Source organism: Pinus tabuliformis, chromosome J (assembly GCF_031772625.1).
Source record: "Pinus tabuliformis cultivar Carrire ecotype Pingquan chromosome J, CPIR1, whole genome shotgun sequence".
In the NCBI taxonomy this organism is placed as follows: Eukaryota; Viridiplantae; Streptophyta; class Pinopsida; order Pinales; family Pinaceae; genus Pinus; species Pinus tabuliformis.
This window is the reverse complement of record NC_142295.1, coordinates 1,505,254,234-1,505,326,322: the sequence shown is the minus strand read 5'-3', so window position 1 is coordinate 1,505,326,322 and position 72,089 is coordinate 1,505,254,234. Positions and strand designations below refer to the sequence as shown.

General features: G+C 37.8%; 2 pseudogenes; both read right to left on the bottom strand.

Annotated features, from left to right (window-relative positions):
- Positions 1–35,922: 35,922 nt before the first annotated feature.
- Positions 35,923–42,332, bottom strand: LOC149233151 (uncharacterized; annotated as a pseudogene).
- A 4,475-nt stretch (positions 42,333–46,807) lies between these two features.
- LOC149233150 (uncharacterized protein At5g01610 pseudogene) lies at positions 46,808–47,435 on the bottom strand (annotated as a pseudogene).
- Between the last annotated feature and the right edge of the window lie 24,654 nt (positions 47,436–72,089).

Here is a 72,089-nt window from a genome sequence, read left to right as displayed (position 1 = left end):
ATTCACTTGTATATATTGCATTTTTTATGGTATTAACGTGTTACTTCTGTCCATAATTTTACATGCCTTTATAATGTTGTTAATTGATCAGTGTCTTTGTTCCAGATTACAGTAGGCAGCCCGGGCATTTGCACATAGTTTTACAATGACTAATGACATGGAATCAATCTTGTCTTTCTACTGATTTATTTTTCTTAGTTTTTAATTCCAGCACTGTTTTATTTATTTTAGTTTTGTTCATTTGCTTTATTAGTTAGATTAGATATTAAATTGCTCATGTCATTCTCAGTTACCTCCGAAAGCCATAGCAAGACTAATGGTGAGGGATTGAAGTATGAGTGTGTAGTTTGATATTAGTTTATTTTTCTGCAAATTAGATATTGAATTGCTCATGTCATTCTCAGTTACTTCCGAAAGCCATAGCGAGACTAATGGTGAGGGATTGAAGTATGAGTGTGTAGTTTGATATTAGTTTATTTTTCTGCAAGTTAGATATTAAATTTCTCATATCATTATCAGTTACCTCTGAAAGCCATAGTTAGACTAATGGTGAGGGATTGAAGTATGAGTGTGTAATTTGATATTAGTTTTATTTTCTGCAAATTAGATATCAGATTGCTCAAGTTGTTTATGATTACCTCCGAAAGCCATAGCGAGACTAATGGTGAGGGGTCAGAATATGAGTTGATGTAACTTGATTTTAGCTTGACTTTGCTTGCAATTTTTGGATTTCTTTGTGTTCAGTTTCTTTTGTATTTAGACAGCAGCAAGGATAATGGTTTCATGATCAACAGTTCACTGTTTGTTTAATTAGAATAGTGGCACATTTTCATTCTCTTTTAGGAATTAATTTCATCATTGCATGTTTTAAAACCTTTTTGAAAAGTTTGAAGTTTTGGAAATCATTTTAAAGGACATCATTGCCTTGAAAATTTATATCCATACTTGTCTTTTAGAATTTCCATCTCACATTAGGAAATCAACAAAGATAAACCCAAAAACGACATAAAAATCAAAAACGAAAAAAAGTAAGAAATAGGTTATCTTGCACATATAATGCGCAGCACTTCAACAATTTACGACTCCCGGATTGACAATTAATATAGAAATTTAGGACACTCTAAATTGACCAAATATTTTGGCGTCGTTGCCGGGGAAGTGTAAATAGGTAGCCAATTTAAAAAAAAAAAAAGAGAAAAAATTTAAAGAAGGGAAAATTGATAACTTCTCAAAGTATGCTCTCCTCTTGCACCTAGTGTGATCTGGAGGATCAGAAAAGAGAGTTATTGGTTCAATAATTTCTTGAGTATGCTCTCTTCTTGCACCTAGAGTGATCTGGAAGATCAGAAAGAGAATTATTAGCCTGACTTGAAGATAAAAAATAAAAATGACATGCATAGAGCAAGAGATTCTAAGGGAAGGTTTATAGCTAGGGCCAAGAGTTCGATTTTTACAACTCCATCTACTTCAAGGCATAGACAAGATACACCTCCATCATCTCCAACTCACACTCCTAGCCTTAGGATTCCTGGAATTCAAGGGGCAGCAGCTGAATTAGGAGACTCTCCCACACTATCCACCAAATCTGACTTAGGAAAAGAACCTTTCTTCACTTCTACAGGGGAACATATTGTAATCAAAGAAGTAGAATCACCTGAAGAAGAAAAGGGAGAAATTCCTCCTCGTTCACCATTAGTAGAAGAACCAAAGGACTCTGAAATCTCTGATGAAACTATCATGACAGAGGAAGCAGTAAACGGATTTGGAGGTGGAGGTAGAGGTATAGGTAGAGGAGGAGGAAACAATGGAGGAGGTAGAGGTAACAATGGGGGAAATAGGGATGGAGATAACTCATTTGGATTTCCCATAGTTGATGAGGAATCTCATACAACAATGAAAAACATCTCACCATTTGTCCTCCCAAACTTTTATGGGTTGCGAAGTGAGGATCCTGAAACATTTCTATTTGAGTTTGAAGTCGTGTGCCGAACTTATGACTATATGGAAGACTCTCAAAAACTCAAATTGTTTCCTTCAACATTGAAGGGAGCTGCTTTGAAATGGTTCATGGGATTAGTCACTCAATCTATTAGGACTTGGAATGATATGAAACAAACATTTTTGGATAGATACCTGGACTATTGCATGCCCACCAATCATAAGGATGAGGTATTCAAAATGGTGCAAAAAGAAGATGAAAACTTGGAGGATTTACTTGAAAGATTTCAATACAACCTGAAAAGAGCAAAAATGAGTAACCTAGATGAGGAGACCTTGAAATCCCTTCTATTAAAATCCATTAGAGATGAATGGATAGATATTTTAAACATGATGGGAAAGGGAGATATTTCTCAACTTCCACTTCATGACATAGCAGAACTATGTGTCCATCTCTCAAGGGGAAAATCTAAAACTGGAAAAGGGCCTAGAGATCCTTCTCTTATTAGAGAAAACAAATCTGCAAATGGATCAGTAAGTAGGGCAGAGATTGGCAATATGCTTGATGATTTTAAAACTAATATCCTAGGGAGCCTTAGTGAACAACTAGACACCCTTAAAATACAAAGCAAGCAGAAAGCAGAAGTTGAAGCTTTGGCCATCTTTTGTCCAAAATGTAGGAAGAAACATGCTCTAAGAGAATGCCCCTTGGATGCAAAAGTTGTAGAAACATGTATGATTTGCTCAGAAAGCCATGAGACCAAGGATTGGCCTTCAATTCCTGGGCTCAAAGTTGTCTTTCAAGAAGATCCAAATTCAATAGAGTCTCTCTATTTTGTTTCAAGGAGACCTTGGCAGGGGCAACAAAATCACGGGTTTAACAACCCCATGAACTTTCAACCCCCACCAAATTGGAATCCTTGACAATAACCTTGGTCCCAACCACAAAATCCATATCAATCATGGGTACAAGGTATGCAAAATCCTTATGGGAGATTTGCTCAATTTTATCAATATCCTCCATCTTTTCAAAATCAACAAGCTCCACAACTTCCAAATCAATACCCACAACTTTCATTTCCATTTCCACAACCACAACAACCTTCTCAACAAAATCCAAATTCTCAACTCTAGCTTCCATTCTAACAAAAGACAAATCAACTACCATCCCAGCCATTGCCAAATCCCAATAATAAAAATCCTCAGAATGCTTACATGGTAGAAGGACAACAATTTCCTACCTATATGATTGTTCCTCTTAATGATGTACAACTCAGATCTGGTAGAGTTTTAGAAAAGCCTTATGAGGAAGATTCTCTTGAAGCCAATAAAGGTTCTGAAGCATCTCTTCAAAACCCAAACACTCAAAAAGAAAAAGGAAAAGAGTCAACCCCCACAACTCCTATAGTTGAGCAACTTGCATCTTCATCCACACCTCCTTTCCCTGAAAGATTACAAATTGACAAAGGAGTGGAAAAACAAATCTTGTTGCCTGACTATGATTTCCTAGATGAATTAAAGAATGTTTGTATCAAGATTCCCTTTCTACAAGCCATTAGAGAGATTCCTATTCTAGCAAAAACAATAAAGGAGTTGAGTCTCAAAAGACCAAGAAGGAAACCAAGAGATACAAGAAGAATCCACCTGGTAGGAAAAATTGCAGATATCATGATGGGAAAAATTACCATGCAGAAGTATGTAGATCCCGATAGTCCAATTGTCAAGACACATATAAATGGGGTAGAAATTCCAAATACTTTTATTGACTTAGGGGCTGCTATCAACATTATGAGCAGAGAGACTATGGAACAACTAAAACTTCCTAATCTTCTTTTTACACCTACTTTACTGCAACTTGCAGATCGATCAATTATCAAACCAGATGGTGTATTAGAATATATTTCAGTCTCCTTAGATTCTTGGGAATATCTAGTAGGTTTTATGATTTTGACTCCCAAGAGTAATTTAGGAGGACACCCACTCATCTTAGGAAGACCTTGGCTAGCCATAGTTGATGCTTTCATTAGTTGTAGATCTGGAGATATGTACATTTCTGATGGTAGTTTGACAAAGAAATTCAATTTGTATCCTCCAGCAAAAGCAATTACAAAAGTAGGAGATAATGAATGGGTCGATGATGAGGACACTATACAACTTGTCTTTACCATTTCCGAAATCAGTGAAGATAGTCAAATTCTGAACACATTAGAAAAATTTGAAACATCTTCATAATATGACCACACACAATTTCAGTTAGATTCTGACATTGAGTATCTATCATCTAGACAAATGTCTCTTTACTCTATGGAAGAGTTCAGTAGTTCCGCCATTGAGATTTTTCCAGGTAAAACATTGAATATCAATAAAAATTTGGAAAAGTCACAACAGGAAGAGCTAACCAAAATCTTGCAAAAACATTCTACTGCATTTGCATGGGAGTATACTGATATGAAAGGTATTTACCCTAAGACTTGCATTCATCACATCTACATCGAGGAAAACAGTAGACCAATCAGACAACCTCAGAGAAGGATGAATCCAAACCTTAGGGAGATAGTGAAAGAAGAGCTCCAAAAGCTACTCAATGTAAACTTCATTTATCCAATTTCAGATAGCCGAAGGGTTTCTCCTTTGGTTATAGTACCTAAAAATAATGGTAAATGGAGAGTATGCATTGATTACAGGGAATTGAATAAAGAAACTTTGAAGGATCACTTTCCTTTGCCCTTTATCAATCAGGTATTAGATACTCTAGCAAGCAAAAAGTACTTTTCATTCTTCGATGGTTTTAGTGGCTATAATCAAATTCAGGTAGCACCTAAAGATCAAGATAACACCACATTTACATGTCCATGGGGAACTTTTTCTTACCGAGTGCTTCCTTTTGGATTATGTAATGCACCTGCAGCATTCCAAAGAGCAGTACTAGGAATCTTTTATGATCTAATCCATGATTGTGTAGAGGTTTATATGGATGATTTTACAGTTTATGGTAATTCATTTGAAGAGGCATTAGAGAATTTGGAAAAAGTCCTTATAAGATGTAAAGAAACAAACCTTTCATTAAGTCATGAAAAATGCTTTATGATGTTTACTGAAGGTATTGTTTTAGGAAATCACATTTCAGAGGATGGGATTAAAGTTGATAGATCAAAAGTTGAAGTCATCTCCAAGTTGCCTATTCCAAATTGTCAACAAGATGTTAGAAGTTTTCTGGGATTTATTGGGTACTATAGAAGATTTATAGAGAACTTCACTAAAATAGCATCTCCACTCTTCAAGTTACTTACAAAAGACTGTGAATTCAAATGGGATCCTGGTTGTCAATCAACATTTGAAACTTTGAAAACAAGAATATCTGAAGCATCTATCTTGAGAGGACCAAATTGGAAACTTCCTTTCCATATTTCTATATATGTTTCAGATACAGCTCTAGGGGCTGTGTTGAGTCAAAAGGATTTAGTTCCTTATGCCATTTACTATACCAGTAAAAACTTAACTCCCACTGAGTTGAACTATACTGTGACTGAAAAAGAGTTCTTAGCTATTGTTGATGCAATCAATAAGTTTAGACATTATATAACAGGCTATGAAACTTTTGTCCATACTGATCATTCTGCGATTAGATATCTAATGAAAAAACCTGTTACTAATGGTAGAGTTACAAGATAGCTCTTACTTTTACAGGAATTCAATATTATTGTGTTGGATAGACCAGGGAAACAAAATATAGTAGCTGATTTCTTGTCTAGGATCCAAAATACTAAAGAAGATTTTCCTGTAGAGGATAAGTTTCTGGATGAATATTTATTTGCAGTAACTACTAAGACTCCTTGGTATGTAGATATTGCTAACTATTTGGTTACAGGGAAACTACCTCCACATCTATTTCCTAGTGAAAGAAGAAAGATTATTCAAGAGAGTTCAAAATATTCATGGATTTCTAACAAATTGTTTAAAACAGGGCCAGATCTTGTGATCAGAAGATGTGTTAGGGAAGATGAAATTCCTGACATCCTCAAGGCATGTCATGATGAACCATGTGGCAGACACTTTGCTGACAAAAGGACAGCCTATAAAATCCTCTCTTTAGGATATCATTGGCCTTCCCTCTTCAAAGATACAAAAGAATATGTCAAAAGGTGTGACAGCTGCCAAAGAGTAGGGAAACCGACTCTTTCAAATGAAATGCCATTGCAACCATAGGTACTCATTGAACCCTTTGAAAAATGGGCTTTAGATTTCATTGGACCTATTAATCCACCATCTAAACAAAAGAAGTATATATTGGTATGTACTGATTATGTCACTAAATGGGTAGAAGCCAAAGCATTACTTTCTGCTACTAAAAATTTAGTTGTTAGTTTTCTTTATGAGGATATTTTTACTTGCTTTGGTGTCCCAAGAGAAATTGTGACAGATCAGGGAAGTCAATTCACATCCAACATGGTGGAGAAGCTGATGGAAGAATACAAAATCAAGCACAGAAAATCTACTCCTTACCATCCGCAAGCAAATGGCCAAGTGGAGTCTACAAACAAAGTTATTGAAGGAATCATCACCAAAGTTGTTCATCTACATAGAAGCGATTGGGCAGAAAGGCTTCCTAAAGCCTTATGGGCCTACAAAACTACATGGAGGAATACAACAGGACATTCTCCCTATGAACTTGTTTATGGGAAAGAAGTCCTGCTCCCCATTGAGTTCCAAGTCAAAACTTTCAAGATGGCAGTTCAATTGGGGATGGATCTATCAGAAGCCCAAAAGCACAGAATGGAGCAATTGAATGAGCTAGATGAGATTAGAAAAGAAGCAATCCTAAGAACTGATCTAGTTCAATATCAAAGAGCTAAGTGGCATGACAAATACATCAAAGAGAAAAAGTTTCAAGAGGGAGATTGGGCATTACTATTTGATTCCAAGTTTAAAGATTTTAAAGGAAAATATCAGACTCATTGGCTTGGGCCATATGAGATTGACAAAATCTTTAGCAATGGAGCGGTAAGAATCAAAACCATTGATGAATTTCAAACTCCTCTTATTGTGAATGGCCACAGATTAAAGATCTATCATAAGCCACTCTCAAAAGAGGAATTTGTCAAAATGTTTCAAGATAGTTTTGTAATAAGGCTGGTGAAGAAGAATCCTTCTTCTCCACCAGCCTATCCTTTGTTCCTTTCTGTTAAAAAAAAAAAAACAAAACAAAAAAAAATTGTATAAGCCTAAAAACCAATCACTGATTGGCAGTCTTATACAGAAAATATAGAGTGAAAATCAGGAACACCTGACACCCTATATTTTCCAAAAAAAAAAAAATTCTTTCTTTCCCATTTTCATTTCACTTCACCTCATCTTCGTTCCACTCTGTTTCATTTTCATTTCGCTCCACTCCATTTCATCCATTTCATTTCATTTCACCAATAAAAATTTCTTTCATGACCATTTTCATTCATTCAGTTATCATCTATCCATCTTCATTCAGTCAAGTGGTTGATGTGTCAGTTTCCGCAGTTGGAATCGGTTTCCGCAGTCAGAAGTAGTTTTCGTAGCCACCACTCTGTTTTTCAAATTGACAGTCAAGATGTCAGTTCAATAATCATGAAGGCAAATGCAGGTATGACCGAGGACATATTATGAAGACATGGAGCACCTAAAGGAATCAATAAGGAATAGTTGATCATGGACAAACAAATGGAAAAAATTCCAAGGTATGAGTAAAAATTTATTTCAAATAGCAATCAAAACACATTTTTGCATAGTTATTAAACCATGAGCTCCATTATATGCAATGATTGCCGTGATAGCTCCATAACCATTCCACAACATTCCTCCACAAACTATGCATTTATTTTCCAAATGGTCTTATGATTAGCCTTCGGATTTAATTTGTGTTGGCTGCATTTTAATACTCCACCTGTAATCATAAGGACATAGACGATTTGACTACGGCTCTTCTCAGCCGCACAAAATCCACAGCCGTTTCATGAACGTGTTTGCGTCTACTCTGCAGCCAACCAATTTAAAATTCCACCGGATGCACTGTACTCTCCCTACTATTCTATTAACATCACGACTGCATTTCCACCTTGCTCACATAAGCCTTCACCCCTTCACAAATTCACTTCCACTGTCTGTCCTCTGTTTTTCCGCTCATAGTCACTGGTTTTCTCCATCAACTCGATTCACTCCCATAACCTAGCCATCTCACTTCCGCTAAACCCTCCTCACGCAAACAAATTTTAAGAACAAAAGGAAGGATGGGTCTGTTGTTGAGGGCAGAACCGAAAGGGCCCAAGTTTTTAGAAGGATACCCTCAAGTGAAAGACTTACTGAAGAAGGCAAGATGGCTACATTTCATTCAAAAATTTAAGGGCCATAATAAGGAGATTACAAAGTCTTTTGCGAGATTTTTTAACGGCCAGGAGGTGCAGATTGGGGACCTCAAGTTTACAGTCACCGAGGCATCCATAGCAGCTGCTACAGAACTTCCCCAGGAAGGTGAACGCTAGTTCAAGAACAAGAGTTTTGACGAGCAGGCTTGGAGAGTCATACTACGCAACCCAGGTATGGACGTAACTATATTCAAAAGAGGAATTCCTGTCCATGCTTTAAAAGAGGAGTGGGCCAACTTACTGTTAATCATTCAAAAGTTCATTACTTGTGAAGGTCGTTTTGGGGCAATGTATATGTATCATACTCGGTTGTTGATGAACTTTTTAGAAAACCAAACCCTCAATCTGCCCTACTTTTTATTGCTGAGCTTGAAAAAGATGTGCACAACAGTCCAAAAGAATATAGAAGACATAGAGCCCCATTTGTATCATCATGGGCTTGTGAGAATTCTAATTGAGGACCAATTAAAGAAAAATAGGGACACCTGGGAACGTTTTTTGGTGAGGAACTATTTTCAAGAGCCACCAGAGGTACCTGAAAGCAGTATAGCAAGAAGGAGTAGGAAAAAGGAGAAAAGTGTAATAATTCAAGACCCTCCTATTAGCAAAACCAAAGAAGTTGATCAAGAAGAGAGGTTGAAAAGAACAAAGGATAAAAACCAAAGAAAATCAAAAGGGAAACGAGACATAGAAGCTGTATATCAAACTGCAGAGACTTCTCAAAAAGAAGATAACCAAACACTATCCGAAAGGTTAGCCTATCTTAGAGAACAAGCAGCTGCAGCCAAGAAGAAACGAAAGGAAAAACAAAGTAAGGAGGAAGATACTAGTCCACAGCATGTGAGAAGAAGCTCTAGGATTAAGGGGAAATTAAAGACAGTAAAAACCAAAGGGCCCCACTTTATTGATTTGGGGGAGGAAACCCTAGAAAAGCCTCCAGTAACCTCTCCTGATCGTAGCCCACACCATACTTCCATTTCACAGCCAGATGTTGACATGAGTCCTTCTCTGCCATAGTTTGAAATTAGTCCCTCTCAACAAGATTTTGGGGTCAGCCCAAGGAAGGCTACACCCGAGGTATACCCAAATCAGCAGGAGATGTACAATTATATAGAATCCTTAGAGAAGACAGCTGTAGGTCCAAGCACGTCATCCACTCAGCCTCACACAGCACAAGAAGCTCTAGTCCAATCATTGAAACAAGAAGTCTTTGAATTGGAGGTTTTAAATAGACATATTAAAAATGAAAATGAAGCATTAAAGGAGCAAAGCAGATTGGACAAGATCATTCATGACAACACTATGTTACATCTGGGACTGTGGCAAAAAAAGAACAGGAAATTAAAGAAAAAGTGCAGAAAGTTGAATAGGGAATTGATCAGTCTCAAATTCAGATGCTTGATGAGGAAGCCCAGGATGGTAGTAGTACCAAGGAAGAGGAGAAGAGGACTGGATGTACTGGTAGAAGCTTCAGAGCACATGGACTAAAGGGAGGATGATCAAAATTTTGGTTGCATGGGGACATGCAACACCTTCACAGTGGGGGTATGTTGAGTCCAAAACTTGCATCTTTCCTATACACCTTTCTAGACTTTTTACATTTACCTAAACCTCCTAAGTTGTCAGCATCATTGCATATTAGTTTAAAAGAGCATATAAAGTGGTTTCCTAACTATGTTTTGTGTCTATTGTTTGAATTAGATTTTTGCTCATTGAGCTACGGAATCTTGTCACTTTCTGCAGCCAGTTCAACTTTCCGCAGCCTTTTTGTTAAAGTCTATATTGCAGGTGTCTTCAGGCAAATCGAGCCACATGGGCAAGTTGGAAACGACGTGGACATGGACCGAGTCCTATTGGCTCAGTCGAATTCACCAAAGAAGGCCCTGGTCAAAGGTAGTCAAGCGGTGGTCAACATAAGAGTCCTACAGCAGCAGGACTCCATTTTTCAACACGTGAGGACTTGCGTGGCCGTTCCTAGATCTCAGGGGACATATCAACACCTGTGGACTGCTCCATAAGGCGAATCCAACAGCCACCCTCAATAGATTTAATCACCATGGCAGCCATGATGCTAGATCCCTAGACGTCATTGTTCACGTGTCCTCTGTCAGCGCAGTTTTTAGGAAATTAGTTACGTCGTCTTCTGTTATAAATAATGCGTTCCCATACGCATAATAGTTAGCCTTTGTAATGTAATTTTGACTGTTAACGATCCCACTGTGTCGTGACATTATTTCTTTGTTATGACTACGTTTTGAATACATGAGAAGACTCTGTTCATAAGCATAATTCGTGGTTGATAGTTGTTGCCCGAGGTTGTGCAGAGGGCCCCTGTACACACTGAGGTTTTGTTTATTGCTGTATAGTTTCATGCTTTATTTCCTTACGTTCATGATGCCATAATTATTCACTTGTATATATTGCATTTCTTATGGTATTAATGTGTTATTTCTGTCCATAATTTTACATGCTTTTATACTGCTGTTAACTGATCAGTGTCTTTGTTCCAGATTATAGTAGGCAGCCCAGGCATTTGCACATAGTTTTACAATGACTAATGACATGGAATCAATCTTGTCTTTCTGCTGATTTATTTTTCTTAGTTTTTAATTCCAGCACTGTTTTATTTATTTCAGTTTTGTTCATTTTCTTTATTAGTTAGATTAGATATTAAATTGCTCATGTCATTCTCAGTTACCTCCGAAATCCATAGCGAGACTAATGGTGAGGGATTGAAGTATGAGTGTGTAGTTTGATATTAGTTTATTTTTCTGCAAATTAGATATTGAATTGCTCATGTCATTCTCAGTTACCTCCGAAAGCCATAGCGAGACTAATGGTGAGGGATTGAAGTATGAGTGTGTAGTTTGATATTAGTTTATTTTTCTGCAAGTTAGATATTAAATTGCTCATGTCATTATCAGTTACCTCCGAAAGCCATAGCGAGACTAATGGTGAGGGGTTGAAGTATGAGTGTGGAATTTGATATTAGTTTTATTTTCTTCAAATTAGATATCAGATTGCTCAAGTTGTTTATGATTACCTCCGAAAGCCATAGTGAGACTAATGGTGAGGGGTCAGAATATGAGTTGATGTAATTTGATTTTAGCTTTACTTTGCTTGCAATTTTTGGATTTCTTTGAGTTCGGTTTCTTTTGTATTTAGATAGCAGCAAGGATAATGGTTTCATAATCAACAGTTCACTATTTGTTTAATTAGAATACTGGCACATTTTCATTCTCTTTTAGAAATTAATTTCATCATTGCATGTTTTAAAACCTTTTTGAAAAGTTTGAAGTTTTGGAAATCATTTTAAAGGACATCATTGCCTTGAACATTTATATCCATACTTTTCTTTTAGAATTTCCATCTCACATTAGGAAATCAACAAAGATAAACCCAAAAATGACATAAAAATAAAAAACGACAAAAAGTAAGAAATAGGTTATCTTGCACATATAGTGCGTCGCACTTCAACAGTTTACGACTCCCGGATTGACAATTAATATAGCGATTTAGGACACTCTAAATTGACCAAACAATAGTCTACAACAACAATTAAAAAGTATCTTGTAATATGAGTAAATCATAACAGTTTGCAGCAACGATAAACAAAAACAATAACACACATTTGATATAAATCTATTATAAAAGGCTATGGATGAATATTAATATCCCGTATTCAAAACCTTTTGCAATCTAACATAACCAATTAGCAACAACAATGCATCAATCTAGCAAAGGAATCTATAAAAATAATAAAATAAACGCATAGGAATTGAAATAAAAACCTACAAGAAAATTAGTTAAAATAACTACACTACCTCTATAGACATAGTGATCCCTACTAAAGAGGAGAACCTTTCCTCCTTCACAGGGAGATGGAGAAGCTTACAAACCACAATCTAACACAACAAATCATAATATAAACCACGAACTTATTACGGATTGCATTAGCTCTGAAAAATAAAATATATAGATGAACATTTTGAAATAGTAATTCCATCCCCCTTCTTAGTGCAGAGAGGCCCCTTCTCATAGATCTGTATCTTCTGTCTATTCTCAATATCAAATCATTATTAATAACCATGAGAATCTTTCAATTCTCAGGATGTTTGAATAAAAGTAACTCAAGTTTATTTTTTAAACAAACTACAATAGTTTGAGTACAAATAAAATCATTGCCACAACAAGCTACTTCATTTAGTGAATAGCTAAATGTTGAGAATCCTAATTGTTTTAGCCAAATTGGCCATGTTAACAAGAGAATTTTATTCCTCACTAGAACAACAATATTTTTTGACTCCATTGAGTAATAGAATACATGTTAGCAACCTAAAAATGTCACTAAGATTAGATAATAGAGGGAAAACAAAATAACAACATCAATGTATTAGTAGAGAAGAGTGTTAGCATCATAGAGGCCCGATGTAATAACATCATGAAAACCTGGAAGAAAAAAATCACATCATCTAAAATAGGGAAGTAACGATGTCTCGAGCTAGCTAGGTCATCCTGTAATCAATCCCTTTAGTGTTTTATCAATAAAAATGCCCAAAATAGCTACTCTCTCATCAAATGCACAAAAAAATGGATAAATTGGAGTGACATAAGAATATGGAATACCTTAGTCAAAATATGAAGCAATTAGGTATAAGGATGAAACTAAGGAAGGAAAAATGGTCAAAAGGTAAGGAAAAAGGTGGTGAAAAGTGTTAATTCTTAGGTCCAATACAACACTTTATTACTAGTTGTGTTTTTGAAGTGGTTGTAATAGGATTCACTTCATATTGTGTTCTCACAATTTAAATTAAAATTCTTCAGGAACTCATATATGACAAATTTAAACACACCTAATTGACCATTTTATGATTCTATAATCTTGTTACTTTTTCACACAAATTGTCTCTCAAGTTTCAATACTATTTTGTAGGACAAAGCATCTTTTCCATATTCATAGTGTAACTAAGCAAACATGTGAGGTTCTTAGTCAACTCCTGAAAGGCCACTATACTGTGCTACTAGTTCACATTTAAATGTTAACTTCACTTAGATCCTAATCTATGTAGGGAATGCGATCTTGTTAAGTTTCATGTGTGCTCGTGAAAGTAATCGTGCAATGCTTATAGTTTTCCTATCAAATTAAATGTGTTAGGTTTCCATTGTGCACCTAGATTCCAATCCCATACACTAGCATTTTAAGGTGGACCACCCTCATATTTTTCTATGTTGATGCTTCCAAAGAAGTGTGATTCACAACAACTTAGTCCCTTCAACATTTTCTCCATTACTCTAATGATTCATTCCAGGTTCCATTCACATTAGCAATCTTTTTGTGTCATGTTGAATTTCTAGCAACTAAGTTATTTGCTACCTTAGATTACTTCCTCTCTAAACTTACATTGTTATGATTTTAATGTACTTCATCCTTTCAAAATGAGCATGTTCCTCGGTTCCATCATTTATAACATTCCCTAGATATGCAGGTGATGTGTGGTTAGTTTTATTCCTTTCCTTTCTTATATCATTTCTTATCAGTCCCCATAAATTCCATCTATTATGGTAGCTCCACTTTATTTGTGATTGAACAACCTATGGTCACTATGATTCACCAATAGAGATGTTCCATTTTTTATTTTTACCAAGTAAAATATCACATAGAAACCCTTGGGCACTTCCTTGATGTTTCATGGATGGTTCCTACTATAAATCATTAGTGTTAATTATGGCCTCTAACTTAGTAGAAACATTGAGACCTTCTACATGAATTTCAAAGCACTCAACTACTTGAATATCCTCTATGTTTTTATTTAAACCAATAATGGTTATCATTGTATTAGAAAAGTCTCAATTACATGGTAATATCAATGGAATAATCGTCGCATTATTTCATTTTTAGATAGTTCCCCTCCCACTTCAAATTCTAATTATACCATTTAAGGTCCAAGGACACCTCCAACTTTTTAGCATCTCCAATGACATGCCCACACCTAACACACATGTCACCTCTATGATGAGCCAATGCAATTTAGAATGGAGAATTCCAAGCCACAAGTCCTAGACTAAGAACCATGCAATTAATTGCTTCAAAGGCCTTGTAACAAGCCCCCACTAAAATTATGAGAGTGTTTGAAAGTGATAATCCTATAAAAAACACAAAGTGAGATTCTCCATGATGATTGAGCTCAATTCCTACCAAATTCAATTAAAAATCTTAAACAACTTCCCCTAGGATATTACCTCCATAATAGAGTATGTAGGAAAGGAAGGAAGAAATAATTGTTTTGTGTATGCAAGCATCTAGAGCTATTAAAGCCACTAAAACACATGGTGAGTCTGATTAATCCATAGAACCCTTGAAAAATCTTAACACTAATTCTTGAGTATGTAGAGAGAGTATGATTCTTAAATGCCTTAAATTCATATCTTGATGATGAATGATGTGAAAACTAGGTTTAAACTTCATTATAGACTTTAATATGAGTGCATGTCAAGGAAGATGTATGATATATGGAGACCCACCTTTTATTTTTTGTTTCCTTTCAATTCATTACCCGCTTATTTTGGCTAAATGATTATAATCATGATTCTGGATCATAACATATGATACAAGAACACTGCTTCAAATTTCTTTACCGTTGTTAGGATTTTGTGAACAAGCCATGATAAACAAGGTTCTCAGGCTTTGATTGTTGAAGTAGAATATGATTATTGATGTTAAATCACAACTATTGTTGCTTTTCTTATGTATTACACCTTGAGAAATTCAATTCCTTGATAGGTTTTCATTGTCTCCATATAATTATAGTAGTTATTTCTAATCCCCAAACAAAGTTCACTTCTACTTTCCATTTGGGGTCATAAATGACCCCCTTTGCACCTATCATCATTGGATTCTTTTGAATGTTGCATAAAAAATAGGATAAATCAGTTTTTCTCCTTTCCATTACAAAAATGCATCCTCCCCCTATTTGGGATGCCATTGGATTTCTTAGCGAGGCCTTATCATTTGAGTTTTGCTTTAGTAGGGTGATATAGAACATTGGTTCATTAAACCAATCCACTCCACTACCTCAAATAGGTATATATTAATCTTCCCAACACTATTTGAATGGTGATCCATTTTCGAAGACCCCTTACTTGACTCTCAAGCTTTCTTGCGATGATGCATTCCTAACAAAAAAACAATATGGTTTCAAGATAGCCATATCTTCCCTAAAAATAATTTTGGAAGAGAAATACAAACTCATTTGGTTTTTTGTTTATTAACAATATTCATTGGGTACAAAATTGGCTAAATTCAAAACACTTTCCTCTAATCTTGACGTAAAGTAATAACACATTGTGATTCCTTTATACCTCTTTGAAAATTTCGATTGGTGAAGCCACATTCTAGAAAAATGTGAGGTGAAGTCTCCTCTAAAGCATAATAAAAGGTACATCTAGAAGGTTGGTGTATCCCTCTTTTCCTCAAATTTTCAATTTCTAAGAATTTTCTTTGGACCATAGTCCAACAAAACAACCTAACTTGGGGGGAGATAGTGGCCACCCCAAATGTGTTCGTTGATCAAGGAGGAAACTAATTTTTTAGAAACTTAGTGTTGTATCCTAATATAGTAGAATATTACCCTCTTTTGGATCCCTCTTGTAATTACGTCTTAGGCCTATGTAAATCATCATACATCTTACATTAAGAAAATGTGAGTAACACTTGGTAAATGTATAAGGTAAAGTTAAAGATTGGTTGAGAGCGACTACAAGACTCCAAGCATATCATCTATGTATAAATACACAATAAGACTAATAGAAACTTGGTTGGAAATCCTTCCCAAATTTTGTTTCTCTTTGTGTATTATTATCATCTGTGTTCTTGCTATATTTTTTTATGATGCAGCTGGTTTTACTGCATATGAAGCATAGTTACCAAGTTCGACCGTACCGTAAAAAAAATTCGGAAATTCGCTAATTCGGTTCGGTACGACGAATAATTCGTCAGTGTCCAATTCGGTACAGGTCAGCGGTGAACGATTTTGGTCAAAGCTTTCTATCAGTTTATGTGCAGTGTCTACTGTGCTGCTCCGGTTTGGTCCAACGAATAATTCATCAGTTTCCAATTCGGTACAGGTCAGCGGTGAACGATTTTGGTGAAAGCCTTCTATCAATTTATGTGCAGCGTCTATTGTGCTGCTCCTGTTGAGTTGACGGTGTGGCTGTGTAGAACAATGAAGCTCGGGCTCTGTGTAACCATGGATAGGAAGAGAAATCACCCATGAATAAAATCATAGAAGAAATAAATCGAGTTTTTCAAATACATTTTATAAAATAACGCATCCTGTTGAAATTTGAGAATTGAAATTTTATAAAATAATGAAGCGATCTTTTAGCTTTAATGCTATTTTTTTAAGTTTTAATGTGCGTAATTTTTTTTAGTTTTTATAAAAAAATTATTCGGTCTTTTAACTTTAATGCTATTTTTTTAAGTTTTAATGTGCTTAATTTTTTTTAGTTTTTATAAAAAAATTATTCGGGTATTTTTTTAGAGGATTAATCAGAAAATTGGAGAAAAATAAACAATAATTTTTATAAAAAATAAAATAAAAAATAATAATTCTTATATTATTAAAAAACCAATTTCTATCAAATTTCTCTATAAAATGTTAAATATGGTTAGAAAATTGATTATTTTAATTTTAGTTTGATTTTGGTATTTTATTATATATTATTTACAAATTGTTCTACGAGAGAATATGATATAATTTCAAATAAATTACTAATACTAAAATGTAAATTTTTTATTAAATAATTAATTTAATTAAAAATGAATCAATATTGTCATTGACATTAAATAATATAAATAGCTCCAATACATATTTAGGACACATCATGTGACTCAATTGTTTTAAATGAGAGGTGAATTAGTAATTTCTATATAATTGTAACTAAAAGAAATATAACTTCTATCTTAACAAAAATTATGAAATAATGAATTGGTTGCAAATTGAGGCCTCTTTTATAAAAAACAAAAAAACTAATTTTTATATTTGAAAAAATTATAAATGGACAAATTTAAACAGATAATTAGTTAGTGATTTCTATATAATCAAAAATTGCAAAAAAAAAAGGATAACTTCTCTCTTAAAAATAATTAAAAAATAGTAAATTCTTTGCAAATTGGTAACTCTTATAAAAAAATAAAAATCATAACTTCTATATTGGAAAAAATTATAAACTGACACATTTAAGTGTTAAATGGATAACTCCTATAAAAAAATAGAAAAAATATAAATCAATATTAGAAAAAATTATAAATCATATAAAATGGTAAACTTTCAAATCCATAACTTTTATACCAAAAAAAAAATAGAAAACAGTAACTTCTATATTACAAAAAATTATAAAATGGCAAAATTCATTATTATAAAAGATATAAAATGGTAAGCTTCCAAATCCACAACTTCTATACAAAAAATAGAAAAACAGTAACTTCTATATTACAGAAAATTATAAAATGGCAAAATTGAGTTTGCAATGAGGAAGGCTTATGAGAAAATAAAAAGAAACGATAAATCCAATATTAAAAAAAATTAAGTATTTGTAATATTTCCGCACTGAATCGAATTCAAATTTGGTAACTATTTATGAAAGATAGGCTTTCAACATCTTGGTTTCGTTTTCGTTCGTATTGAGTCTGAGATTGTAGCAATATTAAATGAAGATGATGAGAACCTACAAGAAGAAAGAAAAACGAAGAAAAATAGATTGCATATAAAGTCCTGTTCGACAAGATATTGCTGGAAAAATTGCTCGTGAATGCCAAGCCTCGTGGAAGATAGAAAAAATCTGCATTTTTTTTAAGAAGATGCTCGTGGAACGTGGCTGTGATATAGATGTTTATGCTGCGACATTGAATATTAAAAATGCATTGTAAAATCTGCAAAGAGATAGTATGGTGATTCGAAAGATGCTTCGATCGCTCAAAATTTTGTTGAGATCATGAGAATTGGTAGAAGCCCGGGTCGATAAGACACATGTTGAGCCCATCAAGGGATAGGGATGGTTTGACTACTTGTTATGATGTTATTCAACTGAAGGCAAATCTGCAAGTGAGAAGATTCGCACAGGAGCTCGACCATTCGTGGATGATGCTTTCACAGACCATAAAAGATATATGATAAATAGTCTTCCAGTGCTCCACGATGTCATTATGCACACACAAAAATCGACTCCATAGGACTTCAACTATAATTTAGAAACAAATAAGAGAATAGAGGATTCCCTTGCCACCAACTTTATGGAAAATCGACCTATTAATTGCCATGGTTGACTCAATACATATTAATTGCTATGGTTGACTCAATACATATTTTTGTACTTAGTCACATAATTTGACTAGCAAGTATGATTTAATTCATCGACAAGTCAACATTACTCTCATTCAACACCTTCTAACTCATTGTTTATTTTCATCTAATGGAACTACAAATAGAGCCTAGATTAAACTTTATCATATGGTCCAATTATTACATAGCATAGGGCATGAATATGTTGAATTGTTCCTGGAGTCAAACTTTTACTGGACTTGAGCTGATTTTGACGTAAAATCGACTATACATGAGAGCGGATTCTCCAATTTGCTTATGCATATGTGTGGGATCATTATTACATACATGAAAGAATGGTACCCTAGATCTATATGTGAGAGAATGAAGAGAAATGTTTCTTGATGAGAATTGGTCAACATCGACATCGACAAAGTTAAGTCTTGGTTGACGTTACCAAATTCCTCGAGGTTGGGTCGTAATGCCAACTTCAATAATGAATAATCTACGTACAGTCCACTCATCTTGGAACTGACTTGTTGGTCTTTTCTGACTAACTGATAGATCTGACTAATGAAAATTAAATCGACTTCCATAATTCTTAAAATCAACTTCGACTGGATACATGTGCATCGTTTTATGATTTGTACGTGTGCATGCTCATTTTGGCGAACTTGATAGTTTTGTGACTGTAACTATATATTGGAAACCCATATATAATGCAAAGAGAACGACCATTATAGATGATATGGTGAGAGCTTCTCTATTTCAAGTCAATAGCATTTATTATTTTCCCAATGCGGCTTCGGCCTCAAGGTTCTGATCCCCTACTTTCAATCTAGTGACATGGTTGATAGATATGGAGGAAACAATGTTGGTGGATTATTAATGCCATAAATAATTATTGCCACGTCAGAATGGTGATCGATCAAGAAGAAAAATATGTTTATGATTGGTCGATTGATAAAGCGCAGGACGACAGACCATTTTATTTGAGTTTAGCAAAGAGAAGGGGCATGATTGGAAGCATAATTTTGATCTTAGATATTCAAAATCAAAGAGAAAATTATTTGCAAGTGCTATATTAGCGAGATTCCAACCGTATAATTAGAGTTGAAGGTTTGAATAAGAATGATATCATGGATTTCAAGTCGAAGAAACAATTGATCACTTTCCAAACTTGTTACATAAAATATAGAGAAGGCCTGTAAAGTTCTAACGATTTAGTAGGGTCGACTCCGATTTCGACTCGACTAAATTTTGATTTGTCCAATTCACTATGCGATGAGGTTGTAAATACCAAATTGAAAATGATGCAACATGTGTGGCTGATGGATCAATTATCTTTGTTGGAAACTTATTATTTGGGGACCTCCACCAGTACTCGTAATGCATTTTGATGACCAAATGAGTAGAGCATCTTTGTTCTTTGATTTGGTATATTAATCTTCCATATTTTCATAATTGCTGCGACAGAAAATTTATGCTATTGTATTTCATGAACGAATGTTTTATGTAATATAATATTAAGTTTGTTGAGTCTGTAATTTATATTAAAATATACATGAAGGATTGTTGAGTCTATTTGTAGATTGAATATTTTAGTCATTCATCCGAGTATAGGTTAGGGGATGGTGAAACATGAACCTGTTTAAGGTAGGTGATATTCTTCGCCTTTGTAACTAAAATCAACACTAAGTTGATGAGATTAACATCTTGCTGACACCATTTGATATCAAATTGATAATTACTGTAAAAAGCCTAGCAGGCAACAAAAATAAATAAATTAATGTGACTAAATGTTAAAGTTATCCTTCATAAATGTAATTGTAGACTCAAAAGTAGGAAACGAGAAATCAAGTTCAATCATTCTTTATACAACACATTTGATAATGTAGTAGCACAACAACACTAATTAGTAGCCATAAAAAGAAATCCAACAAAAGAAAAGGATAACAAAGCATTTATAAGTAGCATACATAATTTTGCAACAAAATTGATAAAGCACCAACATAAATAACTCTTTGACAAAAATACTTGTAGCGAGTAAGGAGTGAAAGGAAGAAGTGAAAAACAAGATCAGATAAGAACAACATACACATAAAGAGATGAAGTGATAAATATGGTGACAACATCATGCTATATTGATTAATCTCCCCAATATGAAGATTGAAGAATCGTTCTTGGGTTGTGATAGAAGAAAAAGAAGGATGGTTGATATGGTATATGTTCACTTATTTTATGTTTGATTGAAATACTCCTAGGAACAACAATCATGTGCTAGAATCATTCGTAGAGAGAGAGAAAAGGACACCTTCAGATTGGAGAGGAGTGTCTTGACGATTCTTGGTTAGAGTATTAGTCCATATGGTAGAGATACTATAGATAATGTGAATAGTTGATCTATGCAATAAGTGGCCACCAAACAAGTAAAAGTCACACTAAGCCTCATACACGTGCATCTTCTTATCATGTTGGCAATTGTTGCAGCTGAGTTACTTATGCAGATCGGTATACATGGGTTATGTACAATAAGGATACTTGTATAAGAAGTAGAGATCCAAGACTTTGTTGTATTCTTGCTTGAGACGAGCAAGGCATTGATGGAGGGGTAGATGTCATAGGGGCCTCTTAGGCCTATGTAAGTCATCATACATATTATATTAGATAAATGTGAGTAACATTTGGTAAATTTAAAAGGTAAAGTGAATGGTTGGTTGAGAGAGGGTACAACCACTCCAACCATATCATCTATGCATAAATACACATTAAGACTGATAGAAACTTGGTTGGAATTCCTTCCCAAATTCTATTTCTTGTTGTGTAATCTCATGTGTGTTCCTATTGTGTTTTTCATGATGTAGCCCATTTGCCTACATACGGAGGCTAGGATTTCAATAGTTCCCATCCCTATGTGTCCTTACAATATGTTTCCAATGGATCTACCCTCGAGGATGAGAGAGAAAATATGCATAGTATATTTTCAAAGGGTCCATTATCAAATTATTTCCACCATTTTCTATCCATTTTCACCCTATCCCCAACATGAGAGATCATATAGGGATGTAATACTAAGGTGCAAGAACCATGATCTAATATCAAACAAGGAACTCTCTTGAGAAAGGTGGGGTGATCCATAATGTAATATTCCCATTATAGGGAACTACTCCATTCCCAAGTACCAAAGGTAAGTGATAAAGAATAAGGGAGATAGAAACTTTGCATAGCCACTAGATTAGATATCCCCAATATTTGGAAATATATCATCAAGGCATCTCAATCCACTACCTTAAGTATTTCTTGTGAAGAACATCTTTCCACCACTCTTTTCTCCTAGAAACTATTTTCCATAATATTTTTGCACCATGTGCTAGATTCAACAAAAGAGGATTCATTATAGCATATCGTCCTCTTTCAAATGGGAACCTCATTATTTCCCATTTCATCAATTCAACTTTTTTTACCATTTGTTTTCCCACCTTTCCATAAAATTTTCCATATATCCTTCATATCCTACTAAGAGATGCCCACTAGAGTTAATATGATGAAATTTGATACATCAAAAGAGTTAACAAATAGATTTTTTATAATTTCCCACTCAACAAGGTTCAACATTGGGATCCCCACTACGTGGTCATATCTCTCAAGTTAACATTAGTTTTATTAATCTTAAGTCAACATTGCTCCAAAAACACTTTATTAGTACCTATGGTTGTCAAAAGTGGTTGCAATATGATTCACCTCCTATTGTGTTCTCAGAGCTTAAAGAAACAATCCTTGGAAATTCTAGCAATTAATACCAACTTGTATATAGTAAAGTGAAATGCACCCATTTGATCATTCCATGCCACTAGATCCATGTCACTTTTGCACACAAATTCTCACCCAAGTTTCACTTGTCTAAAAGGATAGATCATCTTTTTCATCTTCTTGGTGCAATAAATTGTACAAGGCTCTTACTCAACTCGTGAAAGGCCACAATACTATGCTACTAATTCACATGTGAAAGGCAATTGCATAGATCCCAATCTATGCACAAAAGGTGATTTTGGTAGGTTCCCAATGTGTGTTTTAAAATAATTATGCAAAGATTCCAATTTTTCTATCAAATTAATATGTCAATCTTAAAGTCTATGAATGAAAGATAATCACTCTATTCTTCCCATTTGTGAAGAAAAGGTAACTATGCTAGGATTGAAAGCCATGCATGAAAAGTAACTAAATTAGGCTTTTAGTTCGTAAGGAAAATGTAAATGCACTAGGATTCCAACCCACATACACTAGTGTGTTATGATGGCCCATTCTCATCTTCATCATCTCTGCCTACAATCATGCCTAAACAAAGTGTGATTCACAAAAACTTGGGCCCTTTAAGCCTTTATCTATTACTTTGAAGACTCTTTCAAGTTTTCATCCATGTTATTGATGTAATTGTGTCATGTTGAACCACTTCCACCTAAGTTATTTTCTACGTTAGATTACTTCCTACCCAAGCCTACATTATTATACTTTTACTGCACCTCATCCTCGCAATCAATACAGGCATGTCCCTGTGTTCCATCAATTACAAGATTCCTTAGTTATGCAGGTGATGTTTGTTTGGCTTCACTCCTTTCCTTTCTTATCTCATTACAAGGAACTTGATTCATCCTATCAAACTAATCATTCCCCATTAATTCCACTTCTTATGATGGTGTTGTCATTGTGACAATGACACTCCAAAATTTATGCCTAATCTAATTTTAGAGCTTACATGAATTGTTGATCTGAAAAGGAGATCTTAGACTAATATTAAGGTATTATAGACTCATGTGCATGGATTTGCCTATACTACTTAATGCAACGGATCGATAAGGTTGCGAATAATATAGACAATGAAGCAGTTAAAGATACATAATAGACACACACACATAACACAGCAAGATAATCAAGGAGTTCACCCAAAACTCTTGGGCTACATCTCCTAGTCCAGCCTTCAGTGGTGACCTCCCTATTATGTCTTTAAGAGAAGACTTTTACAAAAGTGAGCTCAATTTGAGTCTCAACACAACAGATATAAAACAATAGGGGTTTACTTCAATCCCTCAAGTCTCTCTGAGTACACATACTCTCCCTCTCCTTCTCTATCTTTGTTTCTCTCTGTCTTAGCATTGCTTGCCAATGTCTCTGTCATTCTGTGGCTTTTAAGCCAATCGGCGCTATCTGTTTGTTTCCTCTTCAAGGCTCTCTGGCTTCCAGCCTCTATCCGCTCAAATCCCCTCTGAATGTTAAGTAATCATTTGTAAACGTCTTCAGGGATGGTGGCCACCTGTTTTATAATAGAAGGGACCATCGGCGCTTTAGAACTCCCCAAAACAGTCGTTCTCTGTTTACACAGAGAATACACAGAAAACCTGTAAAAATCTGCCCAAAAGCCTTTTATCGGACTTCAAATACTATTTATTCCACTCTATAATCCTTTCAAATCCATATTTGGGTTCTATCGCAAGTGATCATGATCCTACGGCTATTATTGATTTCGGGTGGCTAACGCACATGAAGATTACCCGCCTAAAAAGGGTGGTTTTCTCTCTCTAGCGCTTGGCCACGTGGTGGCCAGTGTATGGGCTCGAGCGGAGCCCAGCCAATACCACTTACCGCCTAAGGCCCGCCCAAAATCCCACTCGTTTCGGAACTCAAAACACATATCACTACATATAAAAACCCTTTTGGGTCCATTATATCACCCAATTCGCATTTCCTTTGTTTTTCATTTATTTAATGAAAACGCGAATTTACATTAAAAAAATGCCTTTTTACAGAACTCAAAAGATATATATTTCCATCCATAACCCCGTCGGGTCTAGCTATTGCAAGTCGCATTTGTATCGGCCCCGCTCTTTCGTATCGCTCTGATGCGATATTGTGATATTGCAATCGCATAGTCCCCAGGCCTTTGTATAAGTGCTCCCTTGTATTTTGTCGATGCGATATTGCAGGTTAACCTGGGCCATCAATCTGCGTGCTTGATTGACAGTCCTCGTTGACTCGCGCTGATCGTGGTTACAACTTTCATATGGTAGCCTCTGCTTGCCCTTGTCGATTGTGATATGCTAATCGGATCTAGACTGTTGATCGGCCAGATCTGACGGCTCCTGTGCATCATCATTCAAGCCTCCGATAGCTCTCTTTTTTCACTGTTTCTTCATGTTTTTTAGGCTCGATAGTGTAATCTGCCATTTGTTAAGGTTTTTCCTTATGCGATAGTTTTTTATTTTGAAGACTTAGAGGGTTTTTAGGATCCATTTTGGATCACGCCTTCCCACTGAAAAAGCTTTTGGACCACCAAAAGCTGGTTTTTAAGCATCAATCAAGTGAGGGTACAACTTCCTCACTTGTCCAATATCTATCCATCTTGCACTGCTTGGTTTTGAACCTTTGAGTCTGATTCTTAGGTACTCAAAATCCCCTTTGTGCGTAGTTCTCACCTCCCTGTCCAGAACTGTATCTTCCTGCAACTCACTGAGATATTCAGGCAACAAATCATCAATAGAAGGCAACTGACTTTGCTCTTTGGGATCTTCAATCAATGAAGGTTCATATAGTCTCAAGTTTTCTGCGTTAATGATTGAATAGATATGCATATAGGCTGGAAAATCAAGGCGAAAAGCATTTTCACCAATTTTCTCAAGTATCTTGAAAGGCCCATACCTTATTGGCTTTAGCGTCTTACCTTCACCTTGCATTCTATCTTTGCTAATGTATAGCAAGACTTGATCACCAACTTGGAAGCTATGCTCAATTTGATGCTTGTCATGCCTTGCCTTGTACTTGGCCTTCTTTCCAGTTGTTCCTGCACTACCTGGTGAATTTCTTGGATCTGTTCAATGAACTTGGTTGCTTTGTCCACATCATTGTGTCCATCAACTGCTATGTCTTTACTAAAGACAAAATCCAAGGGAGACTTTGGTGTAAAACCAAAACAAGTCTCAAAAGGAGATCTTTGTGTAGAAGAGTGCTTGGCATGGTTGTAAGCATGTTGCACATAACACAAATGCTCATCCCAAAGCTTGGGATGCTTGCTACAATAGCCCCTGAGCAACTGGATCACTGTCATGTTGACCACCTCTGTTTGGCCATCTGTTTGTGGATGAAATGTTGTGCTCTTCTTCAATCTGGTGTCCATCAACTCCCATAGATTTGACCAAAAATTCCCAACAAATCGAGAATCTCGATCAGATACAATAGAAGTGGGTAACCCAAAATGAACCCATACATGCTAAAAGAACAACTTCGTTGTTTGTTCAACTATAATCTGCTTGTTACAAGGTATTAAAATACACATTTTGCTGAATCTATCCACAATAACATATAAATAATCATGACCTTTTCTAGATTTTGGCAATCCCCCAACAAAGTCCATGGAAACACTTTCCCAAGGACGAGAAGGAACTGGAAGTGGAGTGTACAAGCCTAATTTTCTATTACTGGGCTTGCTTTTAGCACACATAGTACACCCTTTAATATATCTAGAAACAGTTTCATGCATTCTTGGATAATAACAGAACCTTTGCAGCTGTGCAACTATTTTACTTACACCAAAATGACCTGATATTAGAGAAGTATGTGCTTCTCGGATTATGTTAACTCTTTCAGTTTGAGGAATGCATAACTTTCTGAAATGATATAAGAGTTGGTCCTTAACATGATAATCCAATTCTTCTACTTGTTTTCCATGACTTAAAGTTGCATATACATCATTAAAATCTACATCTTGAGCATATTGTTCAATGTAGCTTTCATGCAATACTGAGTTATGCTTAAGTATAGTAGATGCATTTATGATGGGTCTTGATAACATATCTGCAACCTTACTGTGTATCCCCTTCTTATATCCGATGACAAGATGAACTATTGTAGAAAACCCATCCACCTATAGTGTCTTGATTGCTGCAATTTAGTTTGTGAGTATAAATATTGAAGTGGTTGATGATCTGTATGTATAATTTTTTCTTTGCCCATTAGGTAATGTTTCCACTTTTTCACACTCTATACTAATGCATACAATTCTTTATCATATGTGGGATAATTAACTACTACAGAAGTAAATGTCTCAGAATGATAGCATATGGGTTTACCGTGTTGCATCAACGCTGCTCCCATGGAATAGTCACTGGCATCTGTTTCAATCTCAAATGGTCATTGAAGATCTGGCAGTGCTAGTACTGGTGTTATACTATTTCTTTTCAAGGTGTCGAAGGCTTTATGCCATTTGCCTCCCCACTGAAACACCTTGTTCAATCATGCTAAAGCATGTAAGGGAGTTGCAATCAAGGAAAAGTTAGCAATAAACTTTCTCGAATATTGTGCTGCTCCTAGGAAACTCCTAACTTCTGTAGCAGATTTGGGTTTAGGCCAGTTCACAATAAATTCAACCTTAGAGGGATCTATCTTCAATTCACCACCCCCTACAATATGACCCAAATAATTTAAAGATGTTTTTCCAAATTCACGTTTTGATAATTTCACATAGAGATTTTCTCCTTTCAAAACATTTGAAGTCTTATTTACATGCTTCAAATGTTCTTCCCATGTTTTTCTGAAAACAAGAATGTCATCTAAATATACAATTACAAAATCATCAATAAAAGGTCGGAGTACATCATTCATAACTCTCATGAAAGTGGCAGGAGCATTAGTTAAGCCAAAAGGCATAACCAGCCATTCATACAGCCCTTGCTTTGTCTTGAAAGCAGTCTTCCATGCATCTTGTTATGCAACTCTGACCTGATGATAGCCACTACGCAAGTCCAACTTGGAAAAGTAAACTGCTTCTTTCAGTTGATCTAATAGATCATCAATGCGAGGAAGAGGATAACGATTCTTGATCGTTATTTTATTCAGTGCTCTGTAATCAATGCACATCCTCCACGAACCATCTTTCTTTCTTACCAACACAATTGGAGATCCACATGGTTATGTGCTTGGTCTTATGAACCCTTTATCGAGCAGCTCTTGTACCTACTTCTTGATCTCTGCATTCTCTAAAGTGGATAACCTGTACATTCCGATGTTAGGCAATGGAGCATCTTGCTGCAAATGAATATCATGTACTATTTCCCTTTTGGGTGGCAAACCTTTAGGTTCTTGAAATAGGATATCATATTTTGAAACAACTTTATCTAAATCAGCTTTCTATTTAGCATCACAACCTTCAAATACATTGGTTTTATCAGGGTTCTTTTCCTTTACAACCATTAGTAAAAATTGCTTGCATGAATTTACAATTCTTTTCATCTGCCCTGAGTTTATGAGAGAGTAGTTATTTTTGAGTTTATGAGCTCTTACAATGTATTATGTTCCATATTTAGTGAGTTGATACTTATTTTCAGCTCTATAGAAAATGGCTTTTCTATCATACAAGTAAGGACTTCCTAAAACAATACCACATATATCCAAGGGAACTATATCTAACTCAACCTCATCTACAAATGTTGACCCAATAGCAAACCTAAGTTTACATTGTCTAGTCACTTGTAGCTTTGCTTTATCACATACCCAACCTAATGGATATGGCTTCTTGTGAGGTGTTATTAGTAAGCCCAACTTCTTTACAATTGTTTCAGAAATCAAGTTTACTTGTGAACCACTATCAAATAAAGTATCAATATTTTGGTGCTTGGAAATAACTCTAATATGAAAAATCTCATGTCTTTTCCTCTCATTATCTTCATTATCAATAGAATGAGTAGAATTACTTGTACATCAGAATTTTTACCTTTTATACCTGTGGCTGTGATTGTTGTTTCATCACCTGAGTCTGACCCCAAGTCTTTCAGCAGTCTTCTTCTTCTGACCACCAAACTTCTTGGGTTTTAGCTCCTGATGCAAATACTAGTAGTGTTCATCATCGTGTCCATCCTTCTTGCAGTGAGTGCATGAAGTTTTGTCTTTCTATATAGTGTTTGTCTTCCTCTCCTTCCATTTCTGCTTCTTCTTTTCCTTGTTCTTGCTTGCAGAGGGTTTTTATGATCCCCTAATCTCTGGGTTCACATTCTTGCCTCTAGCCTCTAGATGTGTAGCCTGAACTGATACATCATCTAGGCTAATGGGGTTAAACATGAGAATGGTGTGCTTCAAATAGCTATGCAGACCACCTTTATACTTTAACAAAGTTTCAGGTGAGTCTAGTGAAATGCCTAGAGTTAAAGCTCTTTTTTTAAATTCCTGGGTATAACTTTGTACACATTGGCTCTTTAATTGGCTAAGATTTTGCCAACTCATCATGGCTTGCTGCATATAAGCTAGTGGATAGAATTTTTTTTTAATGGTAGAAACAAATTCATTCCAGGTAGAAAGAATTTTACCATGCTTCTTCAAATCATCTTGTGTCTTGCCTTCCCACCACACTAGTACAGTTCCTCCAAGGTGAAGGCTAGCTAGCTGAATTTTTCTCCTTTTTGAATCAATGTTCTACATCCTGCAATATACATCATTCTGTCTAATCTAGTTATCTAGCTTTTCTGCATTTAATTCTCCATCATAGATTGGCAAGTCAAAATTTACAACTAATTTACTCAAAGATGTTTTCTTATTTTTCTTTTCAGGGCTAGGAGATGAGGATGATGGAGGTGATGGTGGAGGAGATGATGGAGGAAGCTTTTCCCCTTTCCCTTTGCCCTCCAGGGAATCTATAGAAGGTTCCTCTTCTCCCTTGTCTTGTTTGGGTGTCGAAATATTTTCACCTTGACCCTTCTTGAATTCTCAATACATCTCTTCTACCATGGCTCTCATGGTCATGAAACTGTCCATGAACTGAGATTCTTATTCCAATGGGGTTTGTTCTGCCATTCTCCTCCTAGGATAGACTCTTCCAATTTCTGGATTAGCCTCAACAAGTTCTCCTTCTCCTAGTTTGAGCTTTGACCTAGTTAGCATTCAACAATCCAACATAAGCTTGTCTAACCTTAGCAAACCTAAAGCTCTAATACCACTTGATCTGAAAATGAGATCTTAGACTAATATTAAGGTATTACAGACTCATGTGCATGGATTTTCCTATATTACTTAATGCAATGGATCGATAAGATTGTGAATAATATAAACAATGAAGCGGTTAAAGATACATAACAGACACACACACACATAACACAGCAAGATAATCAATGAGTTCACCCAAAAATCCTGGGCTACGTCTCCTAGTCCAGCCTTCAGTGGTGACCTCTCTATTATGTCTTCAAGAGCAAAATTTTACAAAAGTGAGCTCAATTTGAGTCTCAACATAATAGATATAAAACAACAGGGGTTTACTTGAATCCCTCAAGTCTCTCTGAGTACACAGACTCTCCCTCTCCTTCTCTGTCTATGTTTCTCTCTGTCTCGGCACTACTTGCCTCTATCTCTTTCATTCTGTGGCTTTTAAGCAAATCGACGTTGTCTATTTGTTTCCTCTTCTGGGCTCTCTGGCTTCCAGCCTCTGTTCACTCAAATCCCCTCTAAGCGTTAAGCAATCATTGCTAAACGTCTTCAGGGATGGTGGCCACCTATTCTATAATGGAAGGGACCATCAGCGCTTTAGAACTCCCCAAAATATTCGTTCTCTGTTTACACCGAGAATACACAGAAAACCTATAAAAATCTGCCCAAACGCCTTTTATCGGACTTCAAATAATATTGATTCCACCCTATAATCCTTTCGGATCCATCTTTAGGCACTATCGCATGTGATCATGATCCTACAACTATTATTTATTTCGGGTGGCTAACACGCACGGAGATTACCTGCCTGAAAAGGGTGGTTTTCTCTCTTTGGCGCCTGGCCACGTGGCGACCAATGTATGTGCTCGGGCGGAGCCCGGCCAATACCACTTACTGCCTAAGGCCCTCCCGAAATATCGCTCGTTTCGGAACTCAAAACACATATCGCTGCATATAAAAACCCTTTCGAGTCCGTTATATCGCCCAATTTGCATTTCCTTTGTTTTTCGTTTATTTAACGAAAACACGAATTTACATTAAAAATTCCTTTTTACGGAACTCAAAAGATATATATTTCCATCCATAACCCTGTCAGGTCCAGCTATCGCAAGTCGCATTTGTATCGGCCCCACTCTTTTGTATCTCTCTGATGTGATATTGCAATATCGCAATCACATAGTCCCTGGGCCTTTGTATAGGCGCTCCCTTGTATTTTGCCGATGCGATATTGCGGGTTAACCTGGGCCATCAATCTGCACGCTTGATCGACGGTCCTTGTTGACTCGCCCTGATCGCGGTCACAACTTTCATATGGTGGCCTCCGATAGCCTTCGCTTGCCCTTGCCGATTGCAATATTCCGATCGAATCTAGACCGTTGATCGGCCAAATCTGACGGCTCCTATGCATCGTCGTTCAAGCCTTCGATAGCTCTATTTTTTTCACTATTTATTCATGTTTTTTAGGCCCGATAGTGTAATCTACCATTTGTAAATGTTTTTCCTTATGCGATAGTTTTTTATTTTGAAGACTTAGAGGGTTTTTAGGATCCATTTTGGATCAATTGTTGTTCCAAGCTCTTTAGTGTCGTCACATTGTTTTCCTGAATATCTTGATGTTTTCTCTAAGTATCATTTCCTCCTAAGTCATTGTTTTCCAAGTGTCTTCACCTTATCTCTAGGAGCACTTGTGTTATCGTACCTAGTTTATGGAAAAATTTCTTCTGTGGACATAATTGAATCCCCTAGATCTAGTGGATGACCTAGAAACAACAAAAACAAAAAGGACAATGTTTTCCCTAGAGAAATTAATAAATGGAGGAAGGGCTTACCTGGAGCCCAGCGCTAGTCTTCCTCTTCTCTTGGCTTGTAGCCTTTGATTCTAGCTCCAATTACTATAAATGGAACCTATAAGACATTCACAACAAACAAGAGAACTACAAGACATCCATAGCATGAAATAATATCTCTATTCAATGATTCAAGTGGGCATTGAAATACATATGCATCAAATACACACAAAGCATAGGAAAAAAAATCTTCTTGTATTAATGAAATGTAGGAGAAGATTACAATCATTTTGTAGTTCTTGACAATGTAGAATCTCCCACCAAACTTGTCCTTCCTTAGCCACAAGGCAAGCCTTCAATCACAATTCAAGGATGGTAATGGATCCTTAGGTAAAAGAAATAGCATTAGGGCATAGCTAAGAGTCTTCAAAAGCCAACCCAAACTCTATAGGAGAGAGTGAATTTATAGGTTAAAAGTGGTAGTTTAGGATTTTCCAATATAGGCTTGAGATCCACATATGAGGGAGGATAAGATATAGGGATAAGAGATAAGACCACTAGAGTAGGATAGGATAGGAATTTAAGATCTCTATCCATGGTAAATGGTTAAAACCACCTTAGAAGCTTCTGAAAGAAGAAGTTTCGTAAATATTTTTTATTTTTTCTGAAATTATAGAACCATCGCACTTGCAAAGTTGATAAACTTGTGTTGGTCAATGCAACTACTCAACTGCGCAAGATGCCACCATCGCAGGTGGACCAAAGGGTAGGGTGCACTAGAGCCAAGAGTGAGTTTTTTAGATGATAATCCTAGAATTCTTGGACTTTGTGGAGAGTTAGTTCTTGAGGCTTTATAAAGGGATAATGACAAGGTGTTAAGGATGTTGATTAATCCGGTTTCCAAGCCATTTGAATGAATGTGAAAATTTACCTGTAAAATATTGCCCAATAAAGTACAAAGTCAAATGCAGTGGATGAGGATTGAAGTGCTTTACCTCGTGACAAGTTTGGATCAAGCAATGGTTGGTCAAGATCATTTGTTACAGTACATAATCATCATGATATCATTTTTGAGGTAGCGTTGACAAGTTGTAATGTACCACCAACAACTAGGGGGTCTCCCCAGTGTGAAGTCCCAATTAGACCTCACACCGTTTGGGATAGGAGCACCATATGATATGTGGGCCTAACTGCTACCATGAATTTTTCTCATCTTGGCTATCAAGTGAGAAGGTGTAAGAGTGGGGGCAAGAATGAAATGCCTAGACAATGAAACAAAATCATCCCAAGGTTGACAAACTACATAAAGAGGTACAAGAAAGTCTTAGCATCAATAAGAAGGAATATGCCATGAGAGGGATGAGTGAGCTAAAACCCAATCATACATACATGAACATGAACATGCAAGTGGATAATTGAAAATTAGTTCACAATAAATCACTGACATGGAGAGAAATAAGTAAACACATATTCAACATCAAATATACATACAACAACTATGAATCAGTCCATAACATATTACATGTATGAAAGCACACATACAAATTTATTGAAAATATCAGATAGCCAATACAACCACTATGAACAAGCATGGGAATCAGTTCCAGAAAGGAAGAACATCTTATTATTGCTGATGAAAATACAAGCACATATCTTGAAATTTGTCAAAACCCAATAATGGAACATGGGATGCTCATACCATTTCCTAATACAAAACCCTAGCCTCACTGCAAATCATTCTACTAGCTTCCAAGAGCTTAGTGTCTCTAGCTCTCAAGCAGAAAGCATCTATCTAGTCCTAGCCTCGACTCAAGTACTAAAAATCCATCTACAATGAGGAAGGAGGGCACATTTATAGGGATGAGGTGATTGTTCACCTACCATGACCCTTGCCCTCCCCTCATGACACTTGAACTTTCTCATTGTTCTTTCATGCCTACGGCCTAGTACATGCTCAATTGATCATAACCACTAACACCATGATGAGAACAGTTACATACTAATAGAGGAGGAGATGTGAGGATAAAAGAGAAGTTTTGAGAAACCCTAGGGTTGATTCTTATTTCCAAAATTGTTTTGATACCATGGATATTTGCATGGATTGTTGAACTTCTTACTATTATGCCTCGCTTGCATCCAATCATATTTTGTTGTTGTGTTTCTAACGTTGTCACAATATTTTAGGAGCTTGAGTGGATCAAGTTTCAATCTCAATGAAACCCTAGTTGTGTAGCTTCTATGAAAACCTTATCTCCCTTCATCGAGGCCAATATCATTGTTTTCTCCTATTACTTGCAAGCAAAAAAATTACATTATCCACATAGATATTGGCATTCAAATAATAATAGAAAAAATATTGAAAGATTAACTAAGTGAAACACCAATTTGGACCCCTGAATAGTCTTTATTTGCACCATGACATGGTCAAGAGTATTTTTGGCTTATGCAAGGTCACTTAGAACTTTCCAACCATGTTTAAAAGAGGCTCATAGCCACTACTGGTAGTCTTCTGAGGTATTGGAGATCATGCGTCTGAATAACATTTGTATCTTCACGATAGAACTTAATGTAACTTGGAATGTCCTACAAAAGATATTCATGTTGATGATGATGATTCAACCTTCAAATGGTTGGTTTGATAAGCACCTCTTCAACACCACCTGTAAGCAGTGATTATCATCAAGGATGTAGTGTTGTAGCGAGATTTAGTGGTGGAATATGCGGCCTAAACAACCCTTCTGTTTTGATCCTGTCAATTGAAATTTTCAATGATTTTGGGAGGTTTTAGAAGGAACGCAATACTTTCTTCGTGGTATATGTTTCTCTTCCTGGATGATTGTATACATATGGAAGGTAAGAACTTGAATGTGATTGTTTTGGGATGAAAATAATCAACACTCCGGCTTTATGAACAAATGCAATTAACTTCCTTGGTCTGCAATTGAATGTGATGATAGACATGTGGGTGATAAAATCATCCAAGAGTCTAGGGCATGCCAAAATCCTACAGCAGGTCACATGCTACCAACAAATGTGAGTCTTTGGTATAATGTCCCATATGGCTTTACCTCATAGATATTTTCATAGCTTCCAACATGAATTTAACATGCATTGTGTCTCCCATGTGTCGATTGAATGGATTTCACGAGTGCACTCAACTTCTCAATGTGTTTTCCATGACAAGTCGTGTCCCACCCAAATTGATTACATGTCACCATTTTCATGGTGTGTATATACACATTTGAAATGCCCTTTTAACAACATCATTCTCCAATGGATGGTTAGAATGGTCTCCTTTGAAACACATGATTTCCCCTTTTAGTATTTTGGATCACCCATCAGTCGTATTCACATTCGGATTCACATTCTCATCATTCACATTCACACTCACCATCTCCACTGCAAGACTATGGGCATTGGAAATCCCATTTAACATATACAAGCCCACCTCGTATGTACTATTTGAGATCTGGAAGTATGCCTTCCAAGACCTATCAGGAGAGGTCACACTCTCTAGAGAGAGCGACATGGGATTATTCATGTGCTTCTTAGCCTTAGATGGATAGATTTTTTAAAATTCCTATGGTTTTAACTCCTACTCTGGTTTCTCTGTCAGGGCCTTCATATAGTCCAAATCATCCTCCTCTACCTCCTTCTCCTCCTTGTAACCAAGCATGGGATTTTTTTAATCCATTCATTATAGTCGAGAACGTGTGTCAATTTTACAATCAAAGCAGACCGAGATCGTCATCTGAAGGAAGCATTCGTGATTCAAGTCAGATGAGGGAGATAGAGGGAATTCCTGATTTGGAAGATGAATATTAGGGATAGGATACGAAGAAATATTATAGAGAGATATAAAGGCAGCAAGGAAGAGTCAAGCTACTGACACTCGGTCTGCAGGTCCTGTGGCAGAGACTAGTATGCATTCTTTTTCCCACCCTCAGCCCGAAGAATCTGTAGAAGAGAAAGCTCCTACCAATAACGATAGGGGATGAAGATAGAGAAAAGAATAATGGGAAAACTGGTACTTTTCTAGTTGATGAGAAAGCAGTAGAGAGTGGAGCACCTTCAAGTAGAAACAATGATCAATCTCTTTTTGTTACTCAAAGAACTAGGGATTTAGTTGAAGTTATAAAAGAGATTGAAGATCATTTTAAAAGGGCCCAAGATTCCGACAGGGAGGTTTCCAAGATGCTTGAGACAAATAGAGTTCCTTATCATCCAAGATTCAGTTTACTTAAAGCACTTTCTTCCAGGGTCATAAATGCAATTACTTGGAATCAAGGTAAGTCATCTGAACCTTCATCATCAAAGAACGTACATTCCCCGAAACCAAAGAAGTACATTAATGCTTATAACAATGATATTGATGGTGATATTGGCATGTTTCCTAGAAGTCATGCATCAACTTTAAATAAAATATATGCATGGGAGAAAAATCTTTATGAGGAAGTCAAGGCAAGATAATTGATAAGAATATAATTTCTTCCCTTATAATGCACACAATTTAACAAAATCTTGTCTAGCTTAAAACTCATCAACCATGATTCCTTCTCGAAGAACCTTACATGCATCTCTAGGTCTTGATTTTCTTTCAAAACTGTAGTGAAATCACCTTACTTGAACGGGGACCATCTACTTAAATTGTGGTAACTCTGACCCATAATACAATTTTAGTTTTAATCCCTTCAATGCCCGTTAGATTCCCCATCAATAGAAATCCAAACACTCATGTTGAATATCTAATGACAACAGAATCCTTAAATCCCACCTCACAGATAGAGGGTATGTAAATGGTGAGTTTGGACCTCAACTGATCAAAATCATAATTGGTAGAATTTTTAGGAAATAGTCATGGGTGGAGGATCATAATCCCATAGAAAATTCGGTAATGGTTTGGGAATTTCCCCTTTCAGTTTGTTGAACACCTATTTTTCTCCTCCTCCAATTGTCTTCATAAAAGAATTGAAATCATCCCCCAATAGAGGAAATTTCCTTCTTTTCCTTATGTGCAACCCAAAATGCGCTAACTTTGGACAATGCCTTCTCTATACGTCAATTTAACTCGTAAACCTATTACCTCGCACGGTTGTGAAGTGAGTATCCCTTTGTATCGAATCCATGTGGCCCACTTTTGAAATTAAAACCCACATTCATATCATGAGTGGTCGCACTATCGCTGAAGAGGATGGGTCAGACTTGCCATCAACTTTCCAAAGTGTGATTTTGCGACTCGACAACCCTAAAAAAGGTCGCATAGTACCTTATAGTCGAGATCCCATATTCAAGTTGGATGAGGAGCTTCCAAGTGCGACTCTGTGACTTGTGGAGGGGTCATGAGATTGCAATGCAAGTTGGGTCACAGATTTTGGTTAAGTGTTGGAATTATGGCATGTGACCTGGCAACCTCAAGTTAGTAGCGACTATGTTGAAACATAACTTCATACCCAGGTGGCCCCTGCTTGTTGTCTGAAGATACAAACAATCTGACTTTGGAATAAATGGCAGTGCCGAGAAATACTTAAAGCACAATGGCCCTCCAATGGCTGAAATGAAACCATGTGTTTCTTTCATTTGCACGACGCAACTAATCAACACCCCTGACCATAATCCTGACCACATTCTTTCCTGTGAATTTCCTCGACATTGAATGTCCCTGGGAGGGCTGGAGAATTCACTCCTCGAAAACCAAACTGTAAATATGGACGTCTCAGAAAACCTTGCCCATGGATATGAGAGAACATACTCATGTGCGGATGAATAGGTCTTAAAGGACCTTCCCATAGATAGTGTTCGCGAGAATTTTGAGGTGGAACTGGATATTGGGCAATAGAACTATGTCAAATAGGGTTTTGGTGTGATCTTCCATAAGCAATATTTCTCAAGTTACTTTCAAAATCACCACCGAGGAGATCAGACCTTGGACTACTCAAGCCATAGACTACAGCCCCAATTACTATGCTCTCCAACCTTGGATTTGGGAACAATGGAGGAACTACTATTTCTCTCTTCTGCATAGGCGTAGCCTTTATGAATTTTCTAGCTTGTTGATTCTTTGACCTTTTATTCCCCATAACTTCATGGACATTTTCAAAATTTCTAGCTTGGGATTTTTATGAAGCTCCTACTACAACCATACCAGGTCGAATTGGATATATGGAATTATACATATCAATTGAAGGAAATGGTATGCCACTAGGATTATTTGTATAGAGGCTAGAACGTATGTTTGATAAAACTTTATGTGCCAATTCATGTGCTCCCAACGCTTCTTCCTGCTCTTTTAATGAAGGGAGAAAAGTGAAACTCACACCATCATCACTAAGGGTAACATTTTCATCATTAACCATATTATGAAAATTATCATGTCTCTATAATTTGGCATCGTTACTGTCCCTGATACCTTTTCCTCCAAATCCATCCTCCCATGAACCCATTTCACCAACATTCATCAATGATGCATCATCGCTTTAGGTTTAAACAATGTTGAAGTCAGTTCCATTACTTTGTGCCATGACATAAATGTCTCCATATTGAGCTCCATTTCCCTTAGTTAAAGAAGTATCCTTTGTATCTTACTTATCCCCAACATATGACTCTGAAAATTCCAAGAATCTTTCACTTTCCACTGAAAAATTGTAATCCAAACCCCATGATAGTAAGTCTGGAACATCTTAATGTTGTCCACTTGCATGCCTCTCCTAAGAAATGGGGAAAACAATCGAGGTTTGCAACAATCTTTCCTACAGGAGGCTGTAGAATTTTTTTCCAATTTGTAAGCTCCAAGAATACGGCTTTCATATTAGCACTGTGATTTAAAAAGCATAATATTATGTCTAAATATGTTTTTCTTCCGAATCAGCCAATTAACCTGCTCAAGAAAGAAAAGGTGCAAAGCCCTCCAATCTAATTATAGGAGATGTCTACAACAATGTTTTCAAAAATACATTTCACAAGCTTGACCTCAGTAGCATCTATGTACTGTACATCTTTTACTCCAACTTCAGCATCCTTGTGGTGCCCTTATTTCTTGAGGGCATAACACACTTGATTTCCCTACACCTTTGTAAGCTATTTTTGCTTGCTAAAAGCAGTGAAGTTAATGTCTCATCATAAAGATATGTTTTCAGCTGCATAGATCCAAATGAGAAAAAAACCACGAATACAGAAGACTCATATGCAGTAATACGATCACAGTTGCTTCATTGGCCCCTATTGTCCAATCTTATCCTTCTTCATTGAATATGTTCCTAATGTAGCTCCTTTTGATTCCCTGCAAAGAAAGAAGAGGATAATTAAAATAATGAAAACAATTACATTTTGAGGTGACAATATAATTACAAATAAATTATATGGGTAGAACAAGAGATGCTCAAATCCGAAAATCAAATCATCCATTGGGCACTTTAATGGGCCTACTAACTGCAAGCAACTGTGACATTTATGTGCTACCAATAGTGATGAGGTAATTATAATGTGAGAGCTTTTAAGTGAGGATACATTCTGGAGAGTGAGGATTAGCCCAAAGTAAGTATGTATCTTTGATCATGAAAATGTAGGGTTTTGAAGATGCATGAGAGGGGTGGTAGCTTCATAAACCCTAATTAGATTGAGAGATGCCATGGTGACAATGCAAGATGTCTTTGTTCTATTATAATACACATGGTAGAGAAATCAAAATGGAGGCCACCTAAGACTTCTAATGCATCACTAAAACAACGAATTCCTTCCAACCATGGTGCCACTGGGAGAAATGAGGGCCATGGCAAGGTGAAGTTATAGACAATAGGTATTCCCCTAAACCCTAATGTATCTGTGTGGTCAAGCCTTGAACTAAGTCAATAAGAGTAAATATAAAATGAATCATGCGAGGGGAAACATTGACAAGGTTTAAAGGAAATGAGTCATGAAATCGACCAATTCCAAAGCTCGATCATAACCCTAATGGACTGAGGCAAGTATGTGGGACCCAAAATTTTGGAAGTACCCAAAATTTTGGATGTTGTTGTAGTGGCTACAACAATTGGTGAACCACTGGTAGAATCTAGCATCTATGGTCATGTACCTATAATGGATTGATTATGAATGATAATGCAAGGATGTATTGAACATACACTATGGGTATCTCTTTCATTACCTTGACCTTTATAGATATGCCCTTCCACTCTATCTCAACTAGGTCCTGCTAGTCATCAAACACCAAATTAGAAGTTCACACATGCAAGTTGTTAATGATGATACAAATAATGAGGCAAAGGACTTATTGTATTCAAAATTTTAAAATAGTTTTCTAGTGTTTTTCCACTTCCATCAGGCTTGGACAGTACCCCAACAGAGTCACTCCAAGAAATCACAAATGTTGCTATGCTGCCAGCGAGCCTGGTCAGTACCCCGGCGAAGTTGTTGCATCACCTCTCTGTGCAGGAAGACATTATCAATCCTTTACCCTTTATTTAATTTAATTTTCTTTCATGTGCACATTAGCACTTATTATTGGGTGTTCAGTATGCCAGGGTGGATGAGGCATCCTGACTTATTTTACGAGAAAGAGAGGTTGTTTCATGGTTGGACAGAAACTGAAAGACATTCTGATTTAGGTTTTATCTCATGTCAAGCTTCCACATCTCATCTCCAGTTAACAGGTGAACCATGAAAACAAGTCATTGAAATATTCAAGACCATGTTGAGCACAAGGTTCAGGTTATGGGTGTAGGTCATTCGAACTAATTAAGGTTCCCCACAAGAAACCTGTTGTATTTTCCTTGCTAATGAGTTAGACTCATAGGAAAGATGTCCAGGGTGTGAATTTGATGACCAGTTCTAAGAGAAGCTACCTCTTGGAGTAACCATCACAACCATACACAATCATTAGGGTTAGGGTTTTAATATTAGGGCAAGGTGACCAGGGAAACTCTTCTTGGGTTTCAACATGTGCGAAGAGGCCAAAGAAATCCATTTGAGGTTTGAGAGTGTGAAAATAGGTGTGAGAAAGCTAGTCATCACAATGAAGGATCGAAGGCTCTAGGTTCGTAAAGGCTCATGTAGTGGCATGCAACATATAGGGAAATGCAAGACTAGGTCAACAGTTAGTGTATGATATGCAAGAGGACAAATGCATGATGTAATCCAGCGAGAAGGGCTTCTGATGTAATGCAATTCTATGTTATGTAAATGTGTAGAAGAAATAATCTAATCGCAGATAAAATAACCATTCAAAGATTTTATGCACGATATGCATCAATGTGAATTGCAAGAATATGAATGAAAACTAGTGGAAAATCATATTGCAAAAAACTAAACTACTGACAAGAAGGAAAATATATCATAACATATTTAAACCATAAAGCAAATCCTAGGAAACAAACCCTAATTAGCAAACTTGGAGAAGTAAACTTTAGTTAACAAAACCTAGCTAGCCTAAACCTAAAAGCCTAATTTAACCAGAGAGGAGATCGGGTTAGTTGTAATCAAACTTCCAATGTAGCCACTGAAGCATTTCCCAACCTGCAAGAAAAAAGATGTTTGTGATCAAAACCCATATGAATAATTTTGCATCAACAACAAATATTACCTACTAAGCATGCACAAGAGAAAGAAAGTCATGCCTACTTACAAGAAAATGTGCCAGGAAATATTGTTCAAGCCACACTGCCACCCAATCCTGGTAAACAAAATGATATACTTGAAATCTATTACCATCCATCCATGACACACATCCATTCATGCTTAACCCCAAATCTAGTGCAAGTGAGGCAAGATGCTTGCAAAGAAATTTGCCAAATAAGATCCTTCAAGCCAATCAGCAACTCTATCAAGATATTGAGGATGATCAACTTGGTGACATGGAAAAAATGGGTGTTCACGAGGTGTAACTGAGATACCAGAGGATTCAAGCATAGCAACCCTAATTTCAGAAACTCGAGTTTGAAGTTGTCCATGGATTTCATTGAGGATGTGCAGCCCTAAGATAACCATCAGTGGGAGATGAAGTTTCTCACCTTCGTGACAAATCTTTGAACCTTCAAATGGAAAGCCATCAAATATCAGCTACTTTGTGAGATTAACAGGTGAATGCATATGGTCATCATTAGTTGCAACAAGATAACTATCAATGAATATATTTTTTATTTGATCAGATGTCTAAACATTGATAGATTGGCAGTTCAACATATCAGATTCTTTAGAGTCCCAAGAATGAGGTGAATCAACCAGAAAAGTCTTAGGCAAAGGAGAGTTTAGGTGATTGGTACCCCAACATATAGTAGGTTGTATGAAATCACCTTCTTGTACCTGTCTAGAATCTGTACCGGTTGGGTGACAGTAAAAAATATTTGAGACAACGATCGATGTACTCCCTTCAGCAAATAAATTAGGGTATAGAGTTTGATGCATATCAGTTGATAGGGGATGGAAATATGTGCTCAAAGAAACTTCACTCGAATCAGAGGCTTTCCAAGATGAGCTTGCATTCAGAAAGATGAAGTAGGGAGAAGAGTGGGGAGAAAAACCCTAATTTCACAAACCCTATTTTGACTTGGTTCAAGGGTCTCATCAGGATCGTGAGAACGTGACATAACCATCAGCAATAGCTGAAGTGCATCAACTTCCTGATGAGTCGCCAAGCCTTTGAAAGGTGAATCATTGAATTCTGATGACTTTGTAGGATCAACAGATGGATATGAATGACAATCATCATAAGTGTGAGCGAATAATTTTTCGACAGAATGACAATCATTGAAGCCACCAATTTGATCAAGTTGGGTATTTGGCACATCAATCTCTTCTTGGATTAAAAGTAAAGATGAATCAGTGAGATAACCATCTTGAATTTGTTGAGATGTAAGGTATTCTTCTTCACATGTTAATGATTGCAAATGGAAGAGATCAGGAAAAAGAGATTTGACACTTCCATACTGTGATTGTGAAAAATCATCCATGTGTACATGATCACAGTAAACACTAGTAGGATAAAGATATAAATGACTTGAAAAAATTATTGGTGTAGTCGAAAATAGATCATGGTATAATGGATGAAAAGTTTCAGATGAAGGGGAACCAATTGCACCAAGACTCACATCCTACATATTAGTGTTAATTAGGGGGGGCAATGAATCTGTGTGCATGTCATGCTCCATGAATTTGATGGACAATCAACTCTATCTAAGACAAGACCCAAGTCATTTCCAACAGGTAAACGAAGTTTGGGAATAGGTTCAGACACATATTTAACAAGCTCAAGGTGGGTTTCATCTACAGGAAGAGATGCTACATCAACATGATTTTCAGGTTCAAATTCAACAGGATGTATGAGAGCTTCGGAAGCAAGACAATTTGATTCATTTCCCTGTAAACATTTTTCATCATCTAAGCCATTTACGACCAAAATTTCCTTAGGTAACAAATGAGGACGAGGATGAGAAATCTCACAAGTATTAATTTCCTCCTCGAAGGCTTGAGGTTGTTCCCGACTCATAGAGATAGACGATACAATATTAGGGATAAGATCTAAACAATTTGTAACTTGCAGATTATCATCATGATCATTAGAATTGAGATTTGTTTTAGATTGAAGGTGTTGCAGAGAAACATAAACAAGACATCAAAATTCCTCACTCAAATACATTCAATCAACATCTCTCTCCAAGAATTCACAACAAAGACGAACAAACCTAGTAGCAAAATATTCTATGAATTCTTCAAGTTTCATTCTAATCTTATCTATCCTTTTGAAAACATCTTGAAAATCATACCTATTGAAGGCTTGTCAAAACTTACTGATGAGTTTCTCGAACGAATGGATGAAAGTTGTTGGCAATGTCTGGCACCATTGCTTGATAAGACATTCAAATGTGAGGGTAAACAAGATGCCAATAAAATCGTTACAATGTATTATGTTAGAGTGACAAAATGAAGAACTTGAATCATGTGTCCCAAAACCATTGTTCAACCCTCGCGATCAAAATTCCACTATTACAAGTGATAGATTCTTTCCTCGGACACCGAAAGGTTAATGTTTTCATAAAAACAACCCAAGATAGAGATTTAGGATGGAGCCATTTACAAATATGAGACTAAATTGCGGGCTCCAAGGGCTCAACTTGTCATCTGGCCCTCCTTCTAGTGCCAAATCTATTGACGAGCTATAATATACCGCCAACAACTAGGGGGTCTCCCTGGTGTGAAATCCTAGTTAGACATCATACTATTTGGGATAGGATACCCATTTGGTATGTGGGCCCGACTACCACCATGAATGTTTCTAGTATTGGTTGTCAAATGAGAAGGTGTCAGTGTGGGGACAAGAATGAAATGCCTAGACAATGAAACAAAATCAGTCCAAGATTGACAAACTATAGAAAGAGGTACAATCAATTCTTAGCATCAATAAGAAGGAGTATTCCACAAGAGGGATCAGTGAACGAAAACCCAATGAGACATACATGAACATGAACATTTCAGTGGTTAATTGCAAACTAGTTCATAATAGATCACCAACATGGAGAGAAATAAGTAAACACATATACGGAAACAAACATACATACAAAACTATGAATCAATCCATAACATATTACATGTATGAATGCACACATACAAATGTAGTAAAAATATCAGATAGTAAATACATCTACTATGAACAAGCATGGGAATCAATGCCAGAAATGAAGAACATCTTGTTATTGCTGCTACAAATACATGAACATATCTTGCAATTTGGAAAAACCCAACAATGGAACATGGGCTGCTCATACCATTTCCTAATGAAAAATAGTAGCCTCACTGCATCTCACTCTTCTAGCTTCAAGAGTTGAGTGCCTCTAACTCTCAAGCACAAATCAGACATCTAGTCCTAGCCTTGACTCAAGTGCTAAAAATCCATTTACAATGAGGTAGGAGGGCACATTTATAGGGATGAGGTGATTTTTCACCTAATGTGACCCTTTCCCTCCCCTCATGAGTGTGACTTTTGAACTTCCTCACTATTTTCTCATGCCTATCACCTATTACATGCTCAGTTGATCATAACCACTAACACCATGATGAGAATGATTACATAATTATAGATGCGGATATGTGAGGAGAAAAGAGAAATTTTGAGAAACCCTAGGGTTGATTCTGGTTTCCAACATTGTTGTTAGACCATGGATATTTGCATGTACTGTTGAACTTCTTGCTATTGTGCCTCGCTTGCATCCAATCGTCTTTTGTTGTTTTCTTGCTAACATTTCCACCAGATTTTAGGAGGTTGAGTAGATCAAGTTTTGATCTCGTTGAAACCCTAGTTGTGTAGCTTCTGTGAAAACCCTATCTCCCTTCATCTAGGTCAATATTCCTGCTTTATCTTGTTACATGCAAGCAAAAAATTTACATTATTCACATAGATATTGGCATTCAAAGAATACTATCGCTTATGCAGGCTCACTTAGAACTTTCCAACCATGTTTAAAAAAGGTTCATAGCCACTGCTAGTAGTCTTATGAGGTACTGGAGATCATGCCTCTGAATAACATTTGTATCTTCACAATAGCGCTTAATGTAATTTGGAATGTCTAGCGAAATATCTTCATGTTGATGATGACGATTCGACCTTCAAATGGTTGGTGTGATAACCACCTCTTCAACACCACCTGTAAGCAGTGATTATCATCAAGGTTGTAGTGTCGTAGTGGGATTTAGAGGGGGACAATGTGGCCTGAACAACCCTTCTGTTTTGATCTTGTCAATTGAAATTGTCAATTATTTTGGGAGGTTTTTGGGAGGTTTTAGAAGGAACACAGTACTTTCTTCGTGGTATATGTTTATCCTCCTAGATGACTATATAGATAGGGAAGGTAAGAACTTGAATTTGACTGCTTTGCAATGGACATAATCAACACTTTCACTTTATGACAAAATGCAATTAACTTCCATGGTCTGCGATTGAATGTGATGTGAGACTCATGGGTGGTAAAATAATCCAAGAGTATGGGACATGCCAAAATCCTATAGAAGGATTTAACATGCATTGTGTCTCCCATGTCTTGATTGAAGGGATTTCATAAGTTCACTCAACTGCTTGATGTGTTTTCCATGACAAGACATGTCCCACCATAATTGATTGCATGTCATCCTTTTCATGGGGTGTATATACACATTTGAAACACCATTGAAAGACACCATTCTCCAATGCATGGTTCGAATGGTCTCCTTTGCAACGCATGATTTCCCCTTTTAGTATTTTGGATTTCCCATCACTCGCATTCACATTCACACTCGGCATCTCTTGCAGGAAGTCATGCATCTCCACTGAAAGACTATGGGCATTGGGAATCCCCTTCAATGTATACAATCCCATCTCATATGGACTATTTGAGATATGGCGGTACGCCTTACAAAACCTATGAGGAGAGGCCACGCTCTTCACAGTGAGCGACATGGGATTATTCAAGTGCTTCTCAATCTCAGATGGATAACGTTTTTGGCATTCCTGTGGTTTCAGCTCCTGATCCAACTTCTCTTTCAGGGCCTTCATATAGTCCAAATCATCCTCCTTGGCCTCCTTCTCCTCCCTGTAACCAAGCATGGGATTTTTTCAATCCATTAATTTCATTCAAGAACATGTATCACTTTTACAATCAAAGCAGGTCGAGATCAACATCTGAAGGAAGCAGTCGTGATTCAAGTTGGGTGACGAAGAAAGAGGGAATTCCTTATTTGGAAGATGAAGAATAGGGAGAGGATATAAAGAAAAAATTGTAGAGATGTATAAACGCAGCATGGAAGATTTAATCTACTGACACTTGGTCTGCAAATCCTATGGCAGAGATTAGTATGTGCTTTGTTTCCCACCCTGAGCCCGGGGAATCTGTAGAAGAGAGCTTCTGCCAATAACAGGGAGGATGAAGATAGAGAAAATAACAAAGGGAAAACTAGGGCTTTTCTAGTTGATGACGCAGTAGTGGAGGGTGGAGCACCTTCAGGTGGAAACAATGCTCAAGTTGTTTTTGTTGCTTAAAGAACTAGGGATATAGTCGAAGTTATAAAAGAGATTGAAGATCAGTTTAAAAGGGCGCAAGATTCTGGCAATGAGGTTTCTAAGATGCTTGAGACAAAAAGAGTTTCTTATCTTCCAAGATTTATTTTAAGTAAAGCACTTTCTTCTAGGGCCTTGAATGCAATTACTTGGCATCGAGCTAAGTCATGTGAACCTTCATCATCAAAACAACCACATTCCTCAAAACCAAAGAAGTACATTGATGCTTATAACAATGATCTTGATGATGATACTGGCATGGTTTCTCATAGACATGTATCAACTTTAAATAAAATATATGCATGGGACAAAAATCTTTATGAGGAAGTCAAGGCCGGAGAAATAATAAGAATATAATTTCTTCCCTTATAATGCACACAATTTAACAAAATATTGTCTAGCTTAAAACTCATCAACCGTGATTCTTTCCCAAAGAACCTTACATGCATCTCTAGGTCTTAATTTTCTTTCACACCTGCAGTGAAATGCACCTTACTTGATCGAGGACCATCTACTAAAAGTGTGGTAACTCCAACCTATAACACAACTTTAGTTTTCATCCCTTCAATGCCCGTTAGCTTCCCCCTCAATAGAAACCCTGATACTTGCATTGAATATCTGATGACAAAGGAATCCTTAAATCCCACCTCATAGATAAAGGGTATGTAAATGGTGAGTTTGTACTTCACTTCATCAAAATCACAATTGGTAGCATTTTTAGGAAATATTCCTCGGGGGAGATCATAATCCCATAGAAAATCCGATAATGGTTTAGGAATTTCGCCTTTTAGTTTATTGAACACCCATTTTTCTCCCCATCCAAGTGTATTCATAAAAGAATTAAAATCATCCCCCAATAGAGGTAATATCCTTCTTTGCCTTCCGTGCAACCCAGAATGTGCTAACTTTGGACAATGCCTTCTCTATTCATCATCCATGTATAAACCTATTACCTCGCACGGTTGTGAAGTGAGTATCCCTTTGTATTAACTCCATGTGACCCACTTCTGAAATTAACCTCCACATCCATATCATGAGTGGTCGCATAGTCACTGAAGAGGATTTGTCAAGATGGCCATCAACTTTCCCAAGTGCGATTTTGCGACTAGCGACCCTAGAAAAGATAGCACAATCGAATTATAGTCGAGATCGTATATTCAAGCTGGATGAGGAGCATCCAAATGTGACTTCACTAATTGTGGAGGGGTTGCAAGATCATAACGCAAGTTGGGTCGCATATTTTGGTTAAGTGTTGGAGCCCTAGGATGTGACATGGCAACCTCAGGTCAGTAGTGACTATGTCAAAACATAAATTCATACCTAGGTGGACCCTGCTCTTTAACTGAAGATACAAATGATCTGGCTTTGGAATAAATGACAGTGCTGAGTAAGACTTAAATTTTAATGACCTTCCAATGATTAAATTGAAACCATGTGTTTCTTTGGTTTGCATGACCCAACCGAGCAAAACCCCCGACCATAATATTGTCCACATTCCTTCTTGCGCATTTCCTCAACATCTAATGTCCCTGGCAAGGCTGAAGAATTGACTCCTCGACAAACAAACTGTAAATATGGATGTCTCGGAAGAACAAAAAAATCCGTGGAAATGAGAGAACATACTCATGTGTGGATGAAAAGGTCTTCTAGGACCTTCCCATGGAGAGTTTTCTCGAGAATGATGACGTGGGACTAGAGATTGGGAAATAGAACTATTCCAAACATGGTTTTGGCATGATCTTCCATAAGCAAGATTGCTCAAGTGACTTTCAAAATAAACACCGAGGAGATCAGACCTTGGACTACTCAAGTCATCGACTACAACCCCAATTGGCATGCTCTCCAACCTTGGATTTGGGAACAATGCAAGAACTACAATTTCTCTCTTCTACATAGGCCTAGCCTCTATGACTTTGCTAGCTTATTGATCCTTTAAACTTTCCTTCTCGATAACTTCATCTGCATTTTCAAAATTTCTAACTTGGGATTTTTATGAAGCTCCTCCTACAACCATAACAGGTCTAATTGGATATATTGGATTATAGATATCAATTGAATGAAATGGTATGCCAATAGTATTATTTTCATAGAGGCCAGAATGTATATTTGTGAAAAAATTATGTGGCAAGTCATGTGCTCCCAACGTTTCTTCTTGCTCTTTTAATGAAGGGGAAAAAGTGAAACATGTGCCATCATCACTAAGGGTAACATTTTCATCATTAACCACATTATGTAAATTATCATGTCTCTCTAATTTGTCATCGTTACTGTCCATGATATCTTTTCCTCAAAATTCATCCTCCCATGAACCCATTTCACCAACATTCATCAATGATGCATCATTGCTACAGGTTTGAACAATGTTCAAGTTAGTTCCATTACTTTGTACCATGACATAAATGTCTCCATATTGAGCTCCTATTCCCTTAATTGAAGAAGTATCCTTTGTATCTTTCTTATTCCCAACAACTAACTCTGAAAATTCCACGAATATTTCACTTTACACAGAAGAATTGTATTCCAAACCCCATGACAGTGAGTCTGGAACATCTTAACATTGTCCACTTGCATGCCTCTCCCAAGTAATGGGAAAACAATCCAGTTCTGCAACAATATTTCCTATAGGATACTGTAGAATTTTTTTCCAATTTGCGAGCTCCAAGAATACAACTTTCATAATAGCACCATGCTTTAACAAGCATAATCTTATGTCTGAATAAGTTTTTCTTCCTAATCATTCGATTAACCTGCTCAAGAAAGCAAAGGTACAAAGTCCTACAATCATATTATAGGAAAGTTCTACAACAATTTTTTCAACAAGACATTTCACAAGCTTGACCTCAGTAGCATCTATGTACTAAATATCTATTACTCCAACATCAACATCCTTATGGAACCCTTCTTTCTCAAGGGAAAAATGCACTTGATTTCCCCACACCTTTGTAAGCTATTTATGCTTGCTAAAAGTAGTCAAGTCAATGTATCCATCAGAAAGATATGTTTTCAGTGAGATAGATCCAAAGGAAAAAAAAATGCACGAATACAGAAGACTCATATGTAGTAATATGATCACAACTTCTTCATTGGTCCCTATTGTCCAATCCTATACTTCTTCATTCAGTATGTGCCCAATGTAGCTCCATTTAAATCCCTGCCAAGAAAGAAGAGGATAATTAAGATAATGAAAAAAATTACATTTCGAGGTGACAATATAATTACAAATAAATTATAGGGGCAAAATAAGAGATGCTCAAATCCAAAAATCAAATCATCATTTGGGCACCTTAATGGGCTTGCTAACTGTAAGCAACTTTGACATTTATGTGCTACCAATGGTGATGAGGTAATTATAATGTGAGTGCTTTGATGTGAGGATACATTCTAGAGAGTGAGGATTATCCCAAAGTAAGGGTCGATCCTTGATCTTGACAATGTAGGGTTCTGAAGATGCATGAGAGGGGCGGTAGCTTCATAAACCCTAATGCAATAGATAGATGCCATGGCAACAATGCAAGATGTCTTTGTTCCATTATGATGCACATGGTATAGAAACAAAAGTGGAGGCCACCTAAGACTTCTAATGCATCACTAAAACAACAAATTCCTTCCAACCCTAGTGCCATTGGGAAAAATGAAGTCCATGGTGAGGTGAAGTTATAGACAAGAGGAATTCCCCTAGATCCTAATGCATCTGTGTGGTCAAGCCTCGAAATAAGTCAATAAGAGTAAAGATAACACACATAATTTGAGGGGAAACACTGAAAAGGTTTAAAGATTCATGGGTAAATTGACCAATTCCAAAGCTCGGTCATAATCCTAACAGCGTGACGCAAGCCTAGGGGACCAGAAATTTTGGAGGTACCCAAAATTTTGTTTGTTGTTCTAGTGGCTGCAACAGGTAGGCGTACCCATACTCAACCTATAAGTTGATATACATGCACAATGGTCAAATAAGTCATGTCTATTGATGAAAAAGTGTGGACCCATGCTTGGATGAGATTTTGAAACGATCATACCCATCATCCTTTGTGATCTGGTAAGAATCCTGAAATCATAGCCCGAATTTGTGGAACTAGATTCAAAGTATTCTACCTTGTTCACTCGATAGTACGAGTCTAACCATGGAAATAAATGAGTTGGAGTCAAACTTCAGAGTATTCTACCTTGTTCACTCGATAGTATGAGTCTAACCATGCAAATAAATGAGTTGGAGTCGAACATGGTAGACACCATATGATTACCAGCCAATGATGTAAGTCATCCACAAATGCGAGAGAAACCATTAATAATGATAATAGCTCTCAAGGTCCTACAGTACAATCTATGTGATGTAAATGAATGAGTTGAAATAAAACACCACACGGAATCTTCAAATCAAAGGCCAATGATGAGGACCCATCACCGAAAGTGAGGAAACTTTCCATTGAGGTATGCAATTTCCGAGGCACTAAATGGAGTTTCTAAGTCAACTTCCTGGATAATGAGTTGATGTCTACAGAAAGTGACATGTTATAGGAGGGCCTTGATGTATCCCTTATCAACAAAATGAAACGGGTATTAAGATTTTGAGACAGAATATAGTGATGTAGAATTGGTTCAGGATTGGAAGACATAAAATAAGGCTTAAGGTATTGTAGTGGATGTCAACTGAGGGTGGAATTTCTCTTGGAAATATTGGAAACACTGAATGGAATTGGTAGCATTAACTCAAAGAACCATGATGGAGGTGTAATCAATAATGAGGCAAGTGAATTACCAACCCCAAGCAATCATAAACATGGAGTGAAAGAGTGTCATGTTCAAGAGAAACTTACTGCCATTAATAGGTAAAGAGCCCTATTTTTCCAATTTCCCAACCATTTCTAGCTAGCACCTCTTTATATTTTACAAGATCGAGAAGGATAACATATGATTGATCTACAAGTTCATCCTTCGAATGAATCCTTCTAAGTATTTTTAACGAACCATGAGAAGGATTCATTCGGTCTCATCGTGTTCGACGAGTTCAAAGTTGTTTGATGGTTTTACGAGTCCAGGGAAGGTGTAACTCAACTTCTTTTTCATGTTTAGAGAGTTTGAAAAAGAGGCAAAAAAGAAAACTATAAAGGTTCCTTTTCGTAGATTTAGTCTCTTGAGTTTGAAAAGGCCTAAAAATATACTCAAGAGAACCTTTTATTCATGTTCAACTAAAGTATTCATTTTTCATAAATAGTCTATCCCAGTCTAGAAATGGGTTAAACTTATATTGGGTAGACGTATTTTCATTTACTTTAAAAAGTTAAAAAATACAAGTGCTCGACAATCTTTTCACGTTTTGGGAGTCTGAAAAGAGCTCAAAGAGGACTCCTCTTGGAGGAACAAGTGGTATAAAGGATAGGCAAGCTAAGAAGACCACTCAGTGCAGTTGTTCCTCAGGAAAGGGTAAAACAAGCAAGTGAAAGCGTATGATCGACCAAGAAGATGGTGACTATGCAATGAGAAAAACAAGGCTCATCTAGCAAAAATAAGTTGATAAAGAGTGGAAATCACAAGGTATAAAGTTTGAGTGGTTTCATTTTTACACAAGCTTGAAACATGTGGAAACTATGCTTGGAATTGGTTTTATCTTTACACAAGCTTGAAACGAGGAAAACTATGCATGAGATTGGTTTTCATTCCCCCAGCATAATAACGCAATTCTAAGGACATGACCCCTAAGCTTCATTTCATTCACCTAAGTAGACTATCGGTCACTAATAGGAGGATGGAATGAAGGTTCATTTATGAGATCAAATGAAAGACTCAACTCAACATTTACGAGATCTAATCAAAGACTCAGATTGGAGGGGGGTTTGTTTCATTTTTTGACGATCTTGACATAGGAAAATAACTATGCTCATGACACCTAGTTTCATTTTTTATCGAGATTGACAAAAGAAAAGAAACTCTACTCCAGGACCTTGTTTCATTTTTTAACAAGCATGACACAAGACAAGGAACTCTTCTCCAAGATTGTGTTTCATTTTTTAATGAGCTTGACACAAGAAAAGGAACTCTGCTCCAACCCCTAGGTAACTCAGTAACCTTGTGGGGGAAGGTTAACTATTGATGAGGGATATCCAAGATAGGACGAGATGGGTTGGGCTACTAACATTTGTATCCCACCTTCATACAGATTATTTTTATAATTAGGATAACCCATACAAAGTTGTCCAGTCCCAGGAAAGCCTTGATATTTTTTAAAAGGTTTATGGTGGAAATATTGGCTTGGATAAAGTTGTTGCATTTTTGTTGTCTGACCAATAGTAGCTTGGGGTATTCCTTGTAACAGTTTCCCTGACAGAATTTGTTTCATTCCTGGAACAAGCTGACTAATTGGCACTTGTGGCATTGTATAAATGGGATGAATTGCTTGTACATGTTGAATAGTCTAACCAAGAAAGTCATTACTTGGAGGGGTTCCATGACAACAGGAGAAATGTTCCCTTGTTTGATAGGATATGAAGAAACAAGAGGAACCTGAGAGTTATGAACTTCACTCTCAATCGGAAAAGTGCGATCACCTGAAGGTGGAATCGAGTCAACAATTTTATCAACCAGTGGTTGGTTGGGATCGAACTCATGGGATTCATGTTCAGAGAGAGTGGGATTTACTGAAGATGGATTCAAATCAATTACTTCATCAACTAGTGGAGGATTGGGAGAAATCTTCTAGCAACCATTCGTAAGTCATGGCTGAGAAGATGTAAGTTTTTCTAACACTTTTGAGGCTTCATCCATATAATGACAAAGGTGAATAGGATGATTTCCTTCACATAACCTACAAGGAAACTTAACTTCACCCTTTTTCCCATGGACCTTACTATGACTGGTTGATGGTTTATCACCAACATGATCTACAAAGGTTGATGATAATGGTTGATGTGAGCATGTGGACCACACTTCTAATACCTATGTAATATCAGGGAAATCTCTAATAAGGTGGTTACACTCACAAAAATTGCAAGGGAATTTAACTTTACAGGGCTTGTTGGAAATTTTCTCAACATTAGTTGCATCCGTAGCAATAATTTCTTGGTTGGCCCCCTAATTATTTTGCTTCCTCTTCCCTTTTTTATTCTTCTTAGCTTCCTGGTTACTGGGATCAAGACTTTCACCAGGAAAGGAGGAAGAAAAGGATAAAGGAACAGCAAATGAAGAAGGAAAAGATCAGCTTTAGGATCAACTTGAGGTTGATGTTGTTTAGGTATAGGAATACTTGGTTGAGGATCAGTTTGGACATTCAGAACCAATGAGGTTGAAAATAACCAAACTAGAAAACCAATGGTAAATCCGAGAAGGGACAACATTGCCATATAAGGAGCACCAATATTTCCAAAAGAAGGAAAAGGACTAGGATTCTTGTCAGAGGGGTTTCTTTGACTAGTGGACTCAGGAATTGCTTCCATTAGTCACAACCTAAGATCTACTAAGGAGTTGTTTCATGGTGAGGATGTTGTTCTGCGGTCAATTAATTGATTTTAGAAATTAAAGACAAATGAAAATAAAAAGGTTAACTAGGAAGATAAGGATTACCAAGTCACTGTGAACTCTGGCATATTGTTTCTAGTACGTACAAGAAATCTCCTCGAATGTTGTATTCGGTGTGTCACCGTAGACAAGGTGGTCGACTCGATTACATAGGGTGGGCTTGCATCCTAGTCGAGACATCCAAAATATACTCGAAGGTACGTGGAAGTGCAGTATGTGGTAGTGTTGTCTAATGCATCCCATATGATAGGAAGTATTCGGATATACTTTTCATATGTGGAGCGCCATCCTATATACCCAAGGGTAAATGGAGAACAATATGATATACTTACGTACGTAGAATACTGACTACCCAATAATGCAAAAAAATAACAAAAACTTCTACATTTAAATACGTTGGAACATGTCTCTAGCCTAGACCTCTATGTGTGTAATTAATGTTACAAATGCTCCTTAGGTCAATTGAAAATTTTTTGAAGTTGATCTTCAATTATGTTTCAATTTCAAGGCTCATGGTACAAATTCAACTGAACTTATTAGGATGTGTTGTCGCTATTTCTTACACTTGCAGCACAAGTACAGCAAGAGGCAAAGAAATGTCCCTAGAGACAGCCTATGGGTTGATTGTATAAAAGTGCCTAGGACATCTTAAATAGAGGATTGCTTGTAACATGCTATAAGAGGGGCATATGGAGAAATATCAAAGAGAAATGGTTTCTTCTTCTTGTGGCCTACACATGGAAATGAGACAGCTTGAACTAAATTTGAAGTGGTGATGGAGAGGGGAGGAGAAGGAGGAAATTAGGTGCAGAGGGTTGTAATAAATAAAGTCCTCAGCCACTGTATTTCAGCGGGAACATGAAAGAGTAAGAATGTGGAATGACAACAATAGGGGGAGATGATGTAAAGCTTCAGGTTGCATATTAATGGGTATCAATCTCTGTTTCAACAGTTGAGGTAAGTCTGAGCCACCACAGGTACTGTAAGCTACTCACAGACACGAGTAAATCTAAAGGATGACAGGTACTACATGCATAAAGATAACAGAAGTAATTATGTTGTCTCGCACAGGTACTCTCTTCTATTTAGCACTGAAGACAAATCCATTTATCATCCAGAAACATGATAGCTACCTTAACATTGTTTTAAGGCAAAAAAACACAATGAAATGAAGTTACAAGAGGGGAAAATTACTACACATCAACCATGTGTGGAATCAACAGAAGAATTTCCATTAATATTAAAGGTCCAATAACCAATCCATACATCCAGTAATGAAATTAGTGAAGCCCTCCCATGAATACGGCAAATTGAGCCCAAATCGGCCTCACAGAGATCAACCCTCACAAGTCCGAGAATCTCTACAACCCCCCGGAACTAGGCCCTGAACTAGAACCCAGGCTCTTATGATAGCCTTGCATCTGCCTATTTATAGGAAGAAAGGGAAGGTTTTACAATCATGACACAGTAGAAAATATCCCTAGGCCGAGTCTCCGCTATCAGATTAGCCAGTTGTCTCGGGCAGGGTGAAGCACTATTGCCCCCAAAAAGATTACAACGGGATCCCATCCCTTTCTTGAATAAATCATACATTAATACATAGAGAAAGAGGATAGAGAGAGGAAGGAGGAGGTGTCCTCTTGTTATTTTAGTGGAGACCATTGATCAAGCCACTTCCCTACTATCATTGGGCTTCTTTCAGTTGTTTGAGGCAGTTCACTGCTGCATTGACCGGCTTAAGTCAATTTAGCCTTTAAATGCCTTCGGTACTAACTTATGGAGGCGTGTTGTAGTCATCTTTCCATGAATGTGCCCAAATCTATATTAAGCTCTCAGTTGTCAACCCATCCATCTTTTAGAGCTTTTTGCAGTGTTATCAGTGTACCATGACGCAGGCTTTTATCTCTTGGGCCCCTTTATTATATCCCCATTGTGTGGCTTTCCTCATATGACCACAGGAAAATACCGGGGGCTCATCTTAAAAGCGCTTAAGGCCTTCAATAAACACGCCGTGGGGCTTTTTCTTTATATCGCAATAAGTCCCTTATCGGCTGATTTCCCGGACCTGAAAATTTTATAGGTCGTCGTTTATAATATATCGCACTTGGGACCCTTCCTCATCACATCGCAATTACTGATAAACCCGAGATCCAATGTCGTCGATCGCCAATAACCTACTGACATCATTTCTGATGTCATCACTGCCATGTGTCATCCTATGAGTGGTGCCACATGGCACTTAGAAGCAGCCCTATAGGACCCCTAAAAATGCCAAAAATGAGTGGCATGTGTCCTCTTGCCACATCATCATCTGTACGTGCCACATCATCGTTGATGTCAACCACCACATCAACTCTAAGGACCCATCAGAAGTCGCCATGTGGCCCCCTGGAGGAGAGATAAAAAGGTCAGTCGGGGCTTGGTTTTGTCATACTCTTCTTTGTTAATGAATTTCTGGACCCCCTGCCAATATTACACTATATCACAATTGACCTGCCAGCAATATTACATTGTATCGTAATCTACCCCCTGACGATATTACAATGTATCATAATCAGCCCCCCGGCGATATTACATTGTATTGCAATCCCCCCCGCCGTGCAGTCTTCAGGACTTATATACCGTTGATCAGCTAATAAACATGGTGCCCTGATCTGCCAATGCGACTTAAATCCCATCGATCAGCTGATAAACATGGTGCCCTGATCCGCCGATGCTGATATACGATATCGGTGATCGGCGGATCGCAGTTTCTACAATCGTCGATTCTCTTTGCCTCCTAGTCCCTATCGATACTGATATGTGATTGCGATGAACTGTCCTAAGTCTCGATTGCGATTTTTCTTCAACACTTGTCCATTTTTTTCGTTTTCTAAGCTTTCTAAAGGGATTCTTCAACAGGCCCTAACTTCCAATCCAGGAACCCTTTTTTGGACTTCTATATACCACTGGAAATCTCCTTCCAAGCACTACACACTGGAGAAGGTCCCATCTAGTTCTAATAGCTTCTGTGGCTCAAAATTTGGCATCCAACATCACTGCTATTTGGCTTCTGAAGCCATTGGTGACTGAAAAAGCAATGAGTGACAACATTGGCTCCTACTAGGGACAGTGCCTTTCTGGTAAGGTGTTGAGAACCTACTGACCAGCATCCTTCACCATTGGGCATGGAGTAAGTAATATATTTACTTTATAATCAAAAAAACCTCCATGGGAGCTTTCTTTATCCATCTACATGCAGAAAATAAAAACTCTAACAACTGAAAGTAACCGCTCAGTTGGTGCGCTTATTTATGTATAATCCCACATTATGCATAATGCTTAATTCAGCTAAGTATGTTCAAATCTCCAATAGAACCAATCCAACATTAAAGTACTGGACCACATGCCTTCATACTACTGAAAAAACAAAATCAAAATCAACATGCACCATGAAAAACCAGAAAACGAAGAACTTGATACATGTTCTTAAAAGGACCTCTGGTGCTGACTAAATAATAGGTTCATGTACTTAGCCACAAGGTCATGTAATAGACTAGGAATGTTTGCAGCATCTTTGATTTCACCTGCAGCTTGCTGACCAATATCCTCTTGCTCAGGGCAGCTACAAACACCCTTCAACTCCTCAACTTCAATGTTTCCAGGAAAAATTGGTTACTGCTCATTTACTGCCCCTTTTTCGATGGGACAACTGTCTTGGAAATCTGCAATAGAATCTTCACTCTCTGAACTGTAAGAGTCATAGATTGGAGGGTCTGTTGAGAATTCTTGGAAGGAATCTTGTTGTAGCAGGCATCTTGTTGCAGTAGGCAGCAGCAGACTCTGCATGTTCTTTCAGCTTTGTGTTCTTATTGAGACACTTGTTGTTGGGAGCTTTCTCCCCACTTGTTGGTAAACAAATCCTTCTGCACCTCCATGGCCATTTCCTCCTCCTCGAAATCATATGAATCATAGATAGGAGGAGGTCCTTGATCCTTATCTTCATGTGAAAGATATGCATCATGGACTGGAGCCTATTTGCTGACCTCCTGATGGGCCTCTTCTTCTTGTTCAGCTAACCATAGCTGGGAGTATGTTAGCTCTACCTCACTAGACTCTCCATCATAGTCATATTCATTATAAGAAGGAGAAACATTAGACTCAATTGAGTAAGCCCTCTGAGATTTTATTTGAAGCTTAGTGGTGTTTACTTATTCTCTTTCTGGCTCATAGGGTGATGCTTCTTGATGTCAGTAGATGCTTTCTTGGAGAGGAGCTCCACCAACATCTTCAATGAATTCATCAACCTCAGGACTATTTTCATCATTAAAAAGTGTGTAACAATCTTCAAGAAGAGCATTATGTGGCTAAAATATCTTATAATATTGATAGAATGTTGTATGGAAACATTTCAAGGAAAATATGTTGCCATGAGGTAATGTTTTAAACTAGACCCTAGCATCCCCTTCTAAAGACAGTTTGAATAACTTCATTTGTACGTCTTCAAGAAGAATACCTTGTTCCTCCATGCATTCATGAAATTATTTGAGGTGTTGGTCAGGTCAATTCTCTAAGTTCTCACTAAATTTAGGTAAATAGGTGTTCCACTCATGATATGGAGGGACACGATTGGGAAAACTAGCAATAGAAGAAAAATTTAGTGGTGCAAATTGGTTGGCCAGGAATGGAGGAAGGGCCATCTTGAGAACCTCCCTACATGATTGATTTCAGTTCCAAAAGTAGGGAGATTTTTGGCCTGTTGTAACATCAGAGTGAGTATGAGGATGCTTAAAAGTCCAGGATGATCAGAACAAAAATATGGACAGTGGAGTCGCCAAGGTGAGAGATCTTCAACACACACTTCCTATGCTCACCTAACAAAGGAAATGAAATGTTTGTCGTACCCAGGGAAAAATATTCTAATATGTTCCCCAGCAACAGCGCTAGAAAGATGTTGTCGCTATTTCTTGTACCTACAGCACAAGTACAGCAAGAGGCAAAGAAATTTGCCTAGAGACAGCCTATGGGTTAATTGTAGACCAGTTCCTAGGACATCTTAAATAGAGGAGTGCTTGTAAGATGGTATGAGAGGGGTTTGCAGCACTCCAATTGTCACGCAATGAAGATGGTGGTAAGAGGGTTTGGTTCAATATGCCTTTAATGAGGGATATTCAAACCAACTCATGAATCCAGATGTTGGGGGTATATGGAGCAACCTCAAAGAGAAATGGTTTCTTCTTCTTGTGGCCTACACATTGAAATTAGACAGCTTGAACAAAATTTGAAGTGGTGATAGAAAGGGGAGGAGAATGAGGAAATCAGGTGCAGAGGGCTATAATAAACAGAGTCCTCAGCCACTGTATTTCAGCAAAAACATGAAAGAGTAAGAAGGTGGAATGACAGCAATAGGGGGAGTTGATGTAAAGCTTCAAGCTACATATTAATGGGTATCAATCTTTGTTTCAAGAGTTGAGGTGAGTCTGAGCCACCACAGGTATTGTAAGCTACTCACATACACGAGTAAATCTGAAGGATAACAGGTATTGCATGCATAAAGATAGCAGAATTAATTATGTGGTCTTGCACAGGTACTCTCTTCTATTTAGCAGTGAACACAAATCCATTTATTAGCTAGAAACATGACATCTACCTTAACATTGTTTTAAGGAAGAAATACACAATGAAATGAAGTTACAAGAGGGAAAACTTACTGCACATCAACCATGTGTGGAATCAACAAAAGAATTGTCATTAATATTAAAGGTATAATAGCCAATCTGTACATCCAGTAATGAAATCAATGAATCCCTCCAATAAATATGGAAAATTGAGCCCAAATCGGCCTCACAGAGATCAGCCCTCGCGGGTCCAAGAATCTTTGCAACCCCCCGGAACCAGACCCCAAACCATAACCCAGGCTCTTGTGATAATCTTGCATCTTCCTATTTATAGGAAGAAGGGGAAGGTTTTACAATTATCACACAATAGAAAATATCCTTGGGCCGAGTATCAACTGTCATATCAGCTAGTTGTCTCGACCAGGGTGAAGCACTATTGCCCCCAAAAATATGACAACAGGATCCCATCCCTTTGTTGAAGAAATCAGACATTATACACAGAGAAAGAGCATAGAGAGAGGAAGGAGCAGGCGTCCTCTTGTTATTTCAGTGGAGGTTGTTGATCAAGCCACGTCCCTACTGTCATTAGGCTTCTTTTGGATGTTTGAGGTGGTTCACTACTGCATTCGATGGCATAAGTCAATTCATCCTTTAAATTCCTTCAACGCTGACTTATGGAGGCGTGTTGCAGGTCGTCTTTCCATGAATGTGCACAAATTTGTATTAAGCTCCCATCTGTCGACCCATCCATCTTTTAGAGCTTTGTGTAGTGTTATCCATGTACCATGTTGCAAGCTTTTAAATCATTTGAAACAGACAAATCAGTGGGCGTTGGTGTGTATCTCTTAGGCCCCTTTGTTATAGCCCCTTGTGTGGCTTTCCTCATATGACCACAGGCGGAGACCAAGGGCTCATCTTAAAAGAGCTTAAGGCCTTCAATAAATGCATGGTGGGCCTTTTTCTTTATATTGCAAAAATTCCCTTATCAACTAATTTCTCGGACCTTCCTGGACCCGAAAATTTTATAAGTTGTCATTTATAATATATCACGTCCTAGACCCTTCCTCATCGCATTGCAATCACTAATAAACCTGAGACCCAACGTCGTCGATCACCGATAAACTACTAACGTTACTTATGATGTCATCACTGCCACACGTCACCCTATGAGTGGTGCCATGTGGTACTCGGAAACAGCCCTATAGGACCCCTAAAAATGCCAAAAATGAGTGACACATGTCCCCCTACCACGTCATCATTCATACATGCCACATCATCGGTGACGTCTACTGCCACATCAACTCCGAGGACCCATCAGAAGCCACCACGTGGCCCCCTGGAGGAGAGATAAAAAGGTCAATCGGGCCTTGGTTTTGCCATGCTTTTCTTTGTTAATGAATTTCTCGGCCCCCCAATGATATTACACTATATCGCAATTGGCCCCCTGGCGATATTACAATGTATTGCAATCGGCCCCCCAGCGACATTGCATTGTATCGTAATTGGCCCCACCGTGATATTACATTGTATTACAATCAGCACCCCCGTGTAGTCTTCAGGACTTAAATCCTGCCGATCAGCCGATAAACATGGTGCCCTAATCCGTCGACACTGATATATGATATCAGCGATTGGCGGATCGTAGTTTCTCCAATCGCTGATGTTATTTGCCTCCCAGTTTCCGCTGATACTGATATGTGATTGTGATGAACTCTCCCAAGTCCCAATTGCAATTTTTCTTCAACACTTAACCATATTTTGGTTTTCTGAGCTTTCTAAAGGGATTCTTCAATGGGCCCTAACTTCTAATCCAAGAACCCTTTTCTGGACTTCTATATACCACCAGAAATCTCTTTCCAAGCACTACACCCTAGAGAGGGTCCCGTCTAGTTATGATAGCTTGTGTGGCTCAAAATTTGGCATCAAACATCACTATTATTTGGCTTCTAAAGCCATTGGTGACTGAAAAAACAGTGAGTGACAATAGGATGCATCTAGGATGATGAAAATAATTCTTTCATTTCAATGAAGATATATCTACAGGAAGGAAGAGACTAACAATAGTGTAGCAATAAAATATGCAACAAATGGAACCTTCCTAATCATATCTTTCAATACACTATTATAATGCAATCCAAAAACCCTATATGCAATGCAAAAAAGAGATATTTTCTTTCTTTCTTTTTTCAATTTCCAAATACAACGAAAATGAAAACGAGGCTAGATCATTGAACAAAATAACTTACATAGACTGCAACTGTAATATGAAAATTATTCTCATTCAATCAATAATTAAGTTAAGTGCTTACGAACCCTAATTGACAAGAAGGAAGAAAAATCAAACAAATCCTCATAAAAAAGAAATGAAACTCAAATGTAAACACAATGATGGCTTTTTCAAAGACAATGACTATTATAGAGACTTACAAAAATTAATTGGACAAAATCGAAACTGAGAGCAAGGCATAAAAATGAAATTTTGGTATCCTACAAGAACCATTGTAGGCTAGACACAAACACCACTACAATGCATTGCACTTGCAGAGAGAGGCAGGTGCGTTAGTTCACTCTGTGTCAGACCAAAGAGTACACTGGGGCTAATTTTGTTCAAAAGGTGAAACAAAAACCCTACCAAGCTCAAACTATTGCTTTTCCAAGTCTAATTACTCTTTAAACAATTAAATTTAGGTCATATTGAAAGGTATAACATGGATAAACTAAGGAAGCCACTAAAGGAACATCTCATTCCCCAACGAAGCCGCCAAGTTGTTTTATGGGAAATTATCTTCTACAGATAGAACTGAATCCCTTAGATCTAGCAGATGACCTAGAAACAACAAAAATAAAAAAATGAGAATGTTTTCCTAAGAGAAATTAATAAATTCAATAAGGGCTTACCTGGAGTCCAAAAATAGTCTTCCTCTTCTCTTGGCTTATAGTCTTTGATTCCATCTCCAATTACTATAAATGGAACTTGCAAGACAATCACAACAAACAAGAGAACTACAAGACATCCATATCATAAACTAATATCTCTATTCAATGAGCCAAGTGGGTGTTGAAATACATATGCATGAAATACACACAAATCATAGGAAGGAAAATATTCTTGTATTAATGAAATGTAGGAAAAGATTACAAACCTTTTACAATTCTTGACAATGTAGAGTCTCCCACCACACTTGCCCTTCCTTAGCCACAAGGAAAGCCTTCAATCACAACTCAAGGATGTTAATGGATCCTTAGGTAAAAGCAACAACATTAGGGCATAGCTAAGAGTCTCCAAAAGCCAACCCAGACTCTATAGGAGGCAGTGAATTTATAGGGTAAAAGTGGTAGTTTAGGATTTACCAATCTAGGCCTGAGATCCTATGATGATGGTAAATTTTAAGTGCAGACACAAAAATTCCTCTAGCCCGAGAGAGCGGGTCTAGTCACAAACAGACAATCTATGGAAGATTTCCTTAGGCTAGAATCAATTAAGAGGGCCTACCTCTTAGAACTCTATTCCAATTGGTGACGATCCTGCTTCCTTGCTCTAGCTATCTTTCGTTTCCTTCCTTTGCACACCTGAAACAAGCAAACAACAACAAACAACAAACGTAATAGCATACAATATTGTATTTAGCCTACTTAATAGGTCAATAAACATTAAGCCATAAATATGTGAGATGATATTTCATGTAGGAAATCAATCGATGGTTGCATCTATATTAGTTCAAGAAGAGATTGCAACCGATGTCTTGACGTTGTTTTTCTCCTCCGACATATCTGGGTTCCCACACTTCTGCTAGCATCTCATGGATAGCCTTGACAATTGTAGTCTCAAGGCTCTTCCCTTTAGTCTTCACACCAAACCAAACTCACAATTCTCCCTTAAACACAAACTAGAAAGCTACAAACTATTGGTAGCTTGCCAACTACTCCAAAATCAAAACTTCAGCCAGAAGTTAATTAGGACTAAAAGCTAACTTGTGCTTAGGAAAAAGAGAGGTTTATATAGCTTGGATGGAGGGGAGATGGTTCCTATTCTCATGGGAGAAGGCCTTATCTCTTGGATTTATTCCATCCTAATAGGAGATAGGAGCCCAAACTGACCTCCTTGACTCCATCCGACCTAACCATTTACTAGAATTCCATTACAAAGATTCTAGAGCTGGAAGCTTCGGCTCCATATTTAAAAAAAATCCAAAAGAGGATCGGCGTGATTGAGAAAGGGCTCAGTCGATTCGATCGATGCGAGGGACAGTTGTAATCCCTTCATATTGGCGCGAGGAGGACACGGGTCATTAGCGTCGGTCTTGTAAACTGGGATAAACAGAAGATTTTTTGGAAATGATGCAAAAGGGAATTATTCTGCTCATGAAGAGGGACATAATGGGAGTTTCTTCATGATAGGAAAGCATGTAGGGTTTACTGTAGAGGTCTTCCAGGATCATGGGATGGGTAGTACAGGGATAGTGACAAAATGTTGTGTAACAGATGCCCCTAAAGCATGAAGGCCGAACTAGAGTGAGGGGTGAAATGCTTTATGAATAAGTGTGGGGAACTAGAGTTTGTCGTCGGAGAACCTGCAAGCAATTACATATACATATACATTACTGAAAACCCTATTAAATGATACATGAATCGTGGTATGGACGTAGCCATCCAGAGAATGATCATGTAAATGGATCCAGGCATGGACGCAGCCATCCAATAAAGAGGATCATATCAAAACCAAGTATGGTCATAGCCATCAAATAATGAGAAGGATCAAATAGAACAACTCACAGTATGGTCATAGCCATCCATCTAAAAGAGACATTTATATCAACACAATCATGTCACATCGCCTCGCAACCTAGACTTTTGTAATCTGAGCCCAGGGTCTTGTGCTCTAACATGACCTGATCAAAGTACAAATTCTAACATTCGAATGAATGTATTGATGTCAAACATACTAGAAAATCACTTGATTACCAATCAATGATGTGAACTGTTAACAAGCGCGAGAGAAACCAACAATAATGACAATGGTCCTCAAGGTACTAGCAGCATAATTCATGGAATGTGAATAAAGGAACTGAAGTTGAACACCCATGAAATCACTTGATCGAAATCCAATAATGTGAACTTGTCGTCAAGTGTGAAGAACTTGTCGTTAGGGCATGCAAGCTCTAAGGTACTGGAAGGGAGTCTCTCAGCCAACTTCCTGGATAATGAGCTGAAGTCGACAGGAAGTGACCGTGTCGAAGGAGGGCCATGATGTATCCCACATCATTGACACGATACCAAGGGATTCAAATGATTTTGGATGATACAGAGAATCAAGAATGAGGGTAACTGCATAAGGACAACTCTTGAACATATCGGCGACACGACTCTGGATTTTGGCAGCTTTTGGATCCATAGGATCGGTGGTCATGATGTCGTGACATAGATCAAATGGAAGGAAAAAATGAATGGCCCAACCCAGGAAGGTCAACAATGAAAGGAGGATACCCAACCTGACACGAAACAGAAAGTGTCATGTTCAAGAGTAAGCTACCGACACAACTGGTAAAATTTTCAATTTTCCCCCACCATTTCTGGTAGGTACCCCAATTATTTTTTACCACAAGCTTGAAGGGTATAGCATATTCTTGCATTGTAAGTTCATCCTTCAGACGAATCCAATCTAGTAAGTTTAATGAGCCCTAGGAAGGAGAACTGGAGGTACAAGTGGTATAAAGGGTAGCAATTGGTTCTAGCAATGGTGAAACTGCTCAAAACATGTAATGGTCAAGAGGCTGGCTAATAAAACCACTCATCATTGCGGTCCTTCAGGAAAGGAAAAACAACCAAGTGAAAGCATATGATCGGCCAAAGAGATGGTGGTGATGGAATGAAATAACCAAGGATCATCTAGCAGGAATTAGCTGATAAAAATAGCAATCACGAGATGTGAATTGGGCATGGGTTCATTTTTACAAAAGCTTGAACCGTGGAGAAATTTACTTGGATTCGGTTTCATGGTTACACAAGCTTGAAATGAAAAACTATGCTTGCTATAAGTTTTCATGCCCCCAGCATAATGACTCAATCGAGGTACATGCCCCCCAAGCTTCATTTTAGTCAACTAGGTGGATGGAATGAAGTTTCAGTTTTGAGATCTTGGAAAGACTCGACTGGGATTTTACGAGATCTTAATCAGAGACTCGAATTTGGAAAAGGGAGTTTCTTCATTTTTTAATGAGGTTGACACAGTAAAAGAACTATCCTCGAGACGCTTGTTTCATTTTTTAACTAGCTTGACACAAGACAAAAAACTATGCTCACGACTTTTATTCATGACCCATAAGAGAACATGGCTCCCAAGAGGTCTTCACTATATGGAAGAACCACGCTCTAGGAGGAATACATGTCATTTGGTACCAAAGATAGGTCGAGTTCCAATGCCCCCGGTACATAATGTACAATAACATCTGTGTGATCATCAGCAGATGCAAAGACAGAACGGATAGTCACATAATCGACCTATGGCGAGGAAGCTACTTCTTACAAATAAGAGACGATAGGGGACGATGGTTGCAAAGGAGGCGCCTGGTGACCAATGAACGACAGTTGATCAATGGTCACAATTCTCCCTTCGTGCGTAAAACAAACCACATGGAAAAGTGAAGAAACAAGAGCTCCCATGACATAAACATAGTCACGTCCAAGGAGAAGATTGAAATATAAGGGACCTTGGACTACCATCATGTCTATATAGACGGTCTTTCCTCCCAAAGTAATAGGGAACTTCGGAAGGATCCATAAGGGTTGATTGATTCCTCCGTTGAAAGCCAACAAATTCTGGGTGATAGACACAAGTTGTGGGGAACCCAAAGCTTGCCAAGTAGTAGAAGACATGATGCTAATAGATGTGCCTTCATCTAATCTAGTGCCATTTACTACCATATTATAGGCTTGTACTATGATCTAGAAAGGCACATAAGATGGGAGGCGGAAAGAAGTCAGTTGATACCAATCAAAAGAAATGACAGAACTACTTGGTGGGGGTATCATATGATTTCCCCCATGCCCTGTAGAAGAAGGAGAACGACTCACCTGAACAATTAGGATGGGAGGGTCACTATTCGATTCATGAGAAACTGAGGAGACGAGAAGAACATGAGTAGTATGATCACTACTCTCTTTGGGAACAGAGTGAACAACTGAAGGAAGAGCCAAGTGGACACTCTTTTCGACCAATGGTCGGTCAAGAACAGACACAAGAGAGTGATGCTCAGGAAGAGCAGGATGGGCAAGAGATGAATCCAAGTCAATCTCTTTACCAACTAGGAGAGGGTTAGAAGAAAGCCTTTGATAACCAACAGGAAGTTGGGGTTGAGGAGCTACAAGGTTTTCCAAAACTTTGGAAGCTTTATCCATAAGAGGACAAAGGTGAAGAAGATGCTCCCCTTCACATAACCTACATGGGAATCTAATATTCCCTTTCTTCTTACCATCGCTAACTGAGGGTGCAACATCGACATGATCTCCAGAGGTCGATGGGGATGGTCGATCCAGATTTTGAGACCATACCTCAAACACTTGCCTATGCCTTCTCTGATAGGTATGTGCCAAGGTACCTAAACCAGCCCCTTTGGGCTTGCTGCACTCACCATGATCAATATGCTCTTACCCACTGCCTTCATCCGTGCCAGGTGAATGAATATGCTCATGAAATGGTGATGACGGAGCTAATGGTGTGGCTAACTCATTAGATGAATATGGATGATGTATGGGCTAAGGTGGAGGAATGGAGGTGAATGGGTGAGAAGATGAAGGTGCTTCTTGGCCATGCTGAATATGTGGGACAATGAAAATCTCATTGGATATGAAAGTGTCCCATGCAATGTTAAGCTGATCAACGAGGTGTAGGACTATCATTTTGATGAGAGAGTGTTGAAATATGCTATGCATTTGATGATCATAATCCTTTCTTCAGGAAATGAATGACATCTTGTCAATGTCCCGGTAAAGATAGTGGGGTAGATTGAGCATTTTGACTCTTGTGAAATGCATGTGTAGCCAAATATGATAGGAATAGAGTCTAGAAAACCTACCCTCACATGTGAAGTAATTCATGATGCTTTTCCTCATGGGAAAATAGATGTCTAGGAGGTAAGAGAAAGGAAAAATCCTCTTTCTCTCATTCTTTAAGATATGGCTCATAATAGTAATGATCCAATTCTCCTTGTTTAAACCATTTTTCTCCAATATTTGGGATCCTAGTGGTAGCGATATAATAGCAGGAGATATGGTGAATGTTGACACCAGCAAGGGTTGCTTGGTTGTCATGGAGGTTGGTGATGAATAATCTGGTCAACTCAAGATGATGTTGGATCCTTTCCACTTTCTCACAAAACTCAAAACAGCCCATATGTTTAAAGCTTGCCATAGTGATGGGAGATGCCATGCGTTATGTGGTGTTGGTTGGCTCTGTTATCACCCCAAGAAACTCTCCTAGGTTGTATCTCAGATATGCTCGGGAACATTACAAACTCAACAAAATGTTTGAAATGGATGAATGGAAGGAATGATGCATATTCAAGCCAAATAACCACTTCTACTATGCTTAACCCCAGACATGGGTGAACACCCCCAGAATACAAGGCTTTAGACCACCAATTACTCATAGTTTGAGGATTAGGTGAACATGGAGAATACTGACCGCACCAGCAGATGCACAAGACCATGTGATGGCCGGCTGCAACCAGTAAAGAGGTCTGCAAATCTATTTCCTAATGCACAGACAGGATGAAAGCTCTCTAGCACTAAGTAAACAGAAACCTGCATAACACATTCAATGATACATACTAGATTCTAACGGAGAGGTGGGATGACAGCCCCTCTAATGCTAAACATCAAGAGCACATGAAAAATTCATAACAAGCACAGCCTAGAACAGAGTAGAAATGGAAAGTGAGCAATTAACAACAAAATAAGCTTGTATTATCTGAAAATGAAGACCAGACGCTGCAAGTATCAAAGTAGTTACAGTCTCCAAAAGTTGAACCTTACATCAAAACAAAAACCATCAACCCTCTCTACATCTGAGTTCTGGGTATATATAGAGTTTCTTTACAAAAATGCTCTGCTATTCTATGCGTGGAGGGGTCATAATGGACCACCAACCACTTTAACTATCTAATATGGGTCTCTGCTGCAAACTGCGTGCTTTAAAGAACAAAATTGACCTTTTTTGTTGTTTGGCAGTCCTTCTCTGAGCAGGTGGCATGTAATATGAATGAAACTCCATAACCATTGAATGCATTTGACTGCTCGAGGATGGTCCTTTTCTTTTTGGCCACTCTGTTCCTTGAATGCAGTGGTTGAAGATGGAATGCTCCGGGTACTGGTAGGTGATCGCCTTCGTCCTTCAGGAGCACAGAACCATCAAAGGTGGCGTATTGCATGGCGGATGGAAGATCTGGTCAACGGAGTAGGATCGGCCATCGAATCGTGCAGATCAACGGTGGAGATTGTTTTGCAGGAGGAATCAGGCAGAAGCGAGAGTGGGCAGTCGTGGGCCGTTGGATCTGGTCGCAGTGGATCCGACGGTCATCAGGCAAGAAAGATGCATGGGGGTTAATGCGTGAGGAAGGTGGTTTCGATGGCGGGCAGTATTCCCCGCACCGCTTTTTGGAGGTGGGTGGTATTTGTACGCGGGCGATTGATGCGAGTAATGGGCTAACGCGTGGCAGATGGGACCGGCGGAAAACCGCTTTCCATGTGGGTTAATGTGCGGGCATCTTATGGGTGCAGGAGCTGTGAATGTTGTTGGATCGCACGGCAAACGATTGAATGGCGGGGAAATAAACGGGGTTTAGCGCGCGGGGGGAAAAGGTTTTGGCGGCGAGGACCGTTGGATCAGGACGATCAACGACTGCAGTTGCGGTGGAGGGTTTATGAAGGCGTGCAAACATATGAGTGCGGGGTCACGTGGTTATGGTGATATGGGACCTTAAATATAGTGCTTGGGGTTAAAAAGGGGCTTTGTTGGATTTAGGGGGGGTTTAAACGGGAAATGGAGAAGTTTTATGGAAGAAAACAGAGATAGCAGGGCTAGGGGAGTATAAGGGAAATGAAGGAGAAGGGAGGAAAAGACTGCTGCGATTTGCCTTCTGAGCATAAACACACGGCCAAGATGGTATTTGTTCCTCCAAATGCTAAAGTATGTAGCAGAGCTAACAGGCCCATGTCTGATGATTCTTCCTCCTTTCTTATATCGCCTCCTCTCTTGTCTTTCTTCCTCACTCTGACTTCTGTGCTCTTCTTCTGCCATGAGTTATTGTTGTCAAAACCCTAGGGAGATGATAAAATGGATTGTGGGTGTGGGAAATATGGAATGATGTGAGGAGATTTGATGAGGAGGGAATGGGGATGTGTGGTATGAGGGAGGTGATAGTGGATAGTCTTTAAGTGATAGGAGTGGTAACGAAATGCTAAGAAATGTGATTTAAGAGTGAAAATATGTTACTAGGGTTTTGAGTTTAGAAATGACAGCAAATGACTATGAAACCCTATGTAGATCAACAATGGAGGGGAGGGCTGAATATATTTCCCACCTACCTCATTTACTGAAGTGTGTGATAACGAATTTTGAAGTTTGGTGGCGATGGAGGACGTTCTGGCATGTTTTTGGTCCTCTTAGGAAAATGCACAGCTATTGTGGGGGAAAGTATCCAACTCGGAATGACCCTAACCCACTCTAAGGGTGACAGTTCCTTAGCAACAGCTGAAAGCAAAGCTATCTAAAGTTTCTTCTTTATGACATGCAAGAGATAAAAGGAAGAGATCCACTTACCGATGTCTTGCGCAAATGGTCGATCCAAGCTTCTCTATTTGCTGCTTGCTCCCAGCTCCAAGTCTTTTCACGGGCCCAGCTACACGAGATCCTGCAAACAAGACAAAGAAAGGAAACTACAAGAAGCATGCATTCATAACTGATTCAAGGATTAGCATAAATCAAAGACGCAAGTAAGACAATACACCATTGAAACACATGCGAATAGAAGAACCTCAAATGCTTTATTAATATATGGAAGTAAGGTTCAGGCGGTGATACAACCATGAGAGGTCCAATCCAGCATCACCTTCCCGACGGAGAGAAATCTCTTCTTCACCTCCCTCAAGCAATCACCCAATGCTCACAACTGTAAACCAACAGCAATTCTTCGCACTAAATTCCGGCCTCCAGATCCCATGGGATGAGATCCTTATATAGAGTTTTGGAGTGAAGATAAGTCAGCTTGATGTGTGACTTGTTGTCCTCTTCAACTCCAGTTGTTCTTCAGTTCTTCACTTGGAGTTTCTGTCTTCCACTTGGAGTTTTAGAAGCTCTTAACTCATCATTAGGAGAATCTTATGATCAAGTGTCTTTTTGGAAGCTTCCTGGGCACTGGCACATTGAGAAAAAGATTCCTCCACATGTCCAAGTACGCCCAACGCAGGTAGCCTTTGTTGCACTTGCTATGCAGCGTAGGTAGCCCTTGTTGCACTTGCTATGCAGCGCAGGTAGCCTTTGGAGCAGCTGCTTTGATCCAAAATTGACCTGTTTTTGAGTGTTTTTCAGTGGAGAACTGATTTGCAGTGCTGTGGTTTGCTGACCTTGTTCCTCTAAGGGTAAGAACAACATGTTTAGGGACTTTGGATCCCTTAGATTATTGACATTTCATGCTCTATGCTGTAAGGCACAAAAATGTCTATAACAGTTGCCCCCTAAAGTATGAGGTCATTTATCGGGTGAAATGCTTTATTAGGAGGATCCGAAGTTCATTCAATCGTCGGGAGGTGACCTGTAACAAAAATACAATACAATACATTATCTTTTCATACTTTCTTTTCATGATCTAGCTGATGCGGGCATTTCCCATGCTCAGCTTTATAAATACATTTGTTGTACATAAACAGACGATCGTCTGATAATAGACTGATAATTCTCTGCTTTTAATTATCATCCTTTTAGTAGGATGCTCATCTGCTGCACAAGTCTATGTTTTTATCTCCTGAATATATATCGCAGCCCGGATGGATGAAACTAGATCTGGGGTCTTCAAACTTGTCCGATCTTCACTTTAGTACAAGTCGATCCATGTGAGAATTTCTTGAAGTCGAACATGGAAAGACATCGCTTGATTACCAGTCAATAATGTAAACTGTTAACAAGCGCGAGAGGAATCACCGATAATGATGATGACCCTCAAGGTACTGCAGCACAATTCACGTGGTGTGAATATAGGATCTGACGTCGAACACCATGCAAAGTCTCCTGGTCGAAGGTCATTAATGTATACCTATCGCCGGGAGTGAGAAACTTGCCATTGAGGCATGCAAGCTTCAAAGTACTGAGGGGGTGTCCCTAGATCAACTTCTTGGATAATGAGCTGATGTCGACAAGAAGTGATCCGTCAAAGGAGGGCCTTAATGAATCCCACATCAGTGACACGAAACGGAGCTAGTGATGATGGTGAAAACGATCTGTGAAATATGATTCAGGGTGGCGGTCATGGAAGGATGAAAGATGATGTACGGTAGTGGATGGGACCCGGTTGACACTTTCTGAATGA